Consider the following 72,089-nt stretch of genomic DNA (forward strand, 5'->3'; position numbering starts at 1 on the left):
TCATCATAGATTACACTTGTTTTTTTTTTTATAATTACGAAAATATTGCACCACTTTGCGTATGTCGAACGTTTTTTCTCCGTCAAAAAATCCTTTGAATGTGTCTTGGTTTTTTGTTAAGGCTTTTTTCCATTATCAGGTGCGACGTCATTACTGTCTCTCTGGTGCCTTTACCTTTCCTAAAACCAAAATGACCGTCACCCATCAGAATTTCAACTTTGTTTTCCATTCTACTATGTATTATTCTTGTCAGTAAGTTTCATGGATAAGTTTTTAAGACGATTGTTCGATAGTTTTCACGCTTACCTGCCCTTGATATCTTCTTGATTGTGTGGATGACATTTTTCCGAAAGTCGGACACTATATCTCCAATCTGATACATTCCACACACCAACTTGAATAGTCGTTTTGGTGCCATCTCTCCCAATTATTTCAGAAATTCCGAAGGTACGTTATTTATACCTTTCGCCTTATTTGAACGCAAGACTTTCTAACCTCTGTTAAACTCTGAGTATAGCCTTGGATCATGTGTCATCATATCGACTGCCAGTTGTTCTGGTATCATATCATCAGGCAGTTCCTTTCTCTTCTAGAGGCCATCAAGTGGTCTTTTTCCACTTATCAGTTCTCTGCGCTCGACAGTTGAATTCTACTTGCAATTTTAATGGAATCTGCTATTATGGAGTCTTATTGTTTATTAGTCCTACATCGACCAAAAGTCCATATGCCTACGAATAATTTGTTAAGGCTGTACTGGGTACAAAATAAAATTATTGGTTGGATTAGGCACTAAATCTTGTATGAAATGAGGACTGTCAAGCAGTAGAGACTAAATGCTATAAACCAGCTGTTATACCATGTATGCAGAGCATAGATCTTAAATTACAGCTACAGCACGGTTGTCGTAGTATTAGTAATAAGTAAGACTCTGTAAAAGCATGTTTTAGTAGAATATGCAACTCTCGTTAGTACGTAAACAGCCAGTTACGAGTTAACACGATTAGAAACGCATTTCGCCCTCTGAGCTGAGCGGGTGAGCGAGCTCAGGCCTATCCTCGTGACGTGCGCACCGCAGCCTGTCTTTCTCGTAGGCCTTGTTCAACATTTGTCGCCCACTTTTGAAGTATTTCCCGACATTTGCGATCCCATGTGTCTTATATTAAATTATGTCCCTCAGTGGTTTTTTTCGACTCTAGTAAGAATCACCCTGTATAAGGTATTTCCGCCAAGTGCGTCAGAGTTGCTTCAGATAGCGTTGGATAGCGTTGAGATGGCAAGAGAGTGGGTCTAGCATATATTGAGTTTGGTACATGTTATTCTTAGATCGGTTATGTTCTTTGTGTGGCTCAAGCAAGCTGCACAATGTATATTTGAAAGTGTTAAATGTGTGATAGTAAATTCTGTTTCAAGAACATGCAAAAAGAAGAAAAAGATTAAAAGCAAAGTAACTTTCCAGCGACGCGTCATTTAAAGACCCTGGACAAAATCATTTTAATAGGTTATACAGAAACAAAGGAACCAGCCCTGACATTGAGACCAACTTCACTAGATAAGTACTATTTATCTGCAAATATACTGCGTTTGCTCATACTACATATTTTAACGTTGTTTAACCTATGAGACTGTTGTTTAGGGCGACCAACTCTCCCGTAATACACGGGCTCTCCCGTATTTTAGAACTTTTTCTCAAATTCTCCCGTCTCCCTTATTGTCCGCCTATTTCTCCCGTATATTTCGTTTAGCGATCGCTGTCATAACCAGTGAGGTACTATCGACAGTTGAAATCCTTCCATCGAGATATCTCGAAGACCTTTCTACATCTACATCTACATGACTACTCTGCAATTCACATTTAAGTGCTTGGCAAAGGGTTCATAGAACCACAATCATACTCTCTCTCTACCATTCCACTCCCGAAAAGCGCGCGGGAAAAACGAACACCTAAACCTTTCTGTTCGAGCTCTGATTTCTCTTATTTTATTTAGATGATCATTCCTACCTATGTAGGTTGGGCTCAACAAAATATTTTCGCATTCGGAAGAGAAAGTTGGTGACTGAAATTTCGTAAATAGATCACACCGCGACGAAAAACGTCTTTGCTGTAATGACTTCCATCCCAATTCGCGTATCATATCTGCAGTATACGATTTCTTGCAGTATACGGTTCTTTTCTCGATTAGAGTTCGTGTCAGCAATCGAAAGAGATGAATGTTAGCGCCAAATGTTTCGATTCGTGCTAACTTCTTGGTTTTTCCGTAATACCTACTGTGAAGTATTCGTGTATACAGTATTTTCTTTTGGTTTTTAAGCGAATGGGTTTTCATTATGTGCTCTCGCCGTGAAAATGAATACGTGAAAACTACACGAAGCATGAAGATGAATTACTTGTGTGTTTACTTGAAGATATGGGAGGAACAATATTCGTGGTTAAAGCCCATGGCCAACAACGTAAATCGAGCTTACTGTGTGCTATGTAAACGTGACTTAAGCATCGCTCATGGTGGTAAAACTGACTGCAGCCAACCTTCATCTAGAGAACTACATAGTCGGAACGAAAGGGACGTAAAGGCGAATTTATTTATTGGTTTGGCAACACCAGCAAGGACATAAAAATGTTGCAGGTGAGCTAGAAACAATTTTTCATACAGTAAAGCATAATATCAGCTACAGAAGTATGCATTGTGCAAATAAATTATCGAAGGACATTTTTCATGACTCTAATTTGGCCAATATGATGTCATGTGGTCGAACTAAGGCAGAATCAATTGTGAAAAACGTGCTGGCCCCGAGAAGTATTCAGAGCTTCACTGGTGTGTTAAAAGATCCAGCTAAATCAAGTCACTCTTTTTCTATTGCAACTGATGCTTCGAACCACAAAAACAGAAAGATGTTTTCTATTGTTGTAAGATATTTTTATGCCGAAAGCGGATTAAAAAATAGACTTCTGGTCTTCATTGAACAGCCAATGCTGTTAGCAGTCTGATCAATTCTTCATTGAGTTTAGATAATTTAGATGTAAAGAACATGGCTGCATACTGTGCCTATAATGCAAATGTTAATTATGGAAAGCACGATTCTGTATTTAAAATACTTAGAGAAAACAACAAGCATTTGGTGAAAGCAAATTGCTCAAATCACTTGCTACATAACGCCACAAAAGATGCTTGTGATGTTTTGATGTTGATATTGAAATGTTTTTTATGAAAATACATGGTCATTTCTCTGTATCTGCTAAGAGAAGAGAAGAGTTGCAAACATTCTTCAATTTTGTTGATGGTGAGTGGCTAGAAATTGTTCATAATGTTCCTATGCGTTGGCTTTCGTTAACATCTGCTGTGGACAAGCTAATCCAGAACTGGTTACCAATTAAGAGTTATTTCAAGAGTGTGGATGACTGTCCAAAAATATTAACAAAGTTTTTTGTGAAGAATATCTAGAAAAGGAATGTGTTACTGAGGCATATCTAAATTTCTTTTCCAGCATAGGTGCTTTACTTGAAAAGTCCTTTAAACTTCAAATTTCTGCATCATGGAGTGCTATGAAGTGATGAAAGATGTCTGGAATAAGATTCAACAAAGATTTAAAAACAGTTTTTTTGGTACTGCCACCGAACAATTATTGAACAGTTTAGGTCCATCCATAGGAAAATGTATCAGAGATGATTTTATTAACTTCTACCATTGCTTAAATAATTACATAACAAAAAATTTTGATGTATCAAATGCAAATTCAGTTCACTGTCTTTACTGTTTGAAACTGAACTTTCTTTCAGAGAGTTACAAGCCATATTTAAAGAATTTGCCCTTGATTTTGTAAATGAGGGTGCTCTGCATGAGGAGTTTTCTACTGTAAAAAGTGCTGTCAGCATGGTGAAAACAGGAACAACAGCAGATAATTGGGTAAAAATTTTTAAAGATTTAAAATTCAAACAAATTGACGTCCCAAACCTTAGTAAAATCATAGGCTTTGTATTAAGCAATCCAGGATCAAATGCTGACACAGAGAGAGTTTTTCTGTAATGAACAATAAGTGGACAGATCAAAGAAACACCTGCAGCTTAGAACCTATCAAGGCAGAGCTTATGATTGATATTAATTTTGATTATAACTGCAGAGAGTTTTTTAAATTTGCTCAGGAAGATAAAAAAACTGCAGAGTTGTGTTGCTTCTGTAAATAAGTATTTGTAAATTTGTTACATTTTATAGTGATTATTTTTTAGCATTTGCCTTCTTACTCTGTTGAATGCTGTTAAACAACAAAAGACCCATAATTCAATCGTCATGTACTATCTCACGTAATACCCATGTAGATTACACTTTATCTGATTGCACTCTTGGAATGGCGCACTTATCCAAGGAAGAACTGGCTGCTTTACGGGACGTTGCATCCTACAGAGATGTGCTCGGTGCCAACGCGTTGTCGAAGTCTCTCTCTTGTCTGCAAGAATCGAGCAGCGTGCTCTTCTTTCCTTCCCCTCCAAGTCAACATGACCACCAATCTTTTTTCAAGCACTCTCTGTCCACCAACGGAGTAGTTTCTTCTTTAGCAGAGATCACCCGAAGAAAACGCATCGCCTAAAAGACTCCAATGATTTCTTCCACCTGCCCTCTTCTCTAAAAATTTTATCACTATGTGATGTAGCCTTATGACATTACTTGTATTTTTACCAAACGGCGTTTCTCGCTCCCAGCATCTAGTCTTGCTTCCCATGATCTGGGAAAGTTAGAAACTCTGCCTGAGGCTCGTTGCTAACTCTGCAACCTCGTCATGATTTTTCAGAATGCTGGAGAATATCGGCTGAAAGCATTTTTCTGAACAAGCCAGAGTGCTGGTCGTCTGCTGATACAAGATTTTCTCCCACCCTTTTTCCGGAGTGGAAAAATGCTGTGTACTTAAAGCAGTGATAAGCTGGGTGTCGCCTGGTGATGCAGCTTTCACTCCGACCAAATGCTTCCTACTGGATACGTTGACATCACAAGATACAAGGGCGAGCTGAAAAGTAATGCCTTCGAATTTATGTGAAAGCTTTATAAATAAAACAAACATTATTAACATTCGACATCCTTATCTATCATGTATACATAATTACAGCCTTCTGCTGCTAGAAAGCTCCTAATCGTAGGGTGTAACATGTCAGTGTGTTATGTAACTAAATTGGTGTGTGGTGAGAAACAGTGAGCTGTAATCAAGTTTCGAAATTGAAGAGTTCGTTCACACATGGAGCATCCTCTCCTACAGCATGACAATACCAGCCGCGACATCGGCAACAGTCCTGTGCCTTGGGTTCACTGTCCTCAATCATCCTCCATACTGTAGCGATATGGCGCCATCAGAATTTCATCTGTTTGCAGAACTTGAAGAATATCTTTCAGGTCTTCACTTTGATAATTATGAAGCTGTGCAAGCAGAGGTGAAGTAATGGCAATGCCAACAAAGTTAAAAATTCTATTGGAACAGTTTCAATGAGTTGGTCTCTCATTGGGAGTAACATGTTCACCTTCAGGCTGACTATGTTGAGGAATAAACACACACAACAGAAAAAAAAGTTTTGCATCACCTCGGTTCCGAGAGTTCCGAAACTTGTACAGAAAATTGGAACAAAGATCAACATAAATGTCATTTCCGCCCTTTTTATTGCTCATTGCATGTTGTACCACAACACAGTGAGACCTTCAGATGTGGTGGTCCAGATTGCTCTACACACCGCTACCTCTAATACCCAGTGGCATGTTCTCTTGCGTTGATGCATGCCTGTATTCGTCGTGGCATACTATCCACAAGTTCATCAAGGCACTGTTGGTCCCGATAGTCCCACTCCTCAACGGCGATTCGGCGTAGATCCCTCAGAGTGGTTGGTGGGTCACGTTGTCTATAAACAGCCTTTTCAATCCATCCCAGACGTGTTCGATACGGTTCATGTCTGGAGAACATGCTGGCCTCTCTAGTCGAGCGATGCTGTTATCCTGAAGAAAGTCATTCACAAGATGTGCACGATGCGGGCGCGAATTGTCGTCCATGAAGACGAATGCCTCACCAGTATGCTGCCAATATTGTTGCACTATCGATCAGAGATGGCATTCACGTATCGTAAAGCCGTTACTTCGCCTTCCATGACCACCATCGGAATACGTCGGCCCCACAAAATGTCACCCCAAAACAGTAGAGAACCTCCACCTTGCTGCACTCGCTGGACAGTGTGTCTAAGGCGTTCAGCCTGACCGGGTTGCCTCCAAACACGTCTCCGACGATTGTCTGGTTGAGGCATATGCTACACTCATCGGTGAAGAGAAGGTGATGCCAATTCTCAGCGGCCCATTCGGCATGTTGTTAGACGCATTTGTACCGCGCTGCATGGTGTCGCGATTGCAAAGATGGACCTCGCCATGGACGTCGGGATTGAAGTTCCGCATCATGCAGCTTGTTGCGCACAGTTTGAATCGTAACACGACGTCCTGTGGCTGCACGAAAAACATTATTCAACATGGTGGCATTACTGTCAGGGTTCCTCCGAGCCATAATCCGTAGGCAGCGGTCATCCACTGGAGTAGTAGCTCTTGGGCGGCTTGAGCGAGGCATATCATCGACAGTTCCTGTCTGTATCTCCTCCATGTCCGAACAACATCGCTTTGGTTCACTTCGAGGCGTCTGGACACTTCCAATGTTGAGAGCGCTTCCTGGCACAAAGTAACAATGCGGACGCGATTGAACCGCGGTATTGGCCGTGTAGACATGGTTGATCTACATACAACACGGGCCATATTCATCCTTCCTGGTGGAATGACTGGACCTGATCGGCTGTCGGACCCTCTCCGTCTAATAGGCGCTGTTCATGCATGGTTGTTTACATCTTTGGGTGATTTTAGTGACATCTCCGATCAGTCAAAGGGACTGTGTCTGTGATACAATATACACAGTCAACGCCTATCAAAATGGCTGTGAGCACTATGGGACTCAACTTCTGAGGTCATCAGTCCCCTAGAACTTAGAACTACTTAAACCTAACTAACCTAAGGACATCACACACATCCATGCCCGAGGCAGGATTCGAACCCGCGACCGTAGGGGTCTCGCGGTTCCAAACTGCAGCGCCCAGAACCGCGCGGCCACTTCGGCTGGCCAACGCCTATCTTCAGGAGTTCTGGGAACTGGGGTGATGTAAAACTTTTTTATGTGTATATGTAGACATAAAGAATAAAGATGTAGACTATTAATAGCGTTTGTTTTATCTGAAAGGCTTTATGAGTTTTCATGAAGAAAATTCAGAGGGTTTACTTTTCAGCAAGCCCTCTGAATAGTAATTCAACCACACACTGTAAAGGCCATCAATTATTACCGCCACTTTTGCGGAATATACTACGACAACATTAATTTACACACACACACACATACCGCGTGATCAAAAAGTCAGTATAAATTTGAAGACTGAATAAATCACAGAATAATGTAGATAGAGAGGTACAAATTGACACACATGCTTGGAATGACATGGGGTTTTATTAGAACCAAAAAAATACAAACGTTCAAAAAATGTCCGACAGATGGCGCTTCATCTGATCAGAATAGCAATAATTAGCAAAACAAAGTAAGACAAAGCAAAGATGATGTTCTATACAGGAAATGCTCAATATGTCCACCATCATTCCTCAGCAATAGCTGTAGTCGAGGAATAATGTTGTGAACAGCACTGTAAAGCATGTCCAGAGTTATGGTGAGGCATTGGCGTCGGATGTTGTCTTTCAGCATCCCTAGAGATGTTGGTCGATCACGATACACTTGCGACTTCAGGTAACCCCAGAGCCAATAATCGCACGGACTGAGGAGGTCTGGGGGCCTGGGAGGCCAAGCATGACGAAAGTGGCGGCGGAGCACACGATCGCCGGCCGGAGTGGCAGTGCGGTTCTAGGCGCTACAGTCTGGAGCCGAGCGACCGCTACGGTCGCAGGTTCGAATCCTGCCTCGGGCATGGAAGTGTGGGATCTCCTTAGGTTAGTTAGGTTTAATTAGTTCTAAGTTGTAGGCGACTGATGACCTCAGAAGTTAAGTCGCATAGTGCTCAGAGCCATTTGAACCAGCACACGATCATCACCAAACGACGCGCGCAAGAGATCTTTCACGCGTCTATCTATATGGGTTTCTTTTTTTTTTGTTCAAATAAAATCCCATGTCATTCCAAGCATGTGTCAATTTTTACCTCTCTATCTACATTATTCCGTGGTTTATTAAGTTTTCAAATTTATACTAACTTTTTGATCACCCGGTACACACAGGAAGGTCGAAGCGTCTTCCTTGTAAATTACGATAATTCCTGCTGGTTACAATTCCTCATTCAGTAATTCTGATACGTGCTGTGGCAACCACAATGGTATTTTTTTTATGCAGCATAATGCAGATTGTCTCACGTAGATGCCAACGTGTACTGTGTGACTATCTAGCAACAGAGGAGATGTTTGACCGTTGAACATTACACATATGACTGAGAAATACGGAAGTAATACACGTCATTCGTTGTGCGAAAATATGACATACATTATACTGTATAAAATCACCCTAATAGGTGAGGCTCGCCATGGTTGCACTCTAACAAGTGGTGCTGATGAAGGCGGTAACGGAAACTCAGTGCCTGGGAACAGTTGCTGCACATCACACAGCCCACTACTGTGCCACTGCTTGTGGGGTGCATACGCTGACTGTATTTCCTAACCCCATAACTGAGGTATCTGCTGTGGCTGAGGTGCTACTGAATACTCTGATAAATCTGAAAGACCATCTGTGGACTGCTGTTGCTGTGATGACACAGACTGTTGTACTCGTATGCAATGGGAGTGATCTAGTCCAGCATTTCAGTTACTACTAGGTCAGGCACCTGTTGAGCTGCTGGAAAAAAGGACGTAGGTGATATGCCCTGCTTAACCGGCAGGACAGGACAGATAGAATAAATTGTGGAAAGGGGCCAAAATAAGGGGCTGTCAGTTACACTCGAACATACAACTTTATTATTTGATCAAACATTACAAGAGCCAAAAAAAATTTTAACACACAGCTTTAATCTTTGAGACTTAATTACCGGCTGAAATCCACTTTAATTTAAAAACGGCTGAAGGCTAATGACTTAAAACGCAAGCATAACAGGAAATTTAAAAGAAAAGCCTTATCTTAAAACAGTTCTTTAGTTAGGCTGAAGTAAACAAGTTAAATTCAAATCGGCTTAATGCCAAAGACTTAAAAATCCAAAATTTTTTAGAAATGCCAAAGGGCTTACGTGAAACAGTACTTTAAACTAGGCTGAAGGCCTTAAGAGTAAAACAACTCTAATTTAAAACACAAAACCTGCTAGAAGCCATAAAAGCACCACCAACAAGAACAATTTAAAAAAAAAAGGTAAGGCAATTCACTCAAGGGCGCCCTGATGTTCGAGACTCGGCCTGTAATTCAAACGCTCGCTTAGGTGAGACAGGCATTCGGGCCAACCATTCACGATCTGACGACAACCCAACCGACTGGCAGTCAACGGACCCACCGACAAGATAACTTCACCCGACCAGGGCACAACAGGGACTTCAACGGAACAACATATAAGATATTGGCGCCCACAACCAATCATTCATGGAGCTGTCAAACTACACAACGTGCTGAACGGAAACAACAAGATGAGGAAACTACACAGCCTGAAATATACGTCAACGGCCAGGGCAGGTATCCGGGACGTTAACGGCCTCTGGTGCACTTCAGTTCAAACAACCAAATACAGTGAAACTCCACCGGAGGGTGGCTAGAATTTTCCAACTTGAAAACCACGTTGTTGCTCGCGGGAATATCCCAACAGCCGACAACGAACTCCAAACGACACAAAGTGAACAGTCTTGGCCTGCTGGTAGATTAAATCAAAACTCAACTTTCGTGTCCAGGGTCGGTGTGCCATGGACCTCGTAGCAATGCGAATAGCCCCACACACTCCGACACCGCATAGAGACCGCCAGCGGCCCCGGCCGAACTACGTCCTGCCCTCTGCTCCACGCCAACCGACAGACTGCTCGCACACCGCCCAGCCGGAAACTATAAGCGCCAGGTCAAAGATAGTCCAAGGTACGAATATCGATACACACCTTTGCTGCCACCCGCGGAAGGAGAGGATAAGAGCATAATCGCGATAACCGCGGGAGACTAAACACAGAATCGCAACGAAGGTTTAATCCAGCGCATAGCATGAGACAGCCACGGCTCACCGTGATTTCCCCAAATGGCTTCAGGCAAATGCGGGGATGGTTCCTTTGAAAGGGCATGGCCGATTTCCTTCCCATCCTTCCCTAGTCCAATTGGACCTATGACCTCGCAGTTTGGTCCCCTCTCCCAAATCAACCAACCAACTATGTTCCTCAACAGTCCAATTCTCATTAACTGAAAGTAGTCCCCACCAAAAACACATCATTCGCAGGTTCTACATACGTGATATGACTCTTCTTGATCACTTTCCCGCACTAAACTAATATATTACAACAATATTTAAACAAAAGCAATGTTATAAACATTCGGTTAGATTCAGATCATTTACAATGAATGTAACTAATAGTTGGTTCAAAACTAAATAGGCCAGGATTCTTGCGCAAGGGCGCTCACTTTAAATGATTACAAAGCGTCGCTAAAGTAGCGTCTTTTGGATCTCTTTCCGATCGTGGTGTCCGCTAACACATGTGACTGACCACTTTTAAATTAGCACATTTTAATAGCATTTGCGATCACCATCTGCATAAAGTTACTGGTAAAATAGTATACTGTTCATTGAATAAGATCACAAGGAAGACAAAATGTGAGGTATTGATGCTGTGTTCATTTTCTGTGTAAATATGGAGAATACAACATTCTGCCGGCCGGAGTGGCCGTGCGGTTCTAGGCGCTACAGTCTGGAACCGAGCGACCGCTACGGTCGCAGGTTCGAATCCTGCCTCGGGCATGGATGTGTGTGATCTCCTTAGGTTAGTTAGGTTTAATTAGTTCTTAGTTCTAGGCGACTGATGACCTCAGAAGTTAAGTTGCATAGTGTTCAGAGCCATTTGAACCATTTTGAACAACATTCTGACAAACTTCACGTCATGAAAAAGATATAGAAGACATCGTAAGCCAATAAATAAAATAGGTACAGATAAGAAGCTTTCAGAGCTGATAACAATCGTGCAGTGCTATCATCGGAGAGAACGTCTGTTGAAATCACAAGAAGTGATTAAAAGTTGATTCAGAGGGTCATTGTGAAAATGCTTATTCGCTGTGAGATCTTAACCTCTGTGTTTTTAAAGGTATTGAGATATTGTTGTGTTATTGGATGCGCCTTATTTTTCTGAGATCGCAGATGTATTCAGATTTGCATTAATATTTGATGTGAGTTATTGCTGAATCACAGAGAGCTGTAACTTAGCCATCTTCAAGATAGTCTGACACTCCACCCTTTCTTGGAACATCTCCTGCATAAAGGCCATTCGAGTAACAGCCGCCTAAATTCCCAGCTTAGGGAATTTCCCTGTTTCCGGTCACGTGCTCCTTGTCTCACCCCCGGCTGGCCCGGAGCATCCGCTGCGACCTGACCCGAGCCCCAGGCCCGCTAGCGTTCACCCATGCATCAAATACACCTTCCCTAGTAGCAATTATAGGCGGCAGTTTAGATCACCTAAATATGCGTAACGTTACAAGGAGAGGGAGAGGGCAGGGAGCAGTGGGGAGGGGAGAGGTTGGGTGGGCAGGGGAGCGGGTGTTGTTGTATCACGCTGCTCTCGCACAATAGGGATCACTCGAGGTCCATACCCTGTGGCGAAAGGATTGTCAGGAAGTGCCATTAGCAGAGATCGGCCACTGCCTGCAAAAAGCAGGAGAGGGCTGTCCGTAGGTATTTACGAATGTTATTATTATTATTATTATTATTATTATATTATTATACTGGCCGTGGGAGAGCCAGTCCTGACAAAACTCTACCATCTGGTGAGCAAGATGTATGAAACAGGCGAAATACCCTCAGACTTCAAGAAGAATATAATAATTCCAATCCCAAAGAAAGCAGGTGTTGACAGATGTGAAAATTACCGAACTATCAGCTTAATAAGTCACAGCTGCAAAATACTAACACGAATTCTTTACAGACGAATGGAAAAACTAGTAGAAGCCAACCTCGGGGAAGATCAGTTTGGATTCCGTAGAAACACTGGAACACGTGAGGCAATACTGACCTTACGACTTATCTTCGAAGAAAGATTAAGGAAAGGCAAACCTACGTTTCTAGCATTTGTAGACTTAGAGAAAGCTTTTGACAATGTTGACTGGAATACTCTCTTTCAAATTCTAAAGGTGGCAGGGGTAAAATACAGGGAGCGAAAGGCTATTTACAATTTGTACAGAAACCAGATGGCAGTTATAAGAGTCGAGGGACATGAAAGGGAAGCAGTGGTTGGGAAGGGAGTAAGACAAGGTTGTAGCCTCTCCCCGATGTTGTTCAATCTGTATATTGAGCAAGCAGTAAAGGAAACAAAAGAAAAATTCGGAGTAGGTATTAAAATTCATGGCGAAGAAATAAAAACTTTGAGGTTCGCCGATGACATTGTAATTCTGTCAGAGACAGCAAAGGACTTGGAAGAGCAGTTGAATGGAATGGACAGTGTCTTGAAAGGAGGATATAAGATGAACATCAACAAAAGCAAAACAAGGATAATGGAATGTAGTCTAATTAAGTCGGGTGATGCTGAGGGAATTAGATTAGGAAATGAGGCACTTAAAGTAGTAAAGGAGTTTTGCTATTTGGGGAGCAAAATAACTGATGATGGTCGAAGTAGAGAGGATATAAAATGTAGGCTGGCAATGGCAAGGAAAGCGTTTCTGAAGAAGAGAAATTTGTTAACATCCAGTATTGATTTAAGTGTCAGGAAGTCATTTCTGAAAGTATTCGTATGGAGTGTAGCCATGTATGGAAGTGAAACATGGACGATAAATAGTTTGGACAAGAAGAGAAGAGAAGCTTTCGAAATGTGGTGCTACAGAAGAATGCTGAAGATTAGATGGGTAGAGCACATAACTAATGAGGAAGTATTGAATAGGATTGGGGAGAAGAGAAGTTTGTGGCACATCTTGACCAGAAGAAGGGATCGGTTGGTAGGACATGTTCTGAGGCATCAAGGGATCACCAATTTAGTATTGGAGGGCAGCGTGGAGGGTAAAAATCGTAGAGGGAGACCAAGAGATGAATACACTAAGCAGATTCAGAAGGATGTAGGTTGCAGTAGGTACTGGGAGATGAAAAAGCTTGCACAGGATAGAGTAGCATGGAGAGCTGCATCAAACCAGTCTCAGGACTGAAGACCACAACAACAACAACAACATATTATTATTAGCGTTATTCATTTATTGATGTATTAGACTATACCTACTTAGCCGTGCGTGGCTCATGTTAGTGCCATATCTCATTTGATATCCTGTTTTTACTGTATAACCACCTCGTTATGTTAATTTCAATTACTGGTGTCAGTGAGTGGCGCTCATCGATATAAGCCCTGGCGTTTTATCTTTGCTGTCTGCTACCACTTCCCGGTTGTCGTGTGTTTCGGGTTAGTTCGCATCTGCCAGTGAGTTGGGAGGCGCTAGCAGTGCAGTTCGGACCTGTCGGTGTTGACTTACGACGCGGCAGTTCAATCGGGGCGCGGCTGCAGTGAGGTCCGGACAGCCATGACTCGCACGACGGTTGCCGATACGTATCACTTGACCGCGAACCACCTTGGTTGGTTGTCGGCCGGTCGTCTTGTCAGACGACGTGTATGTTGGCCGGCGATCGCTTATGGGATTCCTGCGTGTGCCGACTCGTGATTCGTCCTTGCTATTTCACAGTCGCTGCCGTTAGTATTGTTCAGTCCGTGCAAGTGTTCGTGAAACTGTGAGTACCTTGTGATGTCGACTGCTCAGTTATTTTACTCCTATATCGGTGCTCTGTGTGAAGAGTCGGTCGGTTGGCGTGGAGCAGTGAGGAATTCTCGGCGGGGCGTAGTTTGGCCGGGGCCCGCTGGCGGTCTCTACGTGGTGTCGGAGTGCGTGGCGCTGTTCCCATTGCTACTGGGTCCGTGGCTCACCAACCCTGGACACGAAAGTTGGATTTAACCTACCAGTAAGTCAAAACTGTTCACATTGTGTCGTTTGGAGTTCGTTGTCGGCTGTTGGGATATTCCCGCGATCGCATGGGTAGAAGTGACATAAAAAATAGGTAGAATTGCGAAAAATACGTATAAATTGGGAGAAAATACGCCGAAATGTTGTGGAATTGGGGGAGTACTTGCATATCTTCTGATTGGTGCAGAACAATTCTTGTACATGGGACAGGGTATACAGCAACAAGAGGAATGCCAGGAAAAGGCGAGATGGGAGCACCGGGAACAGGGGATATAACCGTTTATTTTTCGTCGAGGCAGCATTCTACTGTATGCCTATTGAGGTAATAGTGACACCCGCGAGTTGTCTACTGTCTTCGATGATTTCCTGGAAGAAAGAGAACCATCTGCTTCTAAACTTACTTGCATATGCGTTAAAGGATGATAGAGAGTGGATGTAGTGATAGGGTGAGATGGAGCTGTAACGAGGTAAAATTTAACGGTAGACTGACGATGCATTCTGGAGAGAGAGAGGGACATGTTGCTGCATGTCATTTGACCATTTCTTCCGTTGCTATGACGGGATGCATCAGTTGTGTGACACAACCTGCGACTGACCCGCATACAACTGCGTGTTCTGTGTGTGACGTACAGCACTGTCTACTTGCGACCGTTAACAGCAAACCACTCGGCCATCAGAGGACACATTCCTCTAGATGAACAAACATTTTTGCAACGTATTCCACACCCATGCCGCATCTTGGACATAACATCGAGTCTTCAGTTCCATAACTACGGTGGTTCTAAGTTAGCAATAGGTGTTTATGAGGTACTACAATCTCGATGTATACATCTCCTTGACAGATGTCCTGTTTATGGAGTTAGTGCCGAAATTGCATGTAATTTCACATGACAAACACCGCTGCTACGCGTTTGTCCCTTTCTTTGTAAGAGGCATTCCCCTTTACTAATGATCATTTTATATAGCACTGATGCAAACATAGTATAATTTCTGAACCGTGATCGGATGTGAATAGTGGGGGATATACACATCTGGAAAGCTATATTGTACGTGTATCACAAAAAAAATCGATGTTTTAAGGAAGTACTTCTTCATTTTACACTTTGTCACCATAGTTTATTGTAGAGAAACCTGCAAGGAGAATGTATGCCATGCACTGGAAATATATTTTGCACAATGGGATAGTAACAGCGTTACATTCCATACGACTAATAGGTCGGAAAGCGCAACGATCTAACATTACAGCGTGTTTTAAGTGCAGAACATTGTAGCCTTAGGAGTGCATGTGTTTATGTTCTCTCTTACCAATACCTTCTTGGTACTGACCCCAGGCACCAGAACAACACTTTAGAATTTGTAGCGCAGTTTATTTATGTAAAATCCAGCAAACTCTGCCCGTCTGGAGCTCCATCATACATAAAAACCAGACGTTCGTTGTTCTTAACCGTCTGTTATATCAACACAACAGTTTCATATCTACTGTACAGCGATAAGGGGTGCTAACCTCCTTGACATTCGCGCATCTGGAGACATCTCGTGCTCTTGGATGGGTGCAGGACAGCAGTTACAGCCTCGGTTCGCACTGTTCCTACACGAAACGTTTAGTGTAGCGGTCTACTTCTGGTCAGCTGAAGGGAGCGTTGGTCAAAGGCAATGTGAGGTGATCTTTCGGTCTCTAACTTTATCCTAAGAATGCGAGAATGCCCTGTGACTTGTATACACATAGAGAAAGATCGTAAGTTACGCACTATGATCGAAGTGCTAGAGATATATAGGTTGCTGTCTGGTATACTTTGGTGCATATGTTCGAGAATTAATCATGAATGAACACACTGCACAGTCATCTACTTACATTCGCGATGTTACTCGCAAAGTGGGGGAGGGGCTATTTAGTGATGATACAGAAATTGGTAAGCGTGCTGCCGCATCATTGGTCAGTGTTGAAATTGCGATAAAATTGATAAAATTGACCGCACTATCAACTGTGATGCTTATTATTACAGTACATCCATTGGGGCGATCACTTGGACTAAGCTGCAGGGAGGAGCAGTTACAAGATGTAGAGGGACTGTCTAAAAACAGCAGTGTAATTCATGGTGTATGGGATCCTTAGCAGATAGGTTCGAGAAACAGAAGGGTGACGTGTTTCGAGATACGAGACTACCACGAATATGATTCACCAGTGGCTGTAATCATTAAAAGACCTATCTACTGGATTCAGCGCAAATATGTGCTTGCACGGATAGAGTTGATTCCAAATTGCGGGCAACATTTTGGACGGCATTTCTACCAGAAAGCGTAGCACTATCAGCGACTCGTGTGTGTATGCCTGTAGACTCAAGACCGCTTTTTATGCAAGTGACGGTAACATAGGTGTTTTGATAGTGTTTTAATAGCACAGTTATTATGAAAAATGTATGTTGTGGGCTGTAGACTCCCTTTGTGGTCAGCTTAAAATGTCATTTCTCAATGGTGTACCTCGAAAGGAACATCGTGCCCCCTCCATTGATTCCCTGATATCCTACTTGGCGAGTGTAATCCGACTGCTGAAAAAAAATTACTTGCCATATAAAGTGACTCCCATGATCAATTTAATTAATTAGCCTATCAATTTGATATCAATGACGTGCCGCCTGGCGGGTGGAAGAGATGGCTAGAGCACCACGGAATGATTCTTAACAAACGTTACTCTTTTTTTTCGTTGCAGTGATATCTTTTAACGAAATTTCAATCTCCCACCTACACAGGGCGAGAAAGGCTCTCAGGTTTTTTTTTTTTTTTTTTTTTTTTTTTTTTTTTTTTTTTTTTTTTTTTTTTTTTTTGTAAACGCATTGGTAAAAGTGGACCTGCCATAGTGTACAAAACGGCTACCTTTTCTTGAATTATAGCTTCTTGTTGTCAAACGTTAAATGAATGTGTTTTTTTTTTGCGATTTGTGTGCCAATGGCGTGGAAGATTGCCTGAAACGTCTGTAACACACACGGGCATTATAATTTCTTTACAGACACTGAATGCGAGAGAAATTTGTTCAACAAGCTGTGCGAAATTGCTGAATATAGATTTTTTTCTTTGGAGTTTAAATTATTGCTTTTTCTTTACTCCGTTGGCGATTTCGAAATAACGAGTGCATTCTGTGGTGATCGGTAGTTCACGCATCAAAATAGTCGGAGTTTCATTTCCCTGATTTTATGCAGAGTGGGAAATTCTCTGATGATCATTTGTGATCTGTGGGGGTACAATTCGCTGCACATCACAAAATAATGAGATGCGACTGCAGTCGAATGTAAAAACTATACCGACAGCGTGTATTGGCTTCAATAAGATGGCCTGCAGGATGGTTTTGGAGCAGGTATCTGTAGCGAACTCTGACGTCAAACAGCGGTAGATGCTGTATGCTTACAGGTTATACACTTTTTAAACTCTTCGCTGCCCTACACCAGTATCTTGTCAATTGAATGTATTTCCCACCAAAAAGAATAAAGATAGTACCTTACACCCCTGCCTTTTTCCCGCCAGTTTGGAGGTGTAGGGTAATGTTTGAGTCTGTCTGTCGCTAGTTTCTAGTGGTATGTCGAAATTTTTTCCCAGCAGGATAACACTAGTTGTATGGTATCGTCAGTTTTGGAGCTGTATTGCGCTTTTATGACATCCTTGTGTAGTGCTATGCATATAGTTGTGTAATTAGGTCCGACCTTTGTGATTAATTATGTAATTAGGATCTATGTTTGTCAGTTTCCGGACCCAAAATGAATAAAGTACACCAACCTAACCTTCCTTTCCCACATATGGACAGTTTCCATGTGTTTGGGCTTTCCATCCAGTAGAATGAGGCTTCAAGTCCCAGAAAGGGCACAGCCATTTTTAATTTCCCATCAGTTCCAAGCTCCTCTAGTGGTTTAATTGTTTTAGGGGGGGGGGGGGGGTACACTTGGTCTTTCTGCCCAGGAGGACCAGGGTTTGAGTCCCGAAAAGGCTACTGCCAACTTTAATTTCCCTTCAGTTCCTGAGTGGGGGGCGGGTGGGTTGTCAGCACAGCCCTGGGACAAAGAAATTCTCACCAAAATTCGAAATTCCCACCAAATACAGTAGGTTGGGCAGAGGGGGCGGGGAGGGGGTGGGGGAGGAGGGGGCTGGGATACACGTGCAGCTGAGAAAACACATGATGTCATCTTGATTGATCGATTTCATTAATTTGCATGTCAATTTGATATCAAAATTGCGCCGAGACCGCTAGTTCCCTACTACTCGTGATGGGAAGGAAAGGCGAGTGTAAGTTACTCCACACCCGCCTCCAGCCAACCGCCAGAGGTAGGCATTCAATCACACTAGCGGGCAGTGTCTGTTGAAAGTAGCGGTAGAAATCCTTGGTTCTGGGAGCCCGCATTGTAGGTAGGACATTCAACAGATAACTCATGTCGACCAGATAGGTGCGAATGTGGCATGGTGCTGGCGCAATACGTACAACAGGAATCGGCAGCCGGGAGGATTGAAGCGCCACCACCTCAATCAGTGTACAAAGGAGGGTGTCCTTATCTGAAGTACGTAGCCGATGCATCGTGCGCAGAAAGAGAGCGCGCTTCATATTGTGCACGTTAATCAGTCCAATGCCGACTGCATGAGCGGGCAACGTTAGTGGCTCGTAACGGTTCCTGAACACCCTACCGTCGCTAATGAAATGACCGAAGCCCGCCTGGAACTTGGCAGCTACTGTAGCGACTTTCGGGAGAACGTGTGTGTGTAACCATTAAGTTTCGAAGCGAGATAGACGTTGACAAAATGTACCTGATTCATCAAACCAAGTCTTCGAATAGTACGGAGATGAACTTGCGTGCGGATCACATTAAGTAGTCCGCAATAAATATCCGCTGCTGTATGCTGTACATTCCCATGGAAGGTCACTCCCAAATATTTCATCACTGTGACGCTGATAATGGACACTGGCGTACTCGTATTCTGTCCTCTGCATAAATCCATGTAGCGCGACTTCCGCAGGTTGATACGTCTCCCGGACACCTAGCCGTATCGCAGAAATCGCTCGATCGCCGTACATATATCTTCTGCTGACCTCACCAAAAAAACTACATCGTCCGCGTAGGCACAACATATAAAATGCACATTGCGGAGGTGAATGCCCTCCAAATGCTGTAATAGGCCGTGAAGGGCAGGCTAGATGGAGACGGCAAAGGCTGACAGAGGGCATGCTTGTCGCACTGAGCGCTCAATACTGAACGGGAGGGAACGGTAGCCATTGACCAGAACCGTGGAAAGGGCTCCATGGATGAGACGGAGAACCACACTTGTCTATAATGGGGACAGTCCCATCGTCTCTAAGACAGCCTGCAAGAAATTGTGCTCAAATCGGTCAAATGCGTGGTCTACTTCAACTGCCACGAGGGCGCCTTCTAAGCAGCATGCCGACATGAGCGCCACCACATCTTTATAAGAGCTTAGCGCCGTGTGTATGTTACCGCCACTTCCTAGACATGTTCGATCGTTATGAACGGGAGAGAAGCGAGATGGCGAGCACGAAGTATGCGGACGAAGAGCTTGCAATCCGAATTCACTAATGTCAACGGCTGGAAGTCCTGCGGTCTGCACCCCCCCCTCCTCCCCCCCCCCCCCCCCCCCCACCATCGTTTGGTTTTGGCACAGGGATGATCATGGTCTCCAAAAATCCCAGGGGGGACGCGAAAGTCTGGATCCAGGAGTTCGCAGCGCATCTGGCGCCACCAACTTCCCTCATCAGGTCAGAAAAATTGCTATAAAATATAAGCGGAAGACCATCAGGTCCAGGGGATTTGTTCCTCGCTTCCCACGTGACGGCCTCCAAGAATGTGGCGTCGCCTTGCGCCCTACCCGAAGGTGGCAGGTCATGCAGGACGTTCTCAACATCACTGTCAGGCCGTTGAACTGCTACATGGAGAGTGAGCTAATAATCTCTCAGGACTGGTTTCCGAATGCAGGACCCAGGATGTTTTGATTAATAACAAAAAACGCTACATCTAGACCGCGCGTACTAACATAAGAGCTCTTTAATTTATTACACTACTGGCCAATAAAATTGCTACACCACGAAGATTATGCGCTATAGACGCGATATTTAACCGACAGGAAGAAGATGCTGTGATACGCAAATGATTAGCTTGTCAGAGCATTCACACAAGGTTGGCGCCGGTGGCGACACCTACAGCGTGCTGACACGAGGAAGGTTTCCAACCGATTTCTCATACACAAGCAGCAGTTGACCGGCGTTGCCTGGTGAAACATTGTTGTGATGCCTCGTGTGAGGAGGAGTAATGCGTATCATCACGTTTCCGACTTTGATAAGTCGTATCGCGACATTGCTGCTCGCGTTGGTCGAGATCCAATGACTGTTAGCAGACTGGAATCGGTGGGTTCAGGAGGGTAATACGGAACGCCGTGCTGGATCCCAACGGCCTCGTATCACTAGCAGTCGAGATGACAGACATCTTATCCGCATGGCTGTGACGGATCGTGCAGCAACGTCTCGATCCTTGAGTCAACAGATGGGGACATTTGCAAGACGACAACCATCTGCACGAACAGTTCGACAACGTTTCCAGCAGCATGTACTATCAGCCCCGAGACCATAACTGCGGTTACCTTTGACGCTGCATCACAGACAGGAGCGTCTGCGATGGTGTACTGGTGGCAAAACGTCGTTTTTTCGGATGAATTCAGGTTCTGTTTACAGCATCATGATGGTCGCATCCGTGTTAGGCGACATCGCGGTGAAAGCACATTGGAAGCGTGTATTCGTCATCGCGATATTGGCGTATCACCCGACGTGATAGTATGGGGTGCCATTGGTTTCACGTCTCGGTCACTTGCTCGCATTGACGGCACTTTGAACAGTGGACGTTACATTTCAGATGTGTTACAACCCGTGGCTCTACCCTTCATTCGATCCCTGCGAAACCCTACATTTAATCAGGACCGCATGTTGCTGGTCCTGTACGGGCCTTTCTGGATACAGAAAATGTTCGACAGCTGCCCTGGCCAGCACAGTCTCCAGATCTCTCACCAATTGAAAACGTCTTGTCAATGGTGGCCAAGCAAGTGGCTCGTCACAATACGCCAGTCACTACTCTTGATGAACTGTGGTATCGTGTAGAAGCTGAATGGGCAGCTGTACATGTACACGCCATCCAAGATCTGTTTGACTCAATGTCCAGGCGTATTAAGGCCGTTATTACGGCCAGAGGTGGTTGTTCTGGGCACTGGTTTCTCGGGCTCTATGCACCCAAACTGCGTCAAAATGTAATCACATGTCAGTTCTAGTATAATATATTTGTCCAACGAATACCCGTTTATCATATGCATTTCTTCTTGGTGTAGCAATTTTAATGGCCAGTAGTGTAGGTATTGTAGGATGCAGTGTACAAATCTATTTACATTGCACGAGTATCTCCTACGGGGAATGATTCAAAATGGTTCAAATGGCTCTGAGCACTATGGGACACAACTGCTGAGGTCATTAGTCCCCTAGAACTTAGAACTAGTTAAACCTAACTAACCTAAGGACATCACAAACACCCATGCCCGAGGCAGGATTCGAACCTGCGACCGTAGTGGTCTTGCGGTTCCAGACTGCAGCGCCTTTAACCGCACGGCCACTTCGGCCGGCGGGAATGATTCATTAAAACAGAAAGGGAGTGGCTAATAGGTCGTGCTGAGTTGCAGTGCCTATGATTTTTATGAGAAAATTCTTAAAGCTTTCTAAATAAAACAAACGTTATTAACACTCTTCGTCTTCATCATTCCTGTCCAGATATTTGTGGCCCTCTGCCGCTACAGGGATCCGAACTGTTGCGCATAACAGGACAGTGCGTAATGTCATTATGACGATGCGTGAGGAACAGCTTTCTGTAATCGAGTTTAGAATTCGAAGAGTTCGTCCACACAGTGGGCATCCTCTGCTTCAGCATGACAATGCCACACCACATACGAGCGCTGCGAGATCAGCAACAATCCGACGCGTTGAATTCACTCACATCGATCATCCTCCTTACACTACCGACTTGGCTCCATCGGATTATCATTTGCTTCCAAAAATTAAAGAACTCCCTCCTCTCTGCCCCCCCCCCTCCCCTCAAGGACTTCCATCTGACAGTTATGAAGCGGTGCAAAGAGAGGTGAGGTTGTGGTTCCGCCAAGAAAGTCAAACATTCTACAGTGATAGTATCAGGAAATTGGTCCCTCATTTGCTGAAATGTGTTCGTCGCCATGGTGGTTATATTAAGAAATAAATATGTAAAAATGAAGAATAAAGGCGTAGAATGTTAATAACGTCTGTTTCATTTGAAAAGCGTTTTCATTTATTGCATTAAAAAAATTCGGAGGCTTTAGTTTTCAGCATGCATGTACCTGAGATCACTTGTAAATTTCACCTTTTTTGGTTTAGCTTGTGTTAAATCGTCTTTTCATTATTTCCTAGCGCTATGAAAAAATTCCTGGTCACTACAGCATGCAAGGTACAGCTTGTCAGAATCGTTCACTTATGGCTGAGATTTCGTATAAAAGGGTATGTTTCCAGGACATTAAAAACAGTCACAGTGTATTATCCGAAGTTAGAATTTAAGGTACTGACGGGCTTTCGACCAGTTGTAGTGTTTCACATTACAAAAGGGGTACAAGGAAGACAGTACGCTACAGGACTACATACCACGTGGACGGAGGAGGAGGAGGAGGTCGTGGGACGAGAGCCTCCCCGTGGGGTAGACCGTTAGCCGGGTGCAAGTCTTTCGATTTGACGTCACTTCGGCAACTTGCACGTCGATGGGGATGAAATTAGGACAACACAGCACCCACTCCCTGAGCGGAGAAAATCTCCGATCCAGCCGGGAATCGAACCCTGGCCCTTAGGATGGACATTCTGTAGCGCTCACCACTTACCTACCGAGGGCGGACACCACGTGGATAGGGCGAGCACTTACGTATTCTCCCAAAGGAGTTGTTCCAGACCTCATTTCGCGCCATTTGCAGTCATGGAAGGTGACGAACTCCTCGTCCGGGGCTCGTATTTGCATCAGGAGGAGAAGTCGGCAGCTAGCAGTTGCACCCCTTCGCGGTGCTCTAACTGCCGCCACGTGCCGGCGTGCGCTGAAGCGGACGAGTACAGTGCCCGGCCACGGAGACGCCAGCAGCAGGCACGGCGCTTCGTTAGCGGATACACCGGCCTAATTAAATTTGGCCGCCAGATAACGGCGGCAGGTTCGGCGATGCCGCTGTAAAACTTTCTAAGCGCGTAACAACCGCGGAAATTGCCTGGCGGCTAGTTTCCAAGTAACAGCCCACCGAACGTGAGGCCTCCGATACCGGGTAAACTGCAATGTATCGGCGTGTAGATAGGGCACGATATGAAATTAACTCTACAGGTGACCTGCCTTTTCGGAAATGAAAGTGGCTGAGGCCTCCATTGAACTAAACTCATCTCCGATCAGGTTTTGTTTCTGTTGTACATTCCAGTAACCGTGAGACCGACTCCCTTGATTCATCGGCTCGATCGGGTAGGTCTGGAAAGTGCTCTTTGAATGATTCAAAAGTCATTGTGCCAGTATCATTTATTTGCCACACAGTTAGGTGATTGTGACACTTATATGATAACGTTCACCCACTACCATTCAGTATCGACCTAGGTCCCTCGGGAGATCTTCTAGCATCTTATACTTATTTATTTGTTGTTGTGGTCTTCAGTCCTGAGACTGGTTTGATGCAGCTCTCCATGCTACTATATCCTGTGCAAGCTTCTTAATCTCCCAGTACCTACTGCAACCTACATCCTTCTGAATCTGCTTAGTGTATTCATCTCTTGGTCTCCCTCTACGACTTTTACCCTCTACGCTGCCCTCCAATACTGAACTGGTGATCCCTTGATGCCTCAGAACATGTCCTACCATCCGATCCCTTCTTCTAGTCAAGTTGTGCCACAAACTTCTCTTCTCCCGAATCCTCTTCGACACCTTCTCATTAGTTATGTGATCTACCCATCTAATCTTCAGCATTCTTCTGTAGCACCACATTTCGAAAGCTTCTATTCTCTTCTTGTCCAAACTAGTTATCGTCCACGTTTCACTTCCATACATGGCTACACTCCATATAAATACTTTCAGAAACGACTTCCTGACACTTAAATCTATACTCGATGTTAACAAATTTCTCTTCTTCAGAAACGCTTTCCTTGCCATTGCCAGTCTACATTTTATATCCTCTCTACTTCGACCATTATCAGTTATTTTGCTCCCCAAATAGCAGAACTCCTTTACTACTTTAAGTGTCTCATTTCCTAATCTAATTCCCTCAGCATCACCCGACTTAATTCGACTACATTCCATTATCCTCGTTTTGCTTTTGTTGATGTTCATCTTATATCCTCCTTTCAAGACACTATCCATTCCGTTCAACTGCTCTTCCAAGTCCTTTGCTGTCTCTGACAGAATTACAATGTCATCGGCGAACCTCAAAGTTTTTATTCCTTCCCCATGGATTTTAATACCTACTCCGAATTTTTCTTTTGTTTCCTTCACTGCTTGCTCAATATACAGATCGAAAACATCGGGGAGAGCCTACAACGCTGTCTCACTCCCTTCCAACCACTGATTCCCTTTCATGCCCCTCAACTCTTTTAACTGCCATTTGGTTCCTATACAAATTGTAAATAGCCTTTCGCTCCCTGTATTTTACCCCTGCCACCTTCAGAATTTAAAAGAGAGTATTCCAGTCAACATTGTCAAAAGCTTTCTCTAAGTCTACAAATGCTAGAAACGTTGGTTTGCCTTTCCTTAATCTAGCTTCTAAGATAAGTCGTAGGGTCAGTATTGCCTCACGTGTTCCAATATTTCTACAGAATCCAAACTGATCTTCCCCTAGTTCGGCTTCTACTAGTTTTTCCATTCGTCTGTAAAGAATTCGCGTTAGTATTTTGCAGCCGTGACTTATTAAACTGATAGTTCGGTACCCTGTATTGCTCTGCTATGTCTTTATTCCAATTTTCTATTATTCCATCTCCTCTTTCCCCTTCTATCACCCCCCCCCCTCCCTCATGTATACCACCTTTACCCCTTCTCTCTCTCCATCAGCTTCACAACCCGTTCTCTGCCATCTCCTCATGCTCGTCTCATAGTCTATCTCTTTCTAACCCTCTTTCCATTCCCTCAATCCCTCTTTATCCATCTCCTCTTTCCACCTCTGTCCTTCTCCTTCTGTAATTCCAAATCCTCCTCACTCCTCTCTCTGTCTATATCCCCCTCTTTCCTTCCATGTCCATCTCCTCGTCTGCCCCTCCCTCCAACTGCTCCTCTTCCCTTTCTCTGCTCATTTCTTCTTCCCCCTGTATCCAAATCCTTCTCCTTCCTCTCAGTGCCCATCTCGTCCTCCCTCATGTCTCTGTCTCTCTCCTCCTTTTCCGCCCACCTCCTTCTCTCCCCTCCCTCTGTCCATTATCCTTTTCCGGGACTACGATGGTCCAAATCCGCGTCCGGCTGCACTGATTTAGATTTTCCATTATTCCCCTAAATCGCTTCAGGCAAATGCTAAGGTGGTTCCTTTGAAAAGGCATCGGTGATTTCCTTCGCCATCATTCCCATATCAAGCTTCTGCTCCGTCTCTAATGATCTCCTTGTCGACGGGACGTTAAACATTAATCTCCTCCTCCTCCATTTTCCGTTCCCCTCCCTCTGTGCAGGCCGTTGTGGCCGAGCGGTTCTAGGCGCTTCAGTCCGGAACCACCCCCCCCTGCGGGTCCGGGGTAAGAATAGGCCCGAGGTATTCCTGCCTGTCGTAAGAGGCGACTAAAAGGAGTTTCCACCATTTCGGCCTTTCATGTGATGGTCCCCCTTGGGGTTTGACCTCCATTTTTCAAAATTGTACAGAAGTACGAGCCTTTTGGGGAAGGACGCCTTACGTGGTGTACCACTGCTCCTCAGTGCACTAAGTCCTTGGCACTCAGCATTGTACCGGCGTTGTAACCATATCCACTATTCCTCAAATTGGGCCTAAACGCCTGATGGGTTGTAAAAGTTACGCACATTGTGCATCCCCATCAGCACCTACGATCATGATGGACTTTCCATGGCACCAGAAATCCAGCACGGTAGCCAGCCCGTTGTGGTGGGGTCGTCATGTACCCTCTAGGTTGTAGCCCCCTGACAACACAGGGATCGTACTGCCGATACCTGAGCTGCACCCTCCACACGTCGGCCAAGGAGTAGATGCCCGTCTCCTTGGGGCATCAGGACTCCCGGCAATGGTCATCCTGCGAGGTGGCCCTTGCTGAGGCTGGGTGGCGCCCGAGGGGAGAGCCCCTGGTCGGAGTGTGTGGTATTGGGGCGGACGTTTCACAGATGAAACGTCAACACGTATCAGGTCGCTCTGCGGCCGAGTCTTTCAAACGGAAAGGTACTGTCTCTAGTTCTGGTTCTCCTGCCCTTTCCCCCTTGGCCACTCCCTGGGAGGAGGGACAGGCCCGCCGGCTTGGGGCGAAGTACTTCCCCCGCTATTTGGTCTGTTCTCGAACCAATGGGGGGACGTTCGCCACCTCCAAGCCCATGTTCTTTGTTCAGCACATTGAGGACATCTTCGGGGAAATCGAGGCTCTCATTAAGATGCATTCGGGGTCCGTTCTTATAAAGACCACCTCCGCTACGCAGTCGGCGGCACTCCAGGCGTGCGACCGCCTAAGGGATATCCCAATGTCCATTGTCCCGCATCTGGCACTAAATAGGACGCAGGGTTATTTTTCATCGGGACCTCCTGCTGCAATCTGATGAGGAGCTCAGGGCCAACCTGGAGCGCCGAGGCGTGCATTTTGTCCGGCGAGTCCAGCACGGCCCCAAAGACCGTCGCATCGACACCAGGGCCTTTATCCTCGCCTTCGAGGGGGATGTTCTCCCGGAGAAGGTAAAGGTGATGTGCTACCGGTGCGAGGTGCAACCTTACGTCCCGCCTCCTATGTGCTGTTTTCGGTGTTTGCGCTTTGGGCACATGTCGTCATGGTGTGAGGCTGAGCCCCTTTGTGGCGATTGTGGACGTCCTCTTCGTGAGGAACATATATGCACCCCACTACCTCGGTGCGTTAATTGTCCTGGCATCGACTCGCCTAGATCCTCAGACTGCCCCGCATATCAGAAGGAGAAGAAGATACAAGAACTCAAAACTTTGGATCGTCTCTCTTATTCTGAGGCCAGGAAGAAGTATGACCGCCTCCATCCCGTGCCGTTGACCACTTCGTTTGCCTCAGTTGTGTCCCCTCCTTCCGCGGTATCCTCACCCCTATCCTGTCCCCCCCTCCACCTCCTCCCCCCATCCGGGGTCTCTGCCTCCACCTCCCAAATCCCTCCCTTCCAAATCCTCCTCCCACGTGGCCCCCCACCCCCTCTGCCCCAGGGGCCACCCTTCCTCCTCCTCCTCCCCCCCCCCCCCCCCCCCGGCGCCTGAGAAGCGATCCGCTTCTCAGGCGTCCATCGGGGCAACGTTCCGGACCCCAGCTTCCAAGGTCCGGCGTTCCAAAACGGACCCCGTGTGTGAGGACCTTCTTCGGGTCCAGCCCACCACCCCTGTGCCTCCTTGGACTTCCAAGAAGGCCCCCAAGAAGAAGTCTCTATCCCCCTCTCCACCCCGGCGCGTTTCGTCTGACACTGCATCCGTGAGTCGCTGCTCCCGGCCGTCCTCAGTTTCGCCGGGACACTCTGCTGCCAGGCGCTCAGCTGACCTCTCGTCGGCAAATGATGCTGCCCCTCCTACACCACCAGGGACAGCGGCTGTAGCTGGCGACGACTCGATGGAACAGGATCCGCCTCCCACCGGTTGTAGCGTTGTTCCCTCGAAACCTGGCCCTCTGCGGCCATCGAGGTGACCAGCTCTTCCCCTGTCTCATTCCCCCTCTTTTTTGACTAGCGATGGCCTTGTTACATTGGAACATAAGAGGTATTCGATCTAATCGGGAGGAATTACAACTGCTCCTCCACCTGCACTGTCCTCTCGTCCTTGGTTTCCAGGAAACCAAGTTGCACCCAACAGACCGTATTGCCTTTACCCACTATACCTCGGAGCGATATGGCATCACCCCTGTGGACGGTATCCCAGCTCATGGTGGGGTCATGTTGCTCGTTTGGGACGATGTCTATCACCATCCCATCCCATTGACCACCCCACTCCAAGCAATAGCTGTCCGTATTGCTCTTTCTGCTTTTACTTTTTCGGTTTGTACCATCTACACTCCGTCATCCACTGTTAGTCGGGCTGACATGATGCACCTGATTGTTCAGCTTCCCCCGCCGTTTTTATTGTTTGGCGACTTCAATGCCCATCATCCATTTGGGGCTCTCCTGCATCCTGTCAAAGAGGCTCACTCTTGGCGGATGTCTTCAACCATCTCAATCTTGTCTGCCTCAATACTGGCGCCCCAACTTTCCTCTCGGAATCTACTCATACCTACTCCCACTTGGACCTCTCAATCTGTTCTACCACTCTTGCCCGTCGGTCCGAGTGGTATTTCCTTTCTGACACCAATTCGAGCGACCACTTCCCCTGTGTCGTTCGTCTCCTGCACCACACCCCATCCCCACGTCCTTCGAGCTGGAACATACCGAAAGCTGACTGGGGACTTTACTCCTCCCTGGCGACCTTTCCGGACTACGATTTTCTCAGTTGTGACTGTCAGGTCGAATACCTCACGGCTGTTATCATCAATGCTGCCGAACGTTCCATTCCTCGTACTACCTCTTCTTCACGTCACGTTTCCGTCCCCTGGTGGAACGAGGCTTGTAGAGACGCTATCCATGCTCAACGACGTGCTTTACGCACCTTTCGCCGCCATCCTACGTTGGCGAATTGTATTGGATACAAACGGCTCCGAGCGCAATACTGTAGAGTCATCAGACAGCAAAGAAGCTTGTTGGGCCTCTTTCACCAGCTCCTTTAACAGTTTTACTCCCTCTTCTGTCGTATGGGGTGGCCTGCGCCGGCTGTCGGGCATTAAGGCCCACGCCTCGGTACTTGACCTGACCTCAGGTGATGAGGTCCTCGTTGATCCTGTGGCTGTCTCCAACGCCTTCGGCCGGTTTTTCGCGGAGGTTTCAAGCTCCGCCCATTACCACCCTGCCTTCCTTCCCAGGAAAGAGGCAGAAGAGGCTCAGCGACCTTCCTTCCACTTGCTGAATCTGGAAACTTATATTGCCCCCTTTACTATGCGGGAACTCGAATGTGCGCTTGCACTGTCCCGGTCCTCTGCTCCGGGGCCAGATGCCATTCACGTTCAGATGCTGGCACACCTTTCTCCGGCGGGCAAAAGCTTCCTTCTTCGTACCTACAATCGCGTCTGGACCGAAGGTCAGGTCCCCATGCGTTGGCGTGACGCCTTCCCAAACCCGGGAAGGATAGACACCTTCCTTCTAGTTACCACCCCATTTCTCTTAAAAGCTGTGTCTGTAAGGTGATGGAGTACATTGTTCATGCTCGGTTAGTTTGGATTCTTGAATCTCGACGGCTACTTACCAATGTCCAATGCGGCTTTCGTCGCCGCCGCTCCGCTGTTGACCACCTTGTGACCTTGTCGACATTTATCATGAACAACTTTTTGCGAAGGCGCCAAACGGTAGCCGTGTTCTTCGATTTGGAGAAGGCTTATGATACCTGTTGGAGAGGAGGTATCCTCCGCACTACGCACAGGTGGGGCCTACGCGGTCGCCTGCCCATTTTTATTGATTCCTTTTTGATGGATCGAAAGTTTAGGGTACGTGTGGGTTCCGTATTGTCCGACGTCTTCCTCCAGGAGAACGGAGTGCCTCAGGGCTCCGTCTTGAGCGTAGCCCTTTTTGCCATCGCGATCAATCCAATTATGGATTGCATTCCACCTAATGTCTCAGGCTCTCTCTTTGTCGATGACTTCGCGATCTACTGCAGTGCCCAGAGAACATGCCTCCTGGAGCGCTGCCTTGAGCGTTGTCTAGACAGCCTATACTCATGGAGCGTGGCAAATGGCTTCCGGTTCTCTGAAGAGAAGACGGTTTGTATCAACTTTTGGCGATATAAAGCGTTCCTTCCGCCATCCTTACATCTCGGTCCCGTTGTTCTCCCATTCCTGGAAACAACTAAGTTTCTAGGGCTCACGTTGGACAGGAAACTGTGTTGGTCTCCGCATGTCTCTTATTTGGCGGCCCATTGTACACGTTTCCTTAATGTCCTCAGAGTTCTTAGTGGTTCATCTTGGGGAGCAGATTGCACTGTCCTGCTTCGCTTGTATCGGTCCATAGTCCGATCAAAGCTGGATTATGGGAGCTTCGTCTACTCGGCCATCCCTCTTACGCCGTCTCAACTCCATCCACCATCGGGGGTTACATCTTGCGACCGGAAGCCTTCTACACTAGTCCTGTCGAGAGTCTTTATGCTGAAGCTGCCGAATTACCATTGACCTACCGGCGCGACGTACTGCTGTGTCGGTATGCCTGCCGGCTGTTGTCTATGCCCGACCACCCCTCTTACCAGTCCTTCTTCGCCGATTCTCTCGACCGTCAGTACGGGTTGTATGTGTCTGCCCTGCTGCCCCCGGAGTCCGCTTCCGTCGCCTGCTTCGACAATTGGATTTTGCCCTCCCTGCCACCTTCAGAGAGGGTGAGAGCCTGACACCACCTTGGCTCCAGGCTCCGGCTCATATTTATCTCGACCTCAGCTCACTCCCGAAGGAGGGTACTCCGGCCGCAGTGTATTGCTCACGGTTTGTCGAACTTTGTGCTCGACTTGCCGGTCACACCTTTATTTACACCGATGGCTCCAAAACTGACGATGGTGTCGGCTGTGCCTTTGTCGTCGGGGCCGCCACCTTTAAATACCGGCTCCTCGACCAATGTTCCAGCTTTACGGCCGAGCTTTTTGCTCTCCATCAGGCCGTTCAGTATGCCCGCCGCCACCGCCATTCATCGTATGTACTCTGCTCTGACTCACTCAGTGCTCTTCAGAGCCTTGGAGCTCCCTATCCAGTCCATCCCTTGGTTCAACGGATACAGCAGTCCCTCCATTCTTTCGCTGATAATGGTTCTCCTGTCAGCTTTCTGTGGGTTCCTGGACATGTAGGAGTGCCTGGGAATGAGGCTGCGGATGCTGCAGCCAAGGCTGCAGTCCTCCTGCCTCGGCCAGCCTCCCATTGTGTCCCGTCATCTGACGTTCGTGGGGATGTTTGTAAGAGGCTCGTGTCGTTGTGGTGGGATGCTTGGTCATCCCTCCAAGGAAACAAGCTCCGGGCAGTAAAACCGCTCCCAACTGCTTGGACAGCCTCCTCCCGACCATCTCGGCGAGAGGAGGTCCTTCTGACCAGGTTGCGGAATGGGCATTGCCGGTTTAGCCACCGCTACCTGCTCGCCGGTGACCCAGCTCCGCAGTGCCCTTGTGGTCAGGCATTGCGCCATGTTTTATTGTCGTGTCCCTGCTTTAGTCAATCTCGTGTTGTCCTGTCCCTGCCATCTACTTTACCGGATATTTTAGCTGATGACGCTTGAGCAGCTGCTCGTGTTCTGCGTTTTATAACTTTGACTGGCTTGTCCAAAGACATCTAGCCTTTTTACTTATTTTATCTACATCTTTGTTAGGTCTTTCTGGTGTCCCCCACTCCCCTTGAGTTTTACTAGATTCCATGTGCTCTAACAACAGTGACTGGGCGCTAATGACCTCAGTAGTTGAGCGCCCTTAAACCCCACCAAAAAAAAAGGTCCGGAACCACGCGGCTGCTGCGGTCGCCGGTTCGAAACCTGCCTCAGGCATGGGTGTGTGTGATGTCGTCGGGTTAGTTAGGTTTACGTAGTTCTAAGTCTAGGGGACTGATGACCTCAGATGTTAAGTCCCATTGCGCATAGAGCCATTTGAACCCTCTCTCCGTCCATTTCGTTCTGCCCCTATCTGTGTGCACCTCCTCTTTCCCTCTCTCTATCTGCCCATCTCTTCCACCCCCTTCTCCTTCCACAGTACCACCTCCACCCTCTGATGCTTCTTAATGTCACAGTATTTCTGTCCAGCTTGTAACTATGAAGGTGTTCTGAAAAGTAGTGGCTCCAAATTGTTAATGCGAAACTCTTAAAGCTTTTTAAATAACATAATCGTTATTAACATTTGATGTGCATCTTTATTCTTCAAGTCTGCAAGTCTGCAGCCCTGTGACCAAAAAGTAACGGGAATTTTTTAAAATTCGTGGATCTTTCTATGCAATTTTCAATTTTTCTATCGTGCTGGAACACAAGTTTCTGATGTATGTTTGCATTTTCAGCTTTGATATTAAATTTATTGTTGACATTCGAAAAGATTATAAGTGTTTTCGAGTATTCAGCGAATTTTTACTTTCGAAAAACATAGCTCAAAGAAATTACACTAAATTTTGATTGAGAAATGGAATTACGGGCAGCACCGTATTCGAAAAGCTGACAGTGTCTCTTGGTGAATATAAAAATGAGTAACAACAGTTTACGAGTTCTATAAACGTTTCAAAGAGGGTCGAGAAGACGTTGAAGATGATGACCACTCTGGACGCCCTAGCAAATCCAATTACTGACGATACTGTGAAAGAAGTAAAAAAAAAGGTTCTGGAAAATTGCCGAAACACTATCAGAACTTTTAATAAATTAAAAATTTTACGAAAATACTTCTTTGCTTCTCTGTATGTTCTGTAAAACTACTGCAGATACACGTGTGGGTCATGTTTCATTAGATTCACCAGACCAATAACAACAAAAGATACGGAAATAGTGCTACATTTAACTCGTACAGTTTTTCGATGGCTTTACATTAGGAAGTTGCTAAATTTCAGGCAAAACCTTTTATTAGCCTAACTCCGTAACAAAACATTTGCGGACCTATGTTTATATGAACATTTTTCTTTAGTCTTACTTGTAGAATAACGTAAGTTATTCCGTGATGTCAACAGATGTCCGATCATCCTGCTCCGTCTTCTTGTAAGTGTTTTGCAAATACTCCTCTCCTTGTCGATTCTCCGGAGAACCTCCTCATTCCTTAGCTTATCTGCCTACCTAATTTTTGAACCATCTTCTGTATCACCATGTCTCAAATGCTTTGATTCTCTTTTCCGGTTTTCCCGCAGGCCATGTTTCACAACCATACAATGCTGACCTCCAAACGTACATTCTCAGAAGTTTCTTCTTCAAATTATGGCTTATGTTCGATATTGGTTGAATTCTCTCGACCAGGAATGCCATTTTCCCGAGTACTAGTCTGCTTTTTATGTCCTCCTTGATCCACCCGTCATGGGTTATTTGCTGCCGAGGTAGAAGGATTCCTAGTTCGTGATCACCAATCCCGATGTTAAGTTTCTTGCTGTTCTCATTTCTGCTACTTCTCATTACTTTTATATTTTTCAATTTACTCTCAACTAAGCAGAGCACGTAATTCTTCTTCACTTTCACTTTCACTTTCACTTAGGATAGAAATGTCATCAGCGAATCGTCCCACTGATATCCTTTCACCTTAAATTTTAATTCCACTCCTGAAACTTTCTTTTATTTCCTTCATTGCCTCTTCGATGTAGAGATTGAACAGTAGGGGCAAAAGACTACATCCCTGTCTTATACCCACTTAAATTCGAGCACTCCGTTCTTGTTCGTCCACTCTTACTATTCCCTCTTGTCTCTTGTACACATTGCACATTACCCGTCTCTCCCTATAGCTTACCCCTATTTTTCTCAGAATTTCCTACATCTTCCACCATTTTACGTTGCCGACCGCTTTTTCCAGGTCGGCAAATCCTATGAGCGTGTCTTGATTTTTCTTTAGTCTTGCTTCCATTAACAAGCGCAAGTCAGAATTTCCTCTCTGATTTCTTTACCTTTCCTAAACCCAAACTGATCGTCATATAGCACATCCTCCGTTTTCTTTTCCATTCTTCTGTATATTACTCTTCTCAGCAACTTGGATCATGAGCTGTTAAGCTGATTGTGCGATAATTCTCGCACTTGTCAGCTCTCGCAGTCTTCGGAATGGAGTGGACGCTATTTTTCCGAAAATCAGAGGATATGTCACCAGACTCATACATTCTACAGTCGTTTTGTTGCCACTTCCCCCAACGATTTTAGAAATTCTGAGGGAATGTTATCTATCCCTTCTGCCTTGTTTGTTCTTAAGCCTTCCGAAGCCCTTTTACATTCTGATTCTAATACTGGATCCCCTATCTCTTCTAAATCGACACCTGTTTCTTCTCCCACCATGTAAACAGACAAGTTTCCCCCTCATAGAGGCTTTCAATGCACTGTTTCCAGCTATCCGCTCTCTGCTCTGCATTTAACAGTGGAATTCGCATTGCCCACTTAATGTTACTATCCTTGCATTTGATTTCATTGAATGTAGTTTTGACCGTTCTGTGTGCTGAGTGGGCCGGCCGAAGTGGCCGTGCGGTTAAAGGCGCTGCAGTCTGGAACCGCAAGACCGCTACGGTCGCAGGTTCGAATCCTGCCTCGGGCATGGATGTTTGTGATGTCCTTAGGTTAGTTAGGTTTAACTAGTTCTAAGTTCTAGGGGACTAATGACCTCAGCAGTTGAGTCCCATAGTGCTCAGAGCCATTTGGACCTGTGTGCTGAGTCAGTTCTTCCAACAATCATTTCTTTTTCGATTTCTTCACATTTTTCATGCAGTCTTCCGCCTTTGCTCCCTGCATTTCCTATTTATTTCATTCCTCAGCGACTTGTATTTCTGTATTCCTAAATTTCCCTATACAACTTTCCACTTCCTTCTTTCATCGATCAATTGAAGTATTTTTCCTGTTACCCATGGCTTCTTCGCAGTTACCTTTCTTGCATTTACGTTTTCTTTCCAGCTTCCGTGATTGTTCTCTCTAGAGGTTTTGATTTCTGTTCAACTAAACTGCCTTTTCTTTATCGCACTAGCTACAGTCTCAGAGAACTTGAAGCGTATACCTTCATTCCTTGGCACATTCATATCCCACTTCTTTGCTCATTGATTTTTCCTGACTAGTCTCTTAACCTGCAGCCCACTTTTCATCACTACTAAATTCTGGTCTGAGTATATATCTGATTCTGGGTACACCTCACAGTTTAGTATATGATTTCGAAATCTCTGCCTGACCATGATGTAATGTAACTGAAATCTTCCCGTATCTCCCGATCATTTCCAAGTGTATCTCCTTCTCTTGTAATTCTTGAACAGAGTGCTCACTATTACTGACTTAAATTTATTGCAGAGCTCAATTAGTCTTTCTCCTCTCTCATCCCTGGTACCAAACCCATATTCTCCTGTAAGCACTTCTTCTGCTCCTTCTCCTACAATCGCATTCCAATAATCCCATGACTATTAGATTTTCATCTCTCTTTTTATGCACTGAATTACCCTTTCAATATCCTCATGCGGTTTTTCTCTCTCTTCATCTTCGGCTTGCGACGTCAACATTTATACTGAATTATCGTTGACGACGTTGGTTCGCTGCCGATTGTGATGAGAACAACCCTGTCGCTGAATTGTTCCCAATAACTCACTCTCTCCCCTATCTTCCTATTCGAAACGAAACTCACTCTTGCTGTATTATTTTCCACTGCTGTTGATATTGTCCTATACTCAGTTGACCAGAAATTCGTGTCTTATTTCCGTTTCACTTCACTGATCCCCACTACATCTCGACTGAGCCTAAGCATTTTCCTTTTCAGATTTTCTACTTTCCCTGCCACGATCAAACTTCTAATATTGTACGCCCCGAACCTTAGAATGTTATTCTTACGTTGGTTGTTCAATCTTTTTTTCGTAATCACCTCCCTCTTGGCAGTCCTCTCCCGGAGATTCGAATGAAGAGACTAATACGGAATCTTTTGCCGATAGAGACACTTTTTCAATGACAGGCCACGTGTTCTGTGGATACACCATCTGTCTTTAATGCAGTGGCTTCCGAGGCAGGAGAGTAACGTAAACCTCTGACCGCTCCTTCGCCCTCTTTGACTGAGGGTGACTTGTTACGCCGGAAGCCTTTGGCTGGCGTTGCTGACAATTTGTATTCAAATTTAAACGGTGGCGGGTTTCGAATCCGGAACTCGGAACGTTTTGCTTAACAATCAAAGACGCTACTCTTAGTCCACAAGTCGCTTTCGGTGAATAAATATTCTTTAAGAAAAACAAAAATTACCGTTACTTTCTGATCAAACCTCGCATGCCGGTGCTTGAGAAACAGCGTGCTGTTACCTACTTTCGAATTTGAAGAGTTAGTCCAACCATGGAGCACCTTCTCCGTCAGCATGACAATTTCAGACCACATAGGAGCCCTGCGACACCTGCAGCTATTGGACTCATGGGTTCACTATTACTGATCACCCTCCATACAGTCCCGACTTCGCCCATCCAGTTCTCATCTGTTTCCAAAACTTAAAGAACACCTTAGAGGACTTCACTTTGATGGTGCTGGGGCGGTGCAAGCAGAGATGAAGTTGTGGCTCCGTCAACTAAGTCAAACATTCTACAATGACGGAATGAACAAACAGAAGAAATGTGAACGACGGCAGGAAAAGAGTGCTGAGAAATAAACGTGTAGACCTGAAGAATATTGACGTGGAATGTTTATTTTATTTTTAAAAAACTTTGAGTTTTCTCATAGAGGATTCGGAGACGTTACTTTCCTGCTCGCCCTCTTAATATGTGTACCAGATTCGGCTGAAATCGTTCCAGGGCTTTAGAACGAGCTTTTAACCCGTGGCTTTGCCCGCGAATGCACACGTCAAACGCATTTCACATATGTTAAACATATTTCACGTGTACATAAGGTGAATTCCACAGAATTTTCACGTAGTTCAATCTTTATGATGTCGTATCTCCTGAACTATGTGCTGAACAATGTCATAATTTTGCAGATATATCCAGAGGTATAAATGGTTACTGTCTGGGATTTTTTTGTGGATACAGTTGCTAACAAAGAAGTAATAAATGAATTTCACAATGCTCGTTGTTTATGACGTCATATCTCCTGAACTATTTGTCATACAATGAGATATTTTTCTGCGCACATTTTGCGACGTGTGTGGGTACTGTCTGCGAAATGAGTTGCGAATATAGTTAATAGCAAAGAAATAATACATTAAAACGTCATGCCTGATGCGGAAGTTTTACCGCATGAACACCAGTAATATAGTAAGTGGTACACATTTATTTCCTTTCATCATTTTGTGGGGTTTTTAGCGGAAAAAAGTTTCGTAAAGGTTTGAAATCATGCATAAAGTTTTTTGCAAGTCACTAAGTGCCCTCATTCTCTTATGCTGCAAGAATAAGGTATGGGTATTCGTGAGCTATGCTACTTTTTCACTCCCACGCCCACCTTTGATAATTAGGTGTTTTTACTCACACAGAGATTCTTTCTGCACGGTGGTATGTGTGTTAAGTTTGGATGAAATCGTTCCAGCGGTTTAGGAGGAGATGTGGAAGATACATAAACTCCTGTAATTTGTACGGATTTTACATTACAATCATTGCGACCCATATGTTATGAATGGTTTTACATCTAAGAATGAATTCAACGATTAAAAATAACTTATATGAACAGTAGAAAGAGTGGTACCTATAGCAAATGTAAGAAAACAGTCACTGCTCAAAGTAGAGCAAGAAAGACACATCACTCGCCTTATCTATTAAATTTTCAAAGAATATCTATGAGGTATATAAAAAGAATTCATTCAAATTTTAATGGAACTTCATAGGGCGTGGCATCGTTAGCACAGCGCACAGTAGCGTGTTCTAGAAACGGGCGGCAGCAACAGACAATCAGTTCGCAAATGTTTTACTTTTGATTAGGTACCGCTAGGATACTAGGCAAGTGAGACGTGTTGCCATTGTGATGAGGTGTCACATACTTGATCTCCGATAACTGGTGCACGGTCACTGAGGAGCCGATAAGTAAAATCGCATATGGTATTCACGTAACTTGTCATGCCGTTGTAGGAAGGGTACAGGCTGTAAAATGGAAACGAGCAGGACATACTGCACGAAGAACTAGAGTTGAGTTCTAGAGAAAGACGAAGCCCACAAAGCACACCACCTGAGGGCTGGGGCAAAGAAACGAAGAAATATGCAGGCTTCAACTGACAGAGGTCAGCAGGGGTCAGAGAGGCATAGAAACAGCGATTTCTTTTGATATCTTTTGACCAGTTAAAGATAATTGTAACCTGTTTTTACCTAGACGAAAAGTGATAAGGACCTCACGAAACAACAGTAATGAGTTTCCATATCTTCATTAATAACTGAAATACAAGATATCACTATTGATTTCTTACATAGAACTATGCTATTTTTTCTGCCAGGATAGCATATCCTGAAGAGAAACATTCAATATACAACACGAAATCACGGAGTGAAAAACATTTAACATTTTGAGTTGTTGTTGCGGTCGTTAACTGGCCCATCATCTGCAACTTTATGCCATTCTCCAAGGAAATTTACGCCACTGACGCAACACACATATGAACTTTACGCTGGTATCGGGCATAAACCGTGCTATCGAGACAAGAAACACTTCGTCAGTCGTGTGTGGAACCACTGTCTAAGTAGATTATGTTTGGTATGAGGAATGTTGCAGTTCTTTCACAGTGTACTGCTTGTAAGACAACCACATACTCGGACTGTTATTAAAGCAAGACAAATATAATATTATTTACTAATGATGATTTGATCAATATGGTCTAGCTTAACGCCGAGTACCACCAAAATCCATCAGGAGCAGCAGATCCGTAGGCAGAACTGGTCCTAAGTAGACGATGTCCAACTCTTCACATCTTTGTCTGTACCATCAAAATACTTCTTGACTGGATGTTTTTTCGCCAAGAAAATGTATACGAAGACAGACTGCTACCGAAGAAGTCGCACTAATAGCGGTTTTTGCACCTGCTAAAATAAATCTGCATGCCATTTCTAGTCAAATACAAAGCTACCAACCAAATAAGCGTTTTACATATTCTTCGAGCACATAAATGTAATTCGTTCCATTTTTCTTTATATCAGTAGCTACACGCTAGTGTTTCTCGGTATCGTTTTGAATACTGTCGATGTGTTTTGCAGCAGGACAATAATTTCTTGGGGAAAATATTATTTACTGTAGAGGCCTCGTTCGCAAACCACGGGAATGTGAATTTAATTGAGAGTGGTAGTGATGTTCAGTCCCAATGGGGCACTGTTAAGTGGGGCGTTCCCCAAGGGTCAGTGCTGGGGCCACTGCTGTTTCTTATTTATATAAATGATATGCCTTCTAGTATTACAGGTGATTCAAAAATATTTCTGTTTGCTGATGACACCAGCTTGATAGTGAAGGATCTTGTGTGTAATATTGAAACAGTAACAAATAATGTAGTTCATGAAATAAGTTCGTGGCTTGTGGAAAATAATTTGATGCTAAATCACGGTAAGACTCAGTTTTTACAGTTTCTAACTCACAATTCAACAAGACCCGATATTTTGATCAGACAGAATAGGCATATTATAAGCGAGACGGAACAGTTAAAGTTCCTAGGCGATCGGATAGATAATAAACTGTTGTGGAAAGCCCATGTCCAGGATCTTGTTCAGAAGCTGAATGCTGCTTTATTTACCATTAGAACAGTATCTGAAATAAGTGACACTTCAATACGAAAAGTAGTCTACTTCGCATATTTTCATACGCTTATGTCGTATGGTATTATTTTTTGGGGTAATTCTTCTGATTCAAAAAGGGTATTTTTGGCTCAAAAACAGGCTGTTCGAGCTATATGTGGTGTAAGTTCGAGAACCTCTTGTCGACCCCTATTCAAAAATCTGGGAATTCTGACATTGCCCTCACAGTATATATTTTCTTTAATGTCATTTGTTGTTAGCAATATTACCCTATTCCCAAGAGTTAGCAGCTTTCACTCAGTTAATACTAGGCAGAAATTAAATCTGCATGTAGAATGCACCTCCTTGACTCTTGTGCAGAAAGGAGTGCAGTTTTCTGCTGCATCCATTTTCAATAAGCTACCACAAGAACTCAAAAATCTTAGCAGTAGCCCAAACTCTTTTAAGTCTAAACTGAAGAGTTTCCTCATGGCTCACTCCTTCTATTCTGTCGAGGAGCTCCTGGAAGAGCTAAAAAATTAAGCAAATTCCAGTGTTACATTGTTGATTTTCTTCATTTAAACTTACGACCTGTCACCTGAATATGTTCTTTTATATTTCATTTTATCTGTTTCTAATATCGTGTTATAATTTCATGTATTGACTCGTTCCATAACCATGGAGACTTCTCCTTAATTTGGTCCCACGGAACAATGAATAAATAAATAAATAAATAAATAAACACAAGCAGTACTAGTCAATGGAAAAACCACGTTTTCTTGCTTCATCAGGTATTCGCCAACGATAGTGGAGTGTGAATGTGTGGTGTGGCATAATCGGACGGCACGTGGTCAGTCCCTATTTCCTTGATGGGGCGTTGAACGGGGAAAAACACACACATTTAATGTAAACATTTTACCCTTTTTACCAGAAAATATGCCTGCCTGAGTGGCCGAGCGGTTCTAGGCGCAACAGTCTGGAACCGCGTGACCGCTACGGTCGCAGGTTCGAATCCTGCCTCGGGCATGGATGTATGTGATGTCCTTCAAGTTAGTTAGGTTTAAGTAGTTCTAAGTTCTACGGGACTGATGACCACAGAAGTTAAGTCCCGTAGTGCTCAGAGCCATTTGAACCAGAAAATATGTCCTTGAGAACTAGTCAGATGTTGTGGCTCCAACTTGATGGGTGTCCTTGCTATAAATCTTCAGGAGCAGGAGTTGCACTAATCCGCTTATTTCCAAAGCGACGAGTGGAAAAAGGCAGTCGTTTTCAGAGATATCCAGCACGGTCGCCTGACCAGACGACGAGACAGTTGTTCCTCTGTGGTAATGTAAAGCACGTGTTCCACACGGAGTTTCCAACAGCTGTGGATGACCTACCGCTACGTGTAAAGCGATTACTAAGGATATGCTGTAGCAGTGAGTCCCGCAGTGATGTGGCGAGTACTAAAGTATCGTAATGCAAATCCTCTTTGAAAATCCTCTTTAAAAGTTCACCAACACAAATTTTACGACGCATTCTTAATCGTTCACAATCCGTGGCGGGCTATCATTTATTTCATTTATTATTCCAATGTATGATTTTTTACCACTGTGCTAATCACATAGCATACGTAAAATAAACATAAAAATTGTCATTTAAAGTAATAAATTTTAATCTCCGAATCCTAAAAATTTTGTACCTGTCAAACAGCGTTTCTCGATGATCATATTTTCTCATGGATATCTACACTACTAGCCATTAAAATTGCTACACCACGAAGATGACGTGCTACAGACGCGAAATTTAACCGACAGGAAGAAGATGATGTGATATGCAAATGATTAGCTTTTCAGATCATTCACAAGCGTTGGCGCTGGTGGCGACACCTACAACGTGCTGGCATGAGGAAAGTTTCCAACCGATTTCTCGTACACAAACAGCAGTTGACCGGCGTTGCCTGGTGAAACGTTGTTGTGATGCCTCGCGTAAGAAGGAGAAATGCGTACCATCAAGTTTCCGACTTTCATAAAGGTCGGATTGTAGCCTATCGCGACTGCGTTTTATCGTATCGCGACATCCTCGCATCACTAGCAGTCGAGATGACAGGCATCTTATCCGCATGGCTGTAACGGATCGTGTAGCCACGTCTCGATCCCTGAGTCAACAGATGGGGACGTTTGCAAGACAACAATCATCTGCACGAACAGTTCGACGAAGTTTGCAGCAGCATGGACTGTCAGCTCGGAGACCATGGCTGCGGTTACCCTTGACGCTGCACCACAGACAGGAGCGCTTGAGTGTTGTACGCAACGACGAACCTGGGTGCACGAATGGCAAAACGTCATTTTTTCGGATGAATCTAGATAATGTTTACAGCATCATGACGGTCGCATCCGTGTTTGGCGACATCGCGGTGAACGCACATTGGAAGCGTGTATTCGTCATCGCCATACTGGCGTATCACCAGGCGTGATGGTATGGGGTGCCACTGGTTACACGTCTCGGTCACCTCTTGTTCGCATTGACGGCACTTCGAACAGTAGACGTTACATTTCAGATGTGTTACGACCCGTGGCTCTACCCTTCATTCGATCCCTGCGAAACCCTACATTTCATCAGGATAATGCACGACCGCATGTTGCAGGTCCTGTACGCGTCTTTCTGGATACAGAAAATGTTCAACTGCTACCCTGGCCAGCACGTTCTCCAGATTTCTCACCAATTGAAAACGTCTGGTCAATGGTGGCCGAGCAACTGGCTCGTCACAATACGCCAGTCACTACTGTTGATGAACTGTGGTATCGTATTGAAGCTGCATGGGCAGCTGTACCTGTACACGCCATCCAAGCTCTGTTTGACTCAATGCCCAGGCGTATCAAGGCCGTTATTACTGCCAAAGGTGGTTGTTCTGGGTACTGATTTCTCAGGACCTATGCACCCAAATTGCGTGAAAATGTAATCACATGTGAGTTCTAGTATAATATATTTGTTCAATGAATACCCGTTTATCATCTGCATTTCTTCTTGGTGTAGCAGTTTTAATGGCCAGTAGTGTATTTGTTGAATATTGTGGGAGGTAAAACTGGTTAATTGTGTCATTTTAGCACCGCCTAGGTGACTTTCTAGCGACATAATCTTTTATTTGATTACGAAACATGTTTAAACCTTTGTGAAGTCCATCCCACAGTCATGCATTGTGTCGTAAACCGTAGGCGTAAGTTTCCTTGGAGAGTGACGCAGACTTCTGGATGACGGGTCACCGATGGCCGCAGTGACGCCACTGAAGTCCGTACAGTGAGTGTACGAGGCCGAGCTGAAAATCAATGCGACTTCTTGGTTTCACTGTCGCCGCGCGGAGTGGCGGCGTGGTTTGAGGCGTCATGTCACGGACTGTGCGGGCCCTCCCGCCGGAGGATCGGGTCCTCCCTCGGGCATTTCTGTGTGTGTTGTTCTTAGCATAAGTTAGTTTAAGTAGTGTGTAAGTCTAGGGACCGATGACCTCAGCACTTTGGTCCCTTAGGAATTCACACACATTTGAATATTTGGTTTCACTGTCATCGACCATCCGCTTACAACCTCCAAAATTTAGGAAACACCTCCGAGGACTCATTTAGTAAGAGATGATGCGGTTCAACCAGATATGAGGTTGTGCTCCTGTCAACAATGTCAAACCTCCTGCAGTGACGGTATCAACAAACTGGTCTCTCGTCGGGAGAAATGTGTTCGACGCCATGGTGACCATCGTGAGCAACAAATATGTAGATATGAAGAATAAAGACGCAGAATGTACATAAAATTTGTTTTATTTAAAAAGCTGTAAGAGTTTTCCGGTAAAAAATTCGGAAGCATTACTTTTCAGCATGCCCTGGTATCTTTACTCCGTGATTTCTTATTACTGTACAAAAAAGTGATATAACTGATTTTGTCTCATGGAGATCTGCTGTTCTGTTGGGAAAAGAATCATAGCACTCTTGAAAAAGAGACGAAGTTGATGCCTGTATTTCGGTTATTAATGAAGTTGAGAGAATGTGTTGATGTTTGTCTCATGACCCCTGGTCACTGTTTAACTAGTTGAAGGCCGATTACAAATGCCATAACAGGACAAAAGTTTGAAGATAAACATTTAGGTACCTCGCCTCATATATTCAAAGTGATACAGGTAAGCTGTTCACCTCAAATATTTCCCGAACACTTTAAAATTCGTACTTCTGTTTTCACCCAAATACATTGCGAAAAAGATTTTAATAAATGACATATAGTCTTACGAACTTACAATATATTCATATATGAAGACGCCAACTATTCTACATTTGTATACTGTTAAAATTAAAAACTTAAGTTTGCTAATGAAGACTCCAACTATCTTGAAGAACATATTCGATATTAAACAATTTTTAGACTGGCTTTGTATATAATGTAGTCACGACTATAATTAAATCTATTTAGTATTTTGTACTAACCACAGTGCTGAACTTATTCTGTTAACTTACTTTAACGCACTATGGTAAGACTGTGCAGTTACTACTTTTGCTGACTGTATGATCAATATTCCCTGAAACCAAAGCCGGCCGGGGTTGTCGAGCGGTTCTAGGCGCTTCAGTCTGGAACTGCGCAACCGCTACGGTCCCAGGATCGAATCCTGCCTCGGGCATGGATGTGTGTGATCTCCTTAGGTTAGTTGGGTTTAAGTAGTTCTAAGTTCTAGGGGACTGATGACCTCAGATGTTAAGTCCCATAGTGCTCAGAGCCATTTTAACCATTTGAACCTGAAATCAAAACATAGAAACAAAAATTCATGCGTTTGACACAGTTCTCCCGAGCCCCTTCTAAATCGCTGTAAGTTACCATAGCATTCAATTTACAACAACTCCCCTGCGGGTCCGGGGTTAGAATAGGCCCGAGGTATTCCTGCCTGTCGTAAGAGGCGACTAAAAGGAGTCCCTCCCCGTCAAGGGGGTAGTTAGCGCCTGCGTCCGGAGACGGACGGTTCCACGACCTCTATTTGCGGTCATTTTGCTTTTTCACTTCTCGTTTCTTCCTTCCTTTGGTTGGCTCCTTTCTTTGCTCTTCTCCATCTCACTGTCTTCCTTACTCTTTCCATTGTCTTCTTCTCCTTGCCTTCTCATTGCCTTCTTCTCCTTGCCTTCTCTGGTCTCCGCCTCGACGTTTGAGACAGTCTGTCCTCTCTCTCCCTCTCTCTCTTCTTTTTCCTCTTCTTCCTTCCTCCTTGTGCGCGCCTGAAGGCCGATCCACGCGTTCGCACGCGTAGCCGTTGACGGGGTAACGCGTAATTCCCCGCCCTGAGTAGACAAGTAAGGCACGCACGTACCCCCTGGTAAAGGCCAGGCCCAGGGAGGGGTGATTGCCTGAGCTGATACCTTCTGAACATGCCGATTGGTCCCTCCGTCTGTTTCTCGGGAGTTGTCACCTGAGGTGTAAACATACACCTAAGGCGGGAGTGCCCTCTGAGAGGGTCCCCACAAGGAAGGAGCGCGCCATCGGGGACGCTGGCAATCATGGGGGATTCCTCCGCAGTGGATTTCTCTCCATCTCTCTCGACTTCTGCCCAAAAACGGAAACTTGACCAGCCACCAGTGACAAAAGTACTACCGCCTGCCCCACAGTTCCTCGTCGTTTCTCGATCTGAGGACGGAAAGGATTTTTCCTCTGTCCACCCTTTCGTTATCCAGAAGGGCGTAGTTGCCATAGCCGGATCTGTGAAGTCGTGTTCCAGGTTGCGTAATGGTACCTTGTTACTAGAAACTGAGAGCGCCTTTCAGGCACAAAAACTGCTTCAGGCCACACTCCTGTAGACGTTCCCTGTCCGGGTGGAGGCTCACCGCACTTTGAATTCGTCTCGTGGTGTGGTCTATACTCGATCACTTGACGGATTGACTGACGAGGAGATTCAGTCTTTCCTCGCTGAGCAGGGCGTGACGGCTGTCCATAGGGTCATGAAAAAGGTCAACAATGACCTTGTACCGTCCCGGACACTTTTCTTGACCTTTGACAGTGTTCAGCTGCCGTCGCGTATCAAAGCGGGCTACGAGGTTATTTCTGTTCGCCCCTATGTCCCGACACCTACGCGCTGCTACCAGTGTCAGCGTTTTAATCACACTCGCCAGTTTTGTTCTAATGCGGCTAAATGTGTCACTTGTGGCAGGGATGCCCATGAGGGTGACTGTCCACCTCCGTCTCCTCGTTGTGTGAAGTGTCGGGATGACCATGCAGCGTCCTCCCGCGACTGTCCCATCGACAAGGAAGAACGCTGTATCCAAGAAATTCGGGTGAAAGAGAAAGTGTCTACCTCGGCTGCTCGCAAGCTATTTGCTAGTAGGAAGCCCGCGCTGCTCCCAGCGGGAAAGTACAGTACTGTCCTCGCCTCTCCTCGGACTACCAGGGAGGTAGCGACGCAGACATGCGATCTGACCTTCGGCAACACGGTCGTTCGTTCGGCCAGTGCTAAGATCGCGCGGTCGACGTCTCCTCTTCCTCCCGTCACCCCTCCAACACCAGCACCTTCATCAGCTTCTGCCAAGACGAAGACCCAGAAATCAGATGCACGGGCCTTAAAGAAGGAACCGTCCCGTGCAGACTTCCTACGTACCTCGCACTCCCAGCCGTCGACCAGTACTTCCACTAAAAGGCCTTCCAAGAAGGCTCATAGGAAGCACAGTTCTCCTTCTCCTCCACGGCGCATTTCTTCTCGTGCGCCACCCAGCGGTTGCCGTCCCAGGCCGTCATCCGTTTCGCCTGGCCGCACCGCTGGTAGCCGAACATCTGGCCCTCCACCGGCGGAGGAAGCTCCTCCTCCCGGCCATCTTAACGAGATGGCCGATGAACCTATAGAACCAATGGACGATGACTGTCCGCCTACTGATAGCGGCGGCAGTACTCGCTCGAAGGCAGGCCCTCAGCGGCCTTCGAGGTGACCCCTTTATTCATCTTCCTTTTCTTCTCACGATGGCACTTATTCACTGGAATATTCGCAGCATTCGCTCCAACCGAGAGGACTTGAAGTTGCTGCTCCGCTTGCACCGTCCGCTCGTCGTAGCCCTCCAGGAAACGAAGCTCCACCCATGCGATCACATTGCCTTGGCACACTACACCTCTGTGCGTTTTGACCTACCCCCTGTGGTAGGTATTCCGGCTCATGGAGGGGTTATGTTGCTGGTCCGGGATGATATTTACTGCGATCCCATCACATTGCACACCGGCCTGCAGGCAGTTGCCGTCAGAATTACTCTCCCCACTTTTACATTTTCTATTTGTACCGTTTACACTCCATCGTCGTCTGCCGTTACCAGGGCAGACATGATTCAACTTATTGCTCAGCTACCTGCACCATTTTTGTTAACTGGAGACTTCAATGCCCACCATCCCCTTTGGGGCTCTCCAGCATCCTGCCCGAGGGGCTCCCTGTTAGCAGACCTTTTCAACCAGCTCAATCTTGTCTGCCTCAATACTGGCGCCCCTACTTTTCTTTCGGTCACATCTCACACCTATTCCCATTTAGACCTCTCTATATGTACTACCCAACTTGCACGCCGGTTTGAGTAGTATGCCCTTTCTGATACATATTCGAGCGACCACTTCCCGTGTGTCATCCATCTCCTGCATCATACCCCCTCTCCGTGCTCAGCTAGTTGGAACATCTCCAAAGCCGACTGGGGGCTCTTCTCTTCCGGGGCGACATTTCAGGATCAAACCTTCACAAGCTGCGATAGTCAGGTCGCACACCTCACGGAAGTCATTCTCACTGCTGCTGAATATTCCATCCCTCACACCACTTCTTCTCCACGTCGCGTACCGGTCCCCTGGTGGACCGCAGCATCTAGAGACGCTTTACGTGCTCGTCGACGTGCTTTACGCACCTTTAAACGCCACCCTACAGTGGCGCATTGTATCAATTATAAACGATTACATGCGCAGTGCCGTCGTATTATTAAAGAAAACAAGAAAGCCAGCTGGGCTGCTTTCACAAGCACCTTCAACAGTTTTACTCCTTCTGTTGTCTGGGGTAGCCTGCGCCGGCTATCTGGCACTAAGGTCCACTCACCAGTTTCTGGCTTGACGGTCGCAAATGGCGTCCTTGTGGCCCCCTGAGGATGTCTCCAATGCCTTCGGCCGCTTTTTCGCAGAGGTTTCGAGCTCCGCTCATTACCACCCTGCCTTCCTTCCCCGAAAACAGGCAGAGGAGGCTAGGCCACCTAACTTCCGCTCCTCGAATCGTGAAAGTTATAATGCCCCTTTCACCATGCGGGAACTCGAAAATGCACTTGGCCGGTCACGGTCCTCCGCTCCAGGGCCTGATTCTATTCATATTCAGATGCTGAAGAACCTTTCTCCTGAGGGTAAAGGTTTCCTTCTTCGTACTTATAATCGCATCTGGATTGAGGGACATGTTCCCGCATGCTGGCGCGAGTCTATTGTTGTACCGATTCCTAAGCCGGGGAAGGACAAGCACTTGCCTTCCAGTTATCGACCCATCTCGCTTACCAGCTGTGTCTGTAAGGTGATGGAGCGAATGGTTAACTCTCGTTTGGTTTGGCTGCTCGAATCTCGGCGCCTACTTACCAATGTACAATGTGGATTTCGTAGGCGCCGCTCTGCTGTTGACCATCTGGTTACCTTGTCAACCTTCATTATGAATAACTTCTTGCGGAAGCGCCCGACCGCGGCTGTGTTCTTTGATTTGGAGAAGGCTTACGACATCTGTTGGAGGGCGGGCATTCTCCGCACCATGCATACATGGGGCCTTCGCGGTCGCCTTCCTCTTTTTATTCGTTCCTTTTTAATGGATCGAAAGTTCAGGGTACGTGTGGGTTCTGTCCTGTCGGACACCTTTCGCCAGGAGAATGGGGTGTCACAGGGCTCAGTTTTGAGCGTCGCTCTCTTCGCCATAGCGATCAATCCAGTAATGGATTGCCTCCCAGCTGATGTATCAGGCTCCCTTTTCGTGGACGATTTTACCATCTATTGCAGCGCGCAGCGTACATGTTTCCTGGAGCGCTGTCCTCAGCGTTCTCTTGACCGTCTTTACTCCTGGAGTGTCGCCAATGGCTTCCGTTTTTCTGCCGAGAAGACGGTCTGTATTAACTTCTGGCGCTACAAAGAGTTTCTCCCACCGTCCTTACGACTCGGTCCCGTTGCTCTCCCATTCGTGGAGACAACAAAATTTTTAGGTCTTACATTTGACAGGAAACTTAGCTGGTCTCCACATGTGTCTTATTACCCGTTCACTAAATGTCCTCCGTGTTCTCAGTGGTATGTCGTGGGGAGCGGATTCAACCGTCCTACTTCGCCTATATCGGTCGATCGTCCGCTCAAAGCCGGATTATGGGAGCTTCGTATACTCCTCTGCACGGCCGTCCATCTTACGCCGCCTCAACTCCATACAACATCGGGGTTTACGTCTTGCGATCGGAGCATTTTATACTAGTCCCGTCGAGAGTCTTCATGCTGAAGCCGGTGAATTGCCACTGCCCTACCGGCGCGATATACTGCTTTGTCGGTATGCCTGTCGGCTACTGTCAATGCCCGACCACCCGTCTTATCGTTCCTTTTTTGACGACTCCCTCGACCGTCAATACGGGTTGTATGTCTCTGCCCTGCTACCCCCTGGAGTTCGCTTTCGTCGCCTCCTTCAACACCTTGATTTTTCACTACCTGCAACCCTTAGAGTGGGCGAGAGCCACACGCCACCTTGGCTCCAGGCTCAGGTTCGCGTTCACCTTGACCTCAGCTCGCTCCCAAAGGAGGTTACCCCCGGTTCGGTATACCGCTCCCGTTTTGTCTAACTTCGTTCGAAGTTCATTAATATGACCTTCATTTATACAGATGGCTCTAAGACCAATGACGGGGTCGGTTGTTCTTTTATTGTCGGGGCACAAAGTTTCAAATACCGGCTCCATGGCCATTGTTCGGTCTTCACAGCTGAGCTCTTTGCCCTCTACCAGGCTGTTCTTTACATCTGCCGCCACCGACATTCTGCTAATGTCATCTGCTCTGATTCCCTGAGCGCCATCCAGAGCCTCAGTGATACGTATCCAGTTCACCCTTTCGTGCACTGGATCCAACGCTCTCTTCAGCAGCTGGTGGACGACGGTTCTCCGGTTAGCTTTATGTGGGTTCCTGGCCATGTCGGTATCCCTGGGAACGAAGCTGCAGATACCGCGGCCAAGGCTGCGGTCCTCCAGCCTCGGACAGCTTTTTGTTGTGTCCCTTCATCAGATTGTAGCAGGGTCATTTGTCGGCGCATTTTATCGCTGTGGCATGCCGATTGGGCTGCACTTACGGCCAACAAGCTTCGGGCCTTGAAACCTCTTCCCGCGGCTTGGACGTCCTCCTCACGCCCCTCTCGGCGGGAGGAGGTAGTTTTGGCCCGGTTACGAATTGGACACTGCCGGTTCAGCCATCGCCATCTGCTGACGGCTGCGCCGGCGCTGTTCTGCCCATGTGGGCACTTGCTGACGGTCCGCCACATTTTAACGTCTTGTCCGGATTTTACTACACTGCGTCTTGATCTTGGCCTGCCATGTACTCTCGATGCCATTTTAGCAGATGACCCAGGAGCAGCTGCTCGCGTTCTTCGTTTTATCAAATTGACCAACCTGTCTAAGGACATTTAATTATGCTGTTTTTTTTAATCCTATGCCTGTCGATCTTTTATCGTGTTTTCCCTTTTAGTTGCTGTTTTAAACTTGTGCCTAATCGGTGCATTCCTAACGTAGTCTGGGCGCTAATGACCGTTGAAGTTGTGAGCCCTAAAACCACAAAAAAAATTTACAACAATCGTAACTCTGTATCTGTTTCGTTTAAACTAGGGTCAAGAGAAATTAAGTTAGTAGCGATGGATAATATCTCCTTGCTGTGTATACCGAAGGAACGTTGCGTGAAAAACTCATTTAGCACTTCCTAGACAGCAAGGCCGCGCGGAGTGGCCGCCCGGTTAGAGGCGTCGTGTCACGGATTACGCCACGGACGTTCGAATCCTCCCTCGGGCATGGGTGTATGTGTTGTTCTTGGCATAAGTTAGTTTAAGTAGTGCGTAAGTCAAGGGTCCGATGATCTCAGCAGTTTGGTCCCTTAGGAATTCAAACACACACACACACACACACACACACACACACACAAACAATAGACAGCAAGAGTCGCCTTGCCTTTAGATTGTTGCAAATTTCTCAGATATTTCTGCAGAAACTTCGAACTACAACATTATCACTGAAGTGGTCTTTGGGTGAATAGAAGTACAGGGCAACGACAAATAATTCACTCGTTTTTTAAGTTCTACATTTCGCAAGGTATTACATGCACTCGTTAATATGATTCATGCATGAATATAACCAGAAACTGACTTAGTTTGCATTGTGCTATAGTTGACGTTAGGAGTGTAGTACTGTACGAGATGGCGGGTATGGTCAGGCGGTGGGCGTTATGGAATAATAGAGTAATTTTTAGAGAAAGGCCATTTATTGGCTAAAGCATGTTGAAAGGGGATACATAGGCCTAGGGAGGTGAGGGTGAGCCAGAGCTTACAATTTCGCGAACATTGTTCGCGAAGGTACCGAAAGTGATTGTCTGCCAAAACTAAGTCCACAGTGCCGCAACACCGGAAGAAGCGGGAGATGTTCAATGCTACAGGGCGCGCATCCGACTCGCGGGTGAGCAAGAATACAAGAGAGCAAGCCCGGCGACGGGCGGCCGGGTATGTTCGACGCACCACGCGGCTTCCTCCGCCCTGATTGGTCAGGACCGAGCAAACCGTGCGGTCGGCATGGAACTTTCCAGAGCGTTGCCTGCTAAGCGACGCCTGGGGCGGCGTTACCTCGTAAGCACATGAGAGAGGCGCGTGATCAAGGTGCCCTTCCTCGGTGCTGACTTCCTGTTACTAGACCGTGGGACGAAAGAATTTACAGGCAGCTAACGCTGCCGGCCGTGGCTTGGCAGCAATGGAAAAATGAAGTTACTGGTTGGAGGCTCATATAATAAAGTAAAATCCCTTATTGCCTGGCTCATCCTTTACACTACCTTGATAAAATGGTGACATAGTAAGAAAAGAGATTTTTGCTTCCAAGCCGATATTCAGTGACGAAGCAATCTTCCATTTATCTGGAAAAGTTAGTCCCCACAATGTGATAGTGTGGCACTGAAAATCTTCATAAAATTGTGGCGCTTGTAAGAAATTCGCGGATGGTTGATGTTTCTGTACAGTGTCACGGACGAAGCTCTGTGGGTCGTTTCTCTTCCGTGAGAAAACCGTGACGGGCATTCTTAGAGTGACATGTAACTCTTGTGATTGTTTTCACAACTGACTGCTTATTTCGAGAATTTCATCTTCCAAGAAGACGTTGGACCCACTCGTTATTCCATCGATGTTCGTCGCTAACTAAACGACGAACTTCCGGATCGCTGTATTTGGCTTAACGGTGAAGATGATACGGCTCTCTTCCCTTTGCCACAGATGCCACCTGACCTAACGCCTTGTGACTTTTTCCTTTGGGGGTAATTTAAGGACCGTGTTTACGTACCAACACTTTCAAGACCACTGGAACAGCTCAGAGAACGCATCAGTGCTGCATTGATGACCAGTGACAGTATGTTACGATGTAAAGTATGGAATAAGCTTGACTACCGCTACAACGTGTTTCGTGTGACAGGAGGGATACTCATAGAACATATGTAGAGTGCAAAACGGCTATTTGGTGAGTTTACGGTTCCGTTCATGAATCAGCCACATTTCTACATGTAATACTTTAGAACACAGAGTTTTGAAAACGAATAAATCATTTATAGTACCCGTATAATGAATGTTCCATTTAAACAATAGCACCTCCTTCGGCAACACGTTTGACACAAGAATTCAAGTGATTAAAAGCGCAACAAATTATGTGCCCATGTGTGTACTCCCATTTGCCGAATAGTTCGTTCTATGTCTTGAACCGATCACGGGAAAAAAGTGGTGTTACGTCCTACGCGAGTTATTCGCCACAGTGCTGTTAAATCTGTTCGTACAACACAGCGAAGTGCCCTGTTACACGGTGAGGTGAGCAGGACCGGATCGAATTCCAGCTGCGGACGAACGACCGTGGCCCTGGTCAGGCAAACCCTTCGCGTCTGGTTTGGAGTCGGTTTCCCCGCACCTGTTTCGGTAGATTCCCGGCAGGTACCTAGTTTTTACTCCACTACGTCTCAGGCACACAACGGACAAGCAATAAACCAACATGACCCCTAATTATTAACTGAATAACCGCATGCATGCGACTAACTTACTTAATTTGAGTGAAACTGAAACTGGATTTTGCATAGCTATCATTTGACTTTGAGTGGTAAATAACAATTCAGCAAGAGACTGACAAAAAATTAAATAACTATTCGTTTACTGCTTGTAGCGTCTAACACTGCTCACAAGGATTTAGCGTCAAGCATGTGCTGATTGGTTCACCGCTCCCCTTCCGTGGGAGCGGTGAACGTACGTGAATTCGCTCAATGTACGAGGGCAGTTCAATAAGTAATGCAACACATTTTTTTTCTCGGCCAATTTTGGTTGAAAAAACCGGAAATTTCTTGTGGAATATTTTCAAACATTCCCGCTTCGTCTCGTATAGTTTCATTGACTTCCGACAGGTGGCAGCGCTGTACGGAGCTGTTGAAATGGCGCCTGTAATGCATGTGCGTTGCAAACAACGGGCAGTGATCGAGTTTCTTTTGGCGGAAAACCAGGGCATCTCAGATATTCATAGGCGCTTGCAGAATGTCTACGGTAATCTGGCAGTGGACAAAAGCACGGTGAGTCGTTGGGCAAAGCGTGTGTCATCATCGCCGCAAGGTCAAGCAAGACTGTCTGATCTCCCGCGTGCGGGCCGGCCGTGCACAGCTGTGACTCCTGCAATGGCGGAGCGTGCGAACACACTCGTTCGAGATGATCGACGGATCACCATCAAACAACTCAGTGCTCAACTTGACATCTCTGTTGGTAGTGCTGTCACAATTGTTCACCAGTTTGGATATTCAAAGGTTTGTTCCCGCTGGGTCCCTCGTTGTCTAACCGAACACCATAAAGAGCAAAGGAGAACCATCTGTGCGGAATTGCTTGCTCGTCATGTGGCTGAGGGTGACAATTTCTTGTCAAAGATTGTTACAGGCGATGAAACATGGGTTCATCACTTCGAACCTGAAACAAAACGGCAGTCAATGGAGTGGCGCCACACCCACTCCCCTACCAAGAAAAAGTTTAAAGCCATACCCTCAGCCGGTAAAGTCATGGTTACAGTCGTCTGGGACGCTGAAGGGGTTATTCTGTTCGATGTCCTTCCCCATGGTCAAACGATCAACTCTGAAGTGTATTGTGCTACTCTTGAGAAACTGAAGAATCGACTTCAGCGTGTTCGTAGGCACAAAAATCTGAACGAACTTCTCCTTCTTCATGACAACGCAAGACCTCACACAAGTCTTCGCACCCGAGAGGAGCTCACAAAACTTCAGTGGACTGTTCTTCCTCATGCACCCTACAGCCCCGATCTCGCACCGTCGGATTTCCATATGTTTGGCCCAATGAAGGACGCAATCCGTGGGAGGCACTACGCGGACGATGAAGAAGTTATTGATGCAGTAAGACGTTGGCTCCGACATCGACCAGTGGAATGGTACCGTGCAGGCATACAGGCCCTCATTTCAAGGTGGTGTAAGGCCGTAGCACTGAGTGGAGATTACGTTGAAAAATAGTGTTGTGTAGCTAAAAGATTGGGGAATAACCTGGTGTATTTCAATGCTGAATAAAACAACCCATGTTTCAGAAAAAAAATGTGTTGCATTACTTATTGAACTGCCCTCGTAATTATTATTTGAATGTAAACAAATTTATCTTGAAAAAGAAAGTGAACATCACTTGATTAAGAATTGCCCTCACGGAAGACGGCAGGGGTCTTAATCTATGGGAGGGTATAGAGACTCTAAAGACCTCCTAAGGGTCGCAAGGGGACTTACACATGTCAACAATATTGTGTGTATACAAGAATCATCATAAAACATCAAAACATTGTAAAACATCTGAACATCATAAAATATCATAGAATATCAAAACAAAATTAGAACAAAACATAGCACTGTGAATTAGATAAATATGTCAAGTGTTCTTGTTGCTAAGTTGAAGTAAAAATGTCTTTTTTTTGCTTTTGTTAAAATAAGTTGAAAATGTAAAGATATCACCACTGGTGAGTCACTGCGAGGGCGACCGGCGCGAGGCTGCGTGGTGTGTTGTCCTCAGCGGGCAGCGCGCAGGCTGCCTGCGGGAAGGGGGCGTGGCCGTGGTCAGGTCCGTGCACTGGAACTCAGCGCAGGGTAGGAGGGTATGAGGGGAGGTCCACATGTTTCAAAACACAGTTGAAAAGGGAGTTATCACTAAGGGAACACTTCACTACACTACACTAGTTTTTCCACATTAGTTGACATCTCAGTATCACTCTTAATACTAAGGGAGGGCACATGCCTGATAGGTTTTTGTTTTCTATTTTTTGTTTAGTTCGTGGCTGTTTGCCATTAATTTAAGTGTACAAACAGGCGAACGTAAGAAATTTGTCCTTTTTTCATTTTTTAGCAAATCATCAATTGACGTTAGGATGTGATTATTTGATTTATTGGATAAAACTTGAACGTTAGCTGACAAGGGAATCATGAATGAGCTTTCAGATATAAAAAACATAATTAAAGGGGTGCGAATAATAAGTAATGCGTAGTAGCATGAAAGGTTATAAGTGGTGTTCCAACAGGAACCGTTTGCTAAAGACCTGCGCGGAGGCTACGTCACAGTGGCAGCTGGCTGCAAGGCCGAATCTCGCTCTGCGTCAGGAACGCGAGCGGCAGATAATTTCCAAGGCCAGCGCGGCGTCAGGGCTGCATGCGGCAGCTGAGAAGCGAAGCCGAGGCGGCTACGACTGTTAAATGTCGACTGTCAAACGCAACAAAATAGAAGTGGGATTACGCGTGACATAAAGCTAGATGAGCTGTTACAGTGGGTTCTGTTTAAAATTACATTAACATACATAAATATAGAAATGAAGCACACAAGTATCATATCAAATTGTTGCAAATACCATATCAATAACAAAAAAAAGTTAAATGTCTCCTTGGGCTAACCATCCAAGTGTAATAACATTCACATTTTGAGAAGAATTTTCTCGTTACTCAATATATTTGCTGAACACCATTAAGTGAGACTGACAAAGAAAAGTGACACCAGTTTGGTGCAGGTGGGGCGTAGATTGTGTCGTAGGATGTCAACGGTGTAGCTAACGAGAGGAGAGAAATAAAACTCGACGAGAAGCTAGAGATTTTCGTAGTACAAACAGAAAGCGTAAGGAATTGGATTAGAAAAGACTAAGTTGAGCGTAATTTCTGAAGTACTTTCCCTTCATGAAGGTACAGTGCAAGGCGCATCGTTTACACGACGGTGTCGCCTACTTAACTGTGTAAATGACAATTCTACGACTCCAAGATAGCTGCTACTTCTTCCTAAAACACGACTTCTCTCACTTAAAACAAAACTTTACTGTGCGACAAAATTCACCGTCTTTATCCTCTCAACATCTTGCGACTAACTTTACTTTGCGAGCAAATTCGCCCTCTTTATCCTCTCAACATCTTGCGACTAACTTTACTTTGCGACCAAGTTCGCCATCTTCATCCTCTCAACATTTTGCGACTAAACTCGCCGTCTCTATAACTCCATGGTGCTGGCCTCCTAGGGCCCAGCTGGTTGCTTAAAACTCCGTCTATCCTTGGTTATATCGCAGTGTCCTGGGACACGTCATACAGTTAAATGCTACTGCTTCAATAGTCGGTATTCCTTCGGAAAATACAATGGGAAAACAAAGAAGGCTCAAGGTTTTGAACAGAGATTTCCGCTTACTGGCGTTTAGCTGCGGGCTAGACGCGGTTCGCGTATGACGTTGCCTGATCAGCTGTCGTCAGAGAGCACGGAACACTGTTCTCGTGAACTCTTCTTCGAGGTGGAAGATCAAAGTCTGGGCTGAATAGTTTTGTGCTAGGATACGCCCGGGTAATAGACTGCAAAAGGCGTTGTTCGGTTGAAAGTTGTCAGATGAAAGTGGGTAGGACGGACTATGTCGCGAAATGGAAAAGTGAAGAAACGATACAGACAGCTAAGGGTCCGCGCGGGTGCCAACCGCGTCACGTAAGGTACGAGCCCTCGCGGGTGGTGTATCACTCTTCATGTGTTGTATTGAGAGAGGAAAGATGAAAGTGGGTAGGATGGACTATGTCGCGAAACGGAAAAGTGAAGAAACGACACAGACAGATAAGGGACCGCGCGGGTGCCAGCCGCGTCACGTAAGGTACGTGCCCTTGCGGGTGGTGTATAACTGTTCATGTGTTGTATTGTTGATAGTAGAAAGATGAAAGTGGTTAGGATGGACTATGCCGCGAAAATGAAAAGTGAAGAAACGACACAGACAGCTAAGGGCTCGCGCGGGTGCCAACCGCGTCACGTAAGGTACGTGCCCTTGCGGGTGTGGTGCAGTGGCTGCGGCGGGCGGCAGCGGGCGGCGGTGGCGGCGTCCGGACCCTCGGGCGGCGGCAAATGTGTTGGCGGCGGACGGCGCTGGCTCGGCCGGTCGGTGATGGAGGCAGGCCCCTGGCGCGTCGGAGACAGCGGCGGGCGGCGGTGGGTGGCGCGGCGGCAGCGGCGGCTGACGGCGGCCCGGCCGGTCGCGCAGCGCAGCGCAGGCCCCTCGAACTCTGGCAGCGGGCGGCGCGGCGGCGCCCGGCTCACGTGACTGACTAGCGTGTGCTGCCTCGCTGCAGCGCGCGCCCTGTGCGTGTTTAGTGGAGCAGCCACGGCCCACGTGCAGCAAACGTGGCGGCCGGTTGGCGCATTCCATGCGTGAAGTGTGCAGCGTCTTGCCGGGAGAAATTTAGTGTAGCGACAAAGTCACTACGGGAACGCATCCACACTCCTGACACCAATTGTACGAGATGGCGGGTATGGTCAGGCGGTGGGCGTTATGGAATAATAGAGTAATTTTTAGAGAAAGGCCATTTATTGGCTAAAGCATGTTGAAAGGGGATACATAGGCCTAGGGAGGTGAGGGTGAGCCAGAGCTTACAATTTCGCGAACATTGTTCGCGAAGGTACCGAAAGTGGTTGTCTGCCAAAACTAAGTCCACAGTGCCGCAGCACCGGGAGAAGCGGGAGATGTTCAATGCTACAGGGCGCGCATCCGACTCGCGGGTGAGCAAGAATACAAGAGAGCGAGCCCGGCGACGGGCGGCCGGGTATGTTCGACGCACCACGCGGCTTCCTCCGCCCTGATTGGTCAGGACCGAGCAAACCGGGCGGTCGGCATGGAACTTCCCAGAGCGTTGCCTGCTAAGCGACGCCTGGGGCGGCGTTACCTCGTAAGCACATGAGAGAGGCGCGTGATCAAGGTGCCCTTCCTCGGTGCTGACTTCCTGTTACTAGACCGTGGGACGAAAGAATTTACAGGCAGCTAACGCTGCCGGCCGTGGCTTGGCCGCAATGGAAAAATGAAGTTACTGGTTGGAGGCTCATATAATAAAGTAAAATCCCTTATTGTCTGGCTCATCCTTTACACTACCTTGATAAAATGGTGACATAGTAAGAAAAGAGTTTTTTGCTTCCAAGCCGATATTCAGTGACGAAGCAATCTTCCATTTATCTGGAAAAGTTAGTCCCCACAATGTGATAGTGTGGCACTGAAAATCTTCATAAAATTGTGGCGCTTGTAAGAAATTCGCGGATGGTTGATGTTTCTGTACAGTGTCACGGACGAAGCTCTGTGGGTCGTTTCTCTTCCGTGAGAAAACCGTGACGGGCATTCTTAGAGTGACATGTAACTCTTGTGATTGTTTTCACAACTGACTGCTTATTTCGAGAATTTCATCTTCCAAGAAGACGTTGGACCCACTCGTTATTCCATCGATGTTCGTCGCTAACTAAACGACGAACTTCCGGATCGCTGTATTTGGCTTAACGGTGAAGATGATACGGCTCTCTTCCCTTTGCCACAGATGCCACCTGACCTAACGCCTTGTGACTTTTTCCTTTGGGGGTAATTTAAGGACCGTGTTTACGTACCAACACTTTCAAGACCACTGGAACAGCTCAGAGAACGCATCAGTGCTGCATTGATGACCAGTGACAGTATGTTACGATGTAAAGTATGGAATAAGCTTGACTACCGCTACAACGTGTTTCGTGTGACAGGAGGGATACTCATAGAACATATGTAGAGTGCAAAACGGCTATTTGGTGAGTTTACGGTTCCGTTCATGAATCAGCCACATTTCTACATGTAATACTTTAGAACACAGAGTTTTGAAAACGAATAAATCATTTATAGTACCCCGTATAATGAATGTTCCATTTAAACAATAGCACCTCCTTCGGCAACACGTTTGACACAAGAATTCAAGTGATTAAAAGCGCAACAAATTATGTGCCCATGCGTGTACTCCCATTTGCCGAATAGTTCGTTCTATGTCTTGAACCGATCACGGGAAAGAAGTGGTATTACGTCCTACGCGAGTTATTCGCCACAGTGCTGTTAAATCTGTTCGTACAACACAGCGAAGTGCCCTGTTACACGGTGAGGTGAGCAGGACCGGATCGAATTCCAGCTGCGGACGAACGACCGTGGCCCTGGTCAGGCAAACCCTTCGCGTCTGGTTTGGAGTCGGTTTCCCCGCACCTGTTTCGGTAGATTCCCGGCAGGTACCTAGTTTTTACTCCACTACGTCTCAGGCACACAACGGACAAGCAATTTACCAACATGACCCCTAATTATTAACTGAATAACCGCATGCATGCGACTAACTTACTTAATTTGAGTGAAACTGAAACTGGATTTTGCATAGCTATCATTTGACTTTGAGCGGTAAATAACAATTCAGCAAGAGACTGACAAAAAATTAAATAACTATTCGTTTCCTGCTTGTAGCGTCTAACACTGCTCACAAGGATTTAGCGTCAAGCATGTGTTGATTGGTTCTCAGCGCGAGAGAATAAACTGAACCATCAGAAATCAACCCATAATTTAATCTACGAATACAATTCCATCTAATATTTCAGGAAGGTGCGAGACTGCTCAGCAGCACATCCACTAAGGATCAGTCGCCGTAACCGCTGCCGTCAACCTACGCTTCTGCATCTCAAATCTAATTTCGTACTAAAAGAGAGAACTTATTTTTAAAGTGTTGTAGCTGCAAAATTATTTCAGTGAGTGGCCTCTGACGTATAAAAATATTCACGGACCGTGAATAGAACCGTCAAGTGAAGGCAATATGACGTCACGTACAATTAACAAAGAAACTACTTTCATGAAGTTAATGAATAAATATATTGTTACCGAAAGAATATAGTTGATTTACAAACCCACGTGGGTCCCCAAAGCCGTACAACGTGCGCAAATTTCACAATAAGCATTGGAATGCTAAGTCCTCAGCACCTAACGTTTAGCAAGACAACAGCTCTTTTATAATTCAGGAGAGAATGATAACTTTGTATCTAGCGCACTATGGGTAGAAACTATAAGGTTCGTCACTATGACTAGCTTCGAATTAATCAAAATTGAGCATACAACGAATTTCCATTCCGACATTTGGAAGAATACTCCGTCGAAGCGGAAAATCGAGTAATCGAGAGGTAACTGTCCAGATGCTTAGCGAGCAATTCCGAAATAACCCAACAGTTTCACTTCAGCTTCACCACGGTAAGTAACTGTAACGAACTCGCCCAGTTTCTTGAGCATTGCACAGTCTTCAAAGCAGATCAGGCTGACACCAGACAAATCCAGTCTTCCTCGGAAAGTAGAACCCTCAGTAGGACAAGCACGGAACACGCAGGACACAGATTCGTGGAAGCAAACATGGAACAGCACTTGGACTCCAAATCACGAAAGTTTCCCATTGGCTGTAAGAGGAGTCATCCCAAAGATGCGTAAGGGTCTCAGTGGATAAACAAAGAGGTTGCTCGAAGGGCCTGTCTCTATCAGTCGAAACTGTACATTGTAGAGATACGCAACGTATTAAAAAGATAGCTGTCGCGGTCGACTGAAAGCAAAATATAATGCGTAAATATCTAATTACCGAATGAACAAGCAGCTTTCGATATGATTACAAATCAGTTATTTTCTCAAATATTTGACGTTAATCTCGTAAAACCTTTGTGATTGAAGACATAAAAACCTGATAATATAGTAATGATTAGTGAAAACCACCACAGCTGTATATTTACACATTTACTGTGCTACGATCGGCTTCGCTCTTAGAAAATCTTCAGGTTGCCGAGTTGTGCTAAAGTAATAAGTGGTGTGGTTGTCGTATATAATGTTAAAGTCATACGGCAAGGAGTTGTAGTGTCAGTGATTCATTCGCCTCGGTCATCGGCGATTAGATGACGGTCAGAAGACCTGTCTGTGGGCTCTCTGTTTAGACTCTGCAGGCAGTGTCTGTGCTGAGTTTAGAGGGGAACAGTGTTTGCAAAATTCGTTCTATTCAATGGTACAACCATGCCTCGCTGACGAAAACGTACTCCTGTTATACAACCTCAGTCATTTGAATGATGTCGCATTATGGACCTGCGGGAAACCGGACGGACGTATCGACGGATTGATGCACATTTTAGGTATGACATACCGGTGTTGTGCCATTGCTTTCGGCTGTGGTCTGTGGATCATTCCGACACCCGTACAGCAGGTTCTGGATGTCGTCGTAGTACAGACACACGTCAAGGTCGGCGCATTGTGCGAGCTGCTGTGAACGACCCAACATCGTCCAAGGAAAAAAAAATCTGGGCTTATGTTGCACTTTGTGTGTCACGAAGGACAACTGGGAAACATCTGCTTGCCAGGTTAGCACTAACACCTCGACACCACCAAGCTCGCCTTCTCTGGTTGTCTTGAAAGAATGCACAGGAGGGTGGAATGGCGCTCTGTTGTCTTCTGTGACGAGAATAGGTTTTGTATGTGTGTGAATGACGAATATACAAGTGTACGACGTAGACCTGCTGAGCTGCCTATTTCGGAGTGCATTCGTAAACGACACGGAGACCCCATCCCAGGCTTCATGGCGTGGGAGCCTATCGGTTACAACTCGCGGTCGTTACTGGTGTTTCTGACGGGTAAAGTCACCAGTGCCCGCTACCGTGCACAGATTGTCATCCCGGTGCGACCGCCATTTCTTCGACAGTAAGATGATGTATTCTTTTTTTTTTTTTTTTTCAGCAGGACAGTTCACTTCCACTTACAGTTGCTGTGAGGCAACGCGCTCTACCGAGAGAGGTGACGTAGTGTGTAGTACACTGGACTCGCATTCGGGAGGACGATGTTGCCAACCCGAGTCCGACAATTCTGATTCAGATTTTCCGTGATTTCGCTAAATCGCTTCAGGCAAATGCCGGGATGGTTCTTTTGAGAGGGGACGGCCGATTTGCTTCCCTATCCTCTCCTAAATCGATGGGACGAACGACCTCGCTGTTTGATCTCCTCCCCCAAATCAACCAATCAACCAATGTGTTCTTCGTGGTGCGTAACTGCGCTAGCGAACAATTTCAGGAGATCTCTCGCCAAACGATCACGTATCGGACATGATGAAGAGGAGACTTACTCGTTCCCCAGAGCCTATAAGAACTATTACCTATTTGCAACATATGGTGCTAGATGTTCCGGACAGTCTATCGCCGGATACTATTCTGCACCTATTTGATCGTTTGCACCCGAGACTGTACGCCTCTTGCGCTGCCATAGGAGGATACATTGTACACTGATGCGACTATGCGACTGTTTGGGCACTCTTTACTACGACATGTGTGTTTCATTTGCTACGAATTTGTTACCATATACTCCTACCATGATGTACTATCTGTCACCTCACTTGTTATTAAAAGGGCCTTGTCCTTCAGGGTGTTACATTTCTTTGCTGACAGTGTAGAGGACGTTAGAAAGAGAGAAGTGTCACGTCGATACTGACCAAAGAAGAAGTTAAGTAACTGAATATGGGGCCGAAATTACCAAATTACGAAGAAGTGTTAAATGATACGAATGATTAAAAAAAGTGGTATTGATAACATCATTGGTGAATCGATAATGGCACTGAATCATTAAACTAAAAAATTCCGTCTATTTGTTGATAAATGGTTTATATGAAACAGGACACGTCCCACAATACTTGAGAAGTAAATGATGATGTCAAAGAAGAACAAATTGAATGAAGAACATAGGAATTGGAATTGAGCATTCTTGCTCATTCTTCAAAAATATTATCGATTATAACCCACAGACGCAACAAGAACAATATTTCAGCTAATTTACCTGAAAGTCAATTCGGTTAATATAAGCTGGAGGAACAAGAAAAGCTATCCTAAGTCGTCGCAGCACAAATTAAGAAAGTTTTTGAGGTAACGGAAAACTGAATACAGTTTTCCTAGATTTCAGGAAAGTATTCAACGGAAATTTTAGAAATAATTTTGTTAAATGAAATAAATATTGTAATAATTAAAGAACAGATAACGGTGGTTAAGATACAGTGCCAAAAAGAAGAAAATAGAATTCTTAAAGGCGTTGGACAAGGCTAGACTCACGTCTCTGTTCAACACATACATTGTATGTAATATAAATAAATACAACGCAGTGTCTTTTACTCAATGGACTCTAAAGTAAGCACCGCTTACCCAGCATTAACTGGAAACAAACCCCTTGCGTGGGTTGACAAAAGAGATACTATACAATATTTTCGGATTAGCGCCGTAGATCTTTTTATGATTCTGGGCTAAATTCGTGCGTTCGTGCTCACTGTAAGTTACAGTACAGCCAACGAGTGAGTTCTCTGAACAGACTGCACAAGCGGCGGCAGGATAGTAGGGAAGTACCGCTACCCGCCAACCTCGGCCACCAGGTCCCGCTATAGGGCTACTGCGGACCTTGCTTTGAAGCTGAAAGGGCTAAGACTTGTATTTCTTTTCTGGTACCATCGAAATCATAGTCGCAGTTAAGGTATATTTTCTAGTTTCCCTACCACGTTCAAGCTTCTGACATTCCCCGCCCCGACTCATAGAACGTTATCCTTTGGCTGATTATTCATTCCTTTTCTCATGGTCACTTCCCCTTTAGCAGTCCTCTCCTGGAGATTCGACTGGGGGATTATTCTGTAATCTATCGCCAATGAAGAGACCATCATGACACTTCTTTCAAAATATAGGCCATATCTCCTTTGGATAACCCTTACGTGCCTTTAATGCAGTGGTTTCATTGCCTTCTGCATCCTCATGCTATTGATCATAGCTGATTCTTCCGCCGTTAGGGGCAGTTTCCCACCCCTAGAACAAGATAATGCCCTGAACCTCTGTCCGATCCTCTGCCGCCTTGACAAGGCCGTTGAAGAATGACGGTGACTCCTTATGCCAGAAGTCTTTGGCAGCCAATGCTGATTAGTAATCAAAATTTAAGCACTGGCGGGGTTCGAACTCGGTCCCAAGGACGTTTTGATTAGTAATCAAATGCGCTACCTCTTTTTTTTTTTAACTCATTTTGTTCGTCGTTGTTTGCTGCATTTGTTCGGGGCGGACGTCCCATGACACCCGTTCAAGTTCATTTATTCACTCAGTTTTTTTTTTTTTTTTTTTTGTTATAGAGGGCAACAATTCCTCTGACCAAACACGCTGAGCTTCCGTGCCGGCGCCGCTAGAGCATGGGATAAAAAAAAAAAAGGTTTAAATGGCTCTGAGCACTATGGAACTTAACTGCTGAGGTCATCAGTCCCCTAGAACTTAGAACTACTTAAACCTAACTAACCCAAGGACATCACACACATCCATGCCCGAGGCAGGATTCGAACCTGCGACCGTAGCGGTGGCGTGGTTCCAGACTGTAGCACCTAGAACCGCTCGGCCACAGCGGCCGGCCAGAGCATAGGTGCCAGTTGCGGTACTGGCGTGCAAATACCAGCCTTCGTCGCCGATGTACTGCAGTCACCATGGTTAAATGAACTAGTCGCCTGCTGCGGAGGGCCATACGTAACGATGTTCGTTGAACAGTCGTTGAGGAGACACTGTTGATAGCCCACTGGTTCCTCTGGGCAGTCCGTTATTAAACGGTTGGATGGTGGCCCATTAGTTCATCTCGGCAGGCAGCAGTTTTTCAACAGTTCCAAATATATTCGCCCGCATGGATCTCCGCAGCTATCCACCACCACTGTCATCTATGGCCCGTGGTGCACCACAGTTACCTTGGCGCCGGTTTTGAATAGCGTCATTTTGCCACGTACGGTATACTTTTAGCAAGGCAGCACGCAAGCAGTTTACAGATATAGCAGTTTCATAAATGCTTCAGCCCTCGGCCCGAAAACCAACGATCACACCCTTTTGGAAGTCGGATAAATCGCTCCGTTTATGCATTGCGACTGTCACTGCAGCGTTTGCCGCAGACCCCCAGCACGCTTTTTTATGCTCTCCACTGCCACCTACCGTCTGTGAGTTGTTATTTCACATTAATGTCGAACATCGGCGGTGATCACATTAATGTGACTGGACCGTATATTAGTTCTTCCTTGGTATGCATTTGTACCCATTTCCCAGTGTCCCCATTCCGTTATGCTACCTGATAGAATGGAATCCTTATCACTTCTCCTCCCTCCGGCGAACGGCGAGGTTAATCTGACAAATCTATAGAACTTCACATTCAAAGGAAATATTGAATTATCTCTTAACATACTATATGATCAAAGAAGAAAAGTAGACAAACACTCCAAATATTCTATGAATAGAACAAAAAAAAGTCACAATACTCCCCAGTAACCTCCCACGGTAACCTCAAATTCTATCTACTGATGCGGCGGAAGTGCATGTCGGACTACTTCGTTCACAAGTCGCCTCTTCCTTCTTTGTATTCCGCACTGCAGACGGCGATAGTACTTCTGTGAAAGCATCCGCAGCTCCCTTAAATGGCTTAATTCGCTCCACATGGATAATCGAAGTTTTTGTTGGCATATGTATGTGAAAACAGAGAGATGATATCATTTCCACCACTTGGTACGGTCAGTGGTATGAAGTCATGAATTTCTTTGCGTTACTCCTGGGGTTTACGGGTTTGTCACCAATGCCCACTGGCTAACCCCCTATTATGGCTACCCAACATGCGTTGTATGTTCAAATGTGTGTGAAACCCTATGGGACTTAACTGCTAAGGTTATCAGTCCCTAAGCTTACACACTACTTAACCTACTTAAACACACACATCCATGTCCGATGAAGGACTCGAACCTCCGCCGGGACCAGCCGCACAGTCCATGACTGCAGTGCCTTAGACTGCTCGGCAGACCGCTCGGCTGACGGGACCAGCCGCACAGTCCATGACTGCAGTGCCCTAGACTGCTCGGCTAATCCCGCGCGGCCCATGTGTTGTCCTATCCACTTCTGGCACTCTCAATCTTTCGAGTTTCCTGTTTCACTTGTTGCCAAACGTTGCACAACCTTTTCACGAATTGTTCGCCGATTGAGCGTCATTTCCAAGTATTTGTTTCATCAATTCGAAAGGAAAAGGCATTTTTCTCCCATATATGAATTTTGAAACTATATGCAGTGGTCGCATATCTTAGGTACACATCTCAGTTGTGATCACTGTTAATAAAATAGCTCATAGCCTTTGAATGTTCTCACGTTGGCTTGAGAGTGAAAGAGGGATTGTCAACAACTTGCGAATGTGGGGCAGTCTACATAACTACTTCCTCAGGCCTGACATAAAATTACTACACTGATCTGTAATTGTATGTTTCCAAGTACAAGAGCCTGATGATGACGCTTTTTGGCGACAAAACAGGTAGCACGCTTTGAATAAATGACGTTGGTATACAGTACAGCTATTTCAATTATTATTTTTTCATGTACTTCTTTTTCGGCTGGCCGGCCGAAGTGGCCGTGCGGTTAAAGGCGCTGCAGTCTGGAACCGCAAGACCGCCACGGTCGCAGGTTCGAATCCTGCCTCGGGCATGGATGTTTGTGATGTCCTTAGGTTAGTTAGGTTTAACTAGTTCTAAGTTCTAGGGGACTAATGAACTCAGCAGTTGAGCCCCATAGTGCTCAGAACCATTTGAACCTTTTTCGGCTGCTGTCCCACTGACCTCCATAGATTGCCACAAAAATATCCTCTCGTTCCAAGAGCTGCTCCTCCTGCACTGTTCGATACTGTCGCATCCATAAAAACGTTGTCAGGGGCTAATGCACCCGTGGAAAGACGCACATGGGGAAAAAGTACAGTGTGACAATAGCGCTGGCCGGTGAGTGCTCTGTACTCAAAGATTTAGAAATCAGTACGTCCATGCACTGCCCAAGTCATAACACCTGGACCACCAAAACGAATACGCACGTTAATGTGCCTGTGTGCGTTATGTGTTTCCACCTCTCGCCATCTTGCCATATGAGGATAGGTCCAGTACTGTCGAATATGATCGTTTTAGTGCTCTAGATCTTATGTTGTGAGGAGGCATAATGTTGAAATAGCTTACTGACTAGAAATCTTTGAACATGGTACTTTCAGCAGTCAACGTATTTTGACACTGGATTCCTTCCTCATATGCATCTATCCAGGAGTGCATTCGGCTCTGACTTCATTTTTATTGATGACAATGCGCGACTGCATCTAACTGCGCAGGTGCTGTAGCTCTTGGAACGAGAGGTTAAACGGCGATTGGACTGGCCAGCCCATGCACTCAACTTAAATCCCTTTGAGAAATGGTTCAAATGGCTCTGAGCACTATAGGACTTAACATCTGAAATCCCCTAGAACTTAGAATTACTTAAACCTAACTAACCTAAGCACATCACACACATCCATGCCTAAGGCAGGATTCGAACCTGCGACCGTAGCGGTCGCGCGGTTCCAGACAGTAGCGCCTAGAACCGCCCGGCCACAGCGGCCGACCCGTTTGAGAAGGTGTGGAATTTGAATGAAGTTATTTATGTAAACTGAAATCAGGATATCCATGTGAGGATTCGGGTTCTGTTGCTTCGCGGAACAAACCCAGTATCCCAACGATAGCGGCTTGCCTACTGACGGGATGGTTCCCTTGAAAAAGCCATGATCGATTTCCTCTCCCACACTGCGCAGTCCAAGATGGTGCTCACTCTCTAACGACGCCGTCGGCAACAGGACGTTAAATCCCAATCATTCTTCCTTGCACTACATATTTCATAATTTACCCTGGAATCCAAACTCTGGACACAGACGTGAAAATCCTGTAATGCAATGTTATCTGATACTGAGATTTTTGGAATGACAACTGGGCACTTCTCGAGATACCATCAATGTACAAGTCACACAGAGTGGGTAACAGGGACCGCACTCCCTCCGTAGCCGAGGCTACTAGAGCACGTTTTTGCTGTAGCGCTTGACTTTTAGGTAGTCGTTTCAGATCCTGGTGGTTCAGAACCTGGAGGTGACAGAACTTTCCACCACTAGTATTCGACAGGCACGGCGACGAGGGGTGTGTCGTATAGTTCCCTATCAGCACGCTATGCACGAAGATCCTGGGTTAAATTACAAAGCTCTCCACAGCGCCTCATTCGAACAGAAACTAGGAGTTCAACTTCTCCCTTTTCGTTGTTAACAACACAAGCACGATACTAGAACTCCACACACATTATCACCAACATTTCAGTGAACAGATATTTTAAGACACCATTGTCCGCGAAGAAGGGATATCTTTATTACTGGTATCTTTTAGCGAACGATGTTACTTTTAATCATGAAAACACCTGATTCTCTGTTTCACAGCTCTTCTCGTAAATGGATATAATACGCGTACGGCGGAAATCCTCTGCTCACAGGAAATTCCTGGTAAAACCGGCTGAGTACAAAATCAATCTTGAACAGACAATACGATCATTCCAATTCAATGCCTGACAACTGAAGCATCTAGAAGAGAAAATCGAATGTGAGTGCAACTTCATACACGTACACATCACCAGCGATTATGTGAATTATTCTCTGTGATAGGTAAAACGGTCACCAGAGAGCATTAGCGTTGTTCGTTTTAACTGTTGTTACCTCACCTGAGAGGCAATTTCATTTTTATTACGGTCGTAATTTCTCTCTCTCCCTCGTTCCCACTACCTCGCTCTCTCTCTCTCTCTCTCTCTCTCTCTCTCTCTCTCTCTCTCTCTTGCTCTCTCTCCAGTACAAGGTCCGCAAATGAGTCTGACACACTGAAAACAGGTAACGAAAGTCTACAGAGCATGCGGAATACGTTCTCAGATTTGTGAGTGGCTGGAAGACTTATTAAGTAACGTAATGAAGTTTGCGTCCTGGAAGGCGAGTGTTTATCAGAGAATAGGGTATCGTCAGGACGCTGCCATGGGAATGTGATACTTCACTGACGACATTATAATGTATGGGAAAGTATCATCGTTCAGTGATTGTAGAAAGATGTAGGATGACGTGGACATAATTTCTACTTGGTGTGATGAAGGGGATCTTGTTCTAAACGTATAAAAATGTAAATTAAAAGAGATGAGTAGAAGAAACAATCCTGTAATGTTCGAATACGGTATCAGTGGTGCATTGCTTGACACAGTTGTGTCGATTAACTATGTAGGCGTAACGTCGCACGGAGGTATGAAATGGAATGAGCAAGTAAGGACGGTAACAGGGAAGACCAATGCTTGGCTTCGGTTGACTGGGGAACTTTAGGAATGTTGAGCCCATGTACAAAGGAGACCCAGTATAGAATATTTGTGGCACCGATTCTTGAGTACCGCTCGAGTGTGTGGGCCCATACCATGTCAGATTAATGGAATACATCGGAGCAATTCAGAGGCTAGCTGCTAGATTTGTTACGCTTTTGAGTAAATTTAAAGAAAAGTCTTTTAAAGCTGACTCCAGAAAAATTCTACTGCAGCCAAAGTACATTTCTGATAAAGACTGAGAAGAGGAGGTAAAAGACATTAGGGCACCTACTGAGGCATATAGACTGTCGCTTTTCCCTCGCTGTATTTGCGAGTGGAAGAGGAAAGGAAATGACTAGTAGTGGTACAAGGTACCCTCCACCAGGCACCATACTGTGGTTCGCGGAGTATGTGTCTAGACTTAGATGTACAGTAACACCACTGTGCCTCTCTAAAACACTGGAAGGTTTGCGACGTCTCCCCTGGTTGCCAGCATATCTGTCAGCGAGCCACGCGGGGTAGCCGCGCGGTCGAGGCGCCTTCCCACGGTTCGCACGGTTTCCCCCGTCGGAGGTTCGATTCCTCCCTCGGGCAATGGTGCTTCTGTTTTCCTTAGCGTAAGTTAGTTTAAGTTAGATTAAGTAGTGCGTAAGCCTAGGGACCGACGAAAAAAATGTTCAGATTTGTGTGAAATCTTATGGGACTTAACTGCTAAGGTCATCAGTCCCTAAGCCTACACACTACTTAACTTAAATTATCCTAAGGACAGACACACACACACCCATGCCCGAGAGAGGACTCGAACCTCCGCCGGGACCAGCCGCACAGTCCATGACTGCAGCGCCTCAGACAGCTCGGTTAATCCTTCGCGGCTAGGGACCGGTGACCAAGGCATTTCGGTCTCATGGGAACTTACCACAAATTTCCAAATTTCCTTGTCAGCGAGAGTGATCAGGGCAGTGCAGAACATTGATTCATCGGTGAACACAATGCGACGCCATACATCAGCTATTATTTCTTCCCGGTCGTGACACCAGTCCAAACGGATTTGTTTGTGTCGTGGAGTTAACGGTAGGCTACACGTGGGACGGTAATTGTCTTGCCTGTCTGCTGCATAGTCTCCGGCCAATGGTGTGGGATAAGACATAATGTTTCTGGAAATCCATTACTCGTGGTCGTATGGCTGGTACAGATGTGAAGATGTTATGATTTGGTTGGTGCAAAATACAGCATGTGGTAATCACACCGGTCGACAGCAACCTTGACGGAGAGTATGCCTGCTCTCCCTTTCCCATGCAGTCCAAAATTAGGCCACTGTCCCATCAGAATGCCCCACAAATTAAGGTGTTTCACAAGTATACCAGGCAGCCAAATGAAGATCAACAGTACTGTTTCACACGGGTACACTCCATCTCTATGTTCCTCACAATAATCGCTGGACATCTGATGCTGTTCACACCACTTATATACCCTACGAGCGCTGGTAAAGCACTAAACACGAGAATACGGAAGCACTATGGTGCCTGTTCTACCTGTCACAGCGAATTGAAACTCTAATAATTTACATATTCGCCGAAGGTGTGCACTTGTACCAAGTTCCATTGACAACCCACCATGTCTTCCAGGTGCTTCACATTGTGTCAGGCAGTGTATTTCGTATAGCTTCTTGTTGAAGTTGTTAGAAAGACCATGTATTACATTCCTTCTCCCTCACAGTGACAGGTGAGCGTAAGGACATAGGCCTGCAAACCGACACAGGAACTGACATCTTTCATGAAGTGAAGTCTGTAGCTATATCGCCCGGTAGGACACTGGCACAGCGACCGACCGCAGCCTTATTCTCTGCTTAAGCAACCTCTGGATATCAGTAGCGCAGGGACGACACGCAGCTCTGCAGCCGTCTTCCAAACTGCGTTTAGACTACTCCAGTAACTAGGATCGATCCTTCAGAAGCCTCAAACGTTGCTTACTACATAAATGTTGCAAATTACCTTCTTTGGCGGAAGGGATAATCAGCTTTCTGATTGGTTTTATGTGAAACTTCCTGGCAGATTAAAACTGTGTGCCGGACCGAGACTAGAACTCGGGACGTTTGCCTCTCGCGGTCAAGTGCTCTACCATCTGAGCTACCCAAGCACGATTCACGACCCGTCCTCACAGCTTTCATTCCGCCAGTACCTCGTCTCCTTCCTTCCAAACTTCACAGAAGCTCTTCTCCAAACCTTGCAGAACTAGCACTCCTAGAAGAAAGGATATTGCGGAGACATGGCTTAGCCACAGCCTGGGCGATGTTTCCAGAACGTTTCATTCTGGTTTTATGTGACCGGTCACTTGTGAGAGGGCACTTTTCTAGTAGATACACGTTATGCATCTTTAATGCCATGGTGTCCATTGCCTTCTGCATCGTCATATCGTAAATTATTCCTAATTTTCCTCTCTTTTAGGGGTAGTTTCCCCACAACAAGGTCAACTGAGTTCCCTGAAACTCTTTCACATTCTCCTCCCTCTTTGACAGAAATGTTGGCAGAATGTTGATTATGTCTGTACCGAAAGTCAAGCTTCGTAAGAAATACTCAAAATAAAGACGAGGAAACTAGGTACTCTATATCTCTTTGCCAACAAAATCACAAGAGGCCAATGCTATGCTAGGAAAGGGTTGTCTGGTACCACGAAATAAAAATATACATACGACTATCGGGAGAGTTGAACGTAATATCATCCGAATACCAC

Source organism: Schistocerca piceifrons, chromosome 8, assembly GCF_021461385.2.
Source record: "Schistocerca piceifrons isolate TAMUIC-IGC-003096 chromosome 8, iqSchPice1.1, whole genome shotgun sequence".
Lineage (NCBI taxonomy): Eukaryota > Metazoa > Arthropoda > Insecta > Orthoptera > Acrididae > Schistocerca > Schistocerca piceifrons.